The 69080-nt window shown below is 50.8% G+C and overlaps 3 protein-coding genes across 7 annotated transcripts in view; 1 reads left to right on the forward strand and 2 right to left on the reverse strand.

Annotated features, from left to right (window-relative positions):
* The first annotated feature begins 5434 nt into the window (after positions 1-5434).
* EPHB6 (EPH receptor B6) lies at positions 5435-20762 on the forward strand. Of its 5 annotated transcripts, XM_023250649.2 has the most exons (19): positions 6359-6645; positions 12470-12605; positions 13378-13449; positions 13746-13945; positions 14220-14284; positions 14472-15225; positions 15958-16113; positions 16485-16841; positions 16954-17078; positions 17206-17368; positions 17638-17752; positions 18000-18052; positions 18282-18401; positions 18517-18764; positions 19030-19203; positions 19433-19582; positions 19842-20035; positions 20156-20311; positions 20420-20762. In XM_023250649.2, the coding sequence occupies exons 4-19, from the start codon at positions 13846-13848 to the stop codon at positions 20526-20528; spliced, it is 3039 nt and encodes a 1012-aa protein (XP_023106417.2). In that variant the 5' UTR covers positions 6359-6645; positions 12470-12605; positions 13378-13449; positions 13746-13845; the 3' UTR covers positions 20529-20762. The 5 variants fall into 5 exon arrangements, with proteins under 5 accessions (XP_044908832.1, XP_023106419.2, XP_023106418.2 ...); XM_045052897.1 differs by lacking the exons at positions 6359-6645; positions 12470-12605 and adding an exon at positions 5435-5482; XM_023250651.2 differs by lacking the exon at positions 12470-12605 and having other exon boundaries at positions 6355-6645; positions 16966-17078.
* A 144-nt stretch (positions 20763-20906) lies between these two features.
* On the reverse strand, positions 20907-35708 carry TRPV6 (transient receptor potential cation channel subfamily V member 6). The gene is made up of 15 exons (XM_019825946.3): positions 34968-35708; positions 27334-27431; positions 27062-27184; positions 26609-26746; positions 26214-26312; positions 25936-26111; positions 25419-25565; positions 25124-25336; positions 24723-24809; positions 24547-24623; positions 24169-24334; positions 23712-23778; positions 23071-23339; positions 21966-22072; positions 20907-21672 (listed from the first exon to the last, which is right to left on the reverse strand). The coding sequence occupies exons 1-15, from the start codon at positions 35093-35095 to the stop codon at positions 21393-21395; spliced, it is 2175 nt and encodes a 724-aa protein (XP_019681505.2). The 5' UTR covers positions 35096-35708; the 3' UTR covers positions 20907-21392.
* Positions 35709-49096: 13388 nt separating this feature from the next.
* Positions 49097-69080, reverse strand: part of TRPV5 (transient receptor potential cation channel subfamily V member 5) — a 33738-nt gene continuing 13754 nt past the window's right edge. The window contains exons 10-17 of the mRNA XM_045052913.1: positions 69022-69080; positions 57987-58073; positions 57812-57888; positions 57401-57566; positions 57175-57241; positions 54818-55086; positions 51241-51347; positions 49097-50555 (exon numbers count right to left, since the gene is read on the reverse strand). The exon at positions 69022-69080 is cut by the window's right edge and continues 154 nt beyond it. Coding sequence (XP_044908848.1) covers positions 50249-50555; positions 51241-51347; positions 54818-55086; positions 57175-57241; positions 57401-57566; positions 57812-57888; positions 57987-58073; positions 69022-69080 — 1139 coding nt within the window. The 3' untranslated portion in view covers positions 49097-50248. The remainder of the gene's footprint in view (positions 50556-51240; positions 51348-54817; positions 55087-57174; positions 57242-57400; positions 57567-57811; positions 57889-57986; positions 58074-69021) is intronic.

The following is a 69080-nucleotide window of genomic DNA, read 5'->3' on the forward strand; positions in this document are numbered from 1 at the left end:
GTGGACCCACTATAATCATAAGTGGAAGAGGGAGACGGAAGAGAGTCAGCAAAAGAATTCAGCCGATATTACTGGCTTTGAGGATAAAGACCATGAGTTAAGGAATGCGGTGGCCCCAGAAGTTGCTCTACAAAAGGCAAGGAAAGATTCTCCCTAGAGCCTAGACAAGGAACACAGCCCTCCTATACTTTGAGGGCTTGTTTTGTTTTGTTTGTTTGTTTGTTTTCCTTAACCCAGTTCAGACCCATTTTGGACTTCTGACCCAAATTTAGAACTGTAAGATAATACATTTGTGTGGTTTTCAGCCACTACGTTTTTTTTTATGGCATTGATAGGAGACCAATACAACATCCAACAGAAGATTTCAAGATGCGACAAAGGAGAAAGCCACCATCAGCCAAATCTGTGTCTCTTCATAGAAAGCCAAAAGCGTTCTCACAAGTGCTGCCAGCAGAAGTCTGTTTTCTTCTCAAGAACCAGAGTCAGGCCTGGCATCCACCCCTAATTGAAAGAAAGACCAGGAGGGCAGTCATTTAGGCCCTCACCTCAACATTGAGGGGAGCTAAGGAGAAGGGCTGAGAACGGCTTTTGAGAAACTCATCAAGTGTTTTACACTTTTCTTCTGAAAGCTCTAAAGACGTGATTCTACTACCTTCCCATTAATCAATGCCCCAGAGAAAAAATATGAAAGGATCTTGATTTTAACTATTGTTAAATACAAATTGTGTGTGTGTGTGTGTGTGTGTGTGTGTGTGTGTGTGTGTGTGTGTAAACTTACAAGGCATTAACTGGAAAACTTTCTCCAGAATGTATATCGGCATTGATTTGTGCTTATCAGCTGTGCTTAGAAAATAGCAAAATCTCCGAATTTTCAGTCTCATGATTTTTTTAATTCAACTATGTTTAATTTTTTAATGTTTATTTATTTTTGAGAGAGAGAGAGAGAGAGACAAAGACAGAGACAGAGTGTGAGCAGGAGAGCGGCAGAGAGAAAGGGAGACACAGAATCTGAAGCAGGCTCCAGAGTCTGAGCTGTCAGCACAGAGCCCGACACGGGGCTCGAACCCACAAACCATGAGAACGTGACCTGAGTCGAAGTCAGATGCTTAATGGACTGAGCCACCCAGGCGCCCCTTAATTCAACTATTTGATAAATATTTGTTAAGTACTTAATATGTGCCAGATGTTAAAATAAATTGTGTTAATTTTGTACTTTCTTTCTGTCTTGTGTATTTGATCTTTCCCATTCCAGAATTATTGTTACTTTTAAAGTTTATTTATTTATTTTTGAGGGGGGAGGAAAGAGAGAGAATGAGCAAGGCGGGGGAAGAGAGAGGGAGAGAGAATCCCAAGCAGGCTCCATGCTGTCAGCATGGAGCCCAACGTGCGGCTCGATCCCACAAACTGCGAGATCATGACCTGACCCAAAATCAAGAGTCAGACACTTAATTGACTGAGTCACCCAGGCGCCCCCAGAACTATCACTTTAAGGTTAGGGTTTCCTACTGTATTTTCCAAACCTTTTACCTTCTCTGTTATTTAAAAAATAATCAATTTAGGTCTCATATCTTGAGCCTTCCAGCTTCATAGGTTATATTTCACCGGTTTGTTTTCCCCAGAGTTTTGTCATTTCTTTCTTTCTGCATGACTAAGATTTTATTTTGGCTATTGTGCTTTCCTTTTTTTTTTTTTTTTTTTTCCTCACTCCCTTTTTATTCCAACCTTTTAAAATAGTTTTCGGATCTGTTCTCAACTCGGTATGAATATAAGGGGAAGACTTGTTCTTTAAAACCTGACACTGTTCTTCCTTTTCAACTTTGCCTCATATGTTTGAAAGGGCTCAAGTCTTGTGGATGGTGCTGTTGACTCATTCTTGGTAGTGACTTGTTCCCTTTGTTGGTGCTTTAAGGTCTGATGTGAGAGATTCCAGAATCCCGGATAAATGCAGAGATAGAGAGCTGTCAGCTAAGCCCAGGAAACACCCAGCAGCCCGGGAAACAGAAGATGCTGTTTCTAGATGTCCGTCTAGAGCTGGAGGCAGATCTTGCAGGAACAGAGGCCACTTTTCCTGTGTGGGGTCGTGAGGGTGTTTTCAGAGAACGCTATCTGGGACTGGAGCGAGAGGACAAGACTGCATTTGACTGGAAGAGCAGAGTGGGCATCATTTGCTCCATCTGGGGCATCATGTCGTGCCTCACATCCTGTCTAGATCCGAAGAACGAAGACCAAGCTGACAAAGGGAAGACGCAGTGTGGCGAGAGGAGCCCGCATCAACCCTGTCCTTCCAGTGGGGGCTGCCCGAATTCTTATTAAAATGCGTAATGCTTGCAACTCTGATTGTTTCTATGAGTAACTGCGGAGGATTTGTTATTTTTCTTTTGAGATGAGGTCATAATTATTTTAGTGATAGGAAGCTCTTAGCATTTCCATTCACTACAGTAACTTTCCTAGGAATCACCTTGGAGCACTTAAAATACGTATTGAGGATGATGGACTGGAGGGAAAATACCAGCAAGGATGTCCTACAAAAAGCTTCTGTCTTTACAGATTGCAGGAAATCGTATGTAACTGTGATCATCTTTGCTCATTCGTAGCAGAGGCTGCTGGTCGCCTAAACTTCTCTCTCTTCTCCTCTCTCACAAACAGAACTTGAGTTTTATTCGGTGAAGCACACACTTCCCTGTCCCTTTCAGGTAGGGGTGGTCATGCAACACAACCCTGGCCAATAACAGACAAGGACAGGTCAGCGGGTGGGCCTTCCAGAAAGGTTCTTTAAAGGTGCTAACGCAGCCAAAGCTCTGCTCTTGGTTCTGGGTCCATCCTCTTCTTGACCAGAGCTCACAGGCATTGTAGCTGGAGCAGTGCTGACATGCTGAGAACCCGGAGAACGAGGCATCGCCTGAAAGACGGAAGGCAGGAGCCTAAGTCTTGCTGACCAGGAGCTGCCCCCGTATTCCTGAATCACTCCATTTGTTTAAACCACCGCCCTGAGACTTTGCACTTGTTCTGTGCAACACTGCTGCCGTGTCATGCAGCTGAAGTCAGTCTCTAAGTGAGAAAACATTCTGTTGTGAGACAAGAGCCCTCCTTTTTCTCTCTGCGCACTGATACTTCTGAATGTCTTTTGATTATTGCTTGGTTAAAGTAATGTCATAGTGTAAGGCTCTCATGGGGAAACTTTGAAGATCACTCACTTTCAGTGAGCATCCAGGATATCAATCACCATTGGTCTAAAAGTCAGTTGCAAACTGGGTTTGTCCTTCAAATAAACCTGTACTGTAGGAAAACTCTAGAACACTCTAGAAATTTCTGAATGGGGAGAAAAAGTATGAGTTGTATAAATGGGCACTTGGCATTTTTATGGGGCACAATATTTAGAGACCAGACACCAGCTTTTGGCAAATAAGACTGTATTTAGAAGCCACAGGACCTTGGGGCGCCTGCCTAGGTGGCTCAGTCGGTTAAGCATCTCACTTCGGCTCAGGTCATGATCTAATAGTTCGTGGGTTCGAGCCCACATCGGGCTCTGTGCTGACAGCTCAGAGCCTGGAGTCTGCTTCAGATTCTGTGTCTTCCTCTCTCTCTGTCCCTCCCCTGCTCGCACTCTGTCTCTCTCTCTCTCAAAAATAAATGAACATTAAAAAAAAAATTTTAAAAAAGCCACAGGACCTTGAGACACGTCAGGGAAGTGACTGGGCCCCTGTAAGTTTGTGTATCTGGAACTGTAACTAAATAACTAATGTCTTGGTATGAGAGATCTGGGGGCTCTGCAAATTCCTTTATTGATTTTTACTAGAATGCTTATCCCAGAAGTTACTTATAAAGCTCTCTGTAATAACATAGGCTGCATCCATCATCCTAAAGGGAAATAACGAAGAAGGAAGAAATTGAGCATCCTTGGGTACTGAAAGCCTGAGAAGGAGGCAAAAACAGAGAAAGAAAAGAGGCAGAATGAAAGATCCATCCCAAGCCACCTGGAGTTTTGTAATCTGGCTCCAGATTTACATGATAGAGGGCCGTGTCCCAAGATAATGAATTCTGTGAGCTACAAACGTTATTAGGTCCTGCCCCCAGTGCAGAACAAGTTTAAATACTATTATGTTTGATTCACTTATTCTAAAACACTTCGGAGCACCCAATGTGTGCCAGGCACTGAAAAAATTATGGCAAAGATTTATGTTCAACTTTAAAAAGAGATTCATTACGTTGCTTTTTAATAGCTGCAGGTGGCAGCATAACTTAACAATGCATTCTGTGCTCTCCACCTACCTTTACAACATGGTTTAACACACAGGAGATGATGATACGGGGCCAATCGGAATCACCTCTTTGCTTGCAGAGTACAAGGGTGCTTTCTCTGAAGACTGGACCCCTCGCAAATGTTATCAACAAGAGAAAAAATGCTCATTACATAAGCCTCGCACAACAAAAACTTAATTTCAGATCATAGGCACCTAATGGGCAGTGTTAACAATGGGATACATCAGGCAATAGAAAAGAACAGATATTTTTACTATGCTGTCAGCATATACCATGCATTGCAAATTACTACTGGAATTTCTGGGTTTTATAAAGTAACTTCTGTTTTTGTTTTGTTGCTGCTTTTAACATAATTTAATCGTGCGCTTTAAAGAAAAAAACAAAAGTTTCCACTGCACCCAGAGCTTTCTGGCAGTCATGTTGTTACTGTAACTAGGATAATGAGTTATATAATATCACATACAATGTAAATTCAGGTTTCTTCACAAAAGTGTTTCCAGGCCTCGGAGATGCCTGGTTTGGAAAGGAAATGAAAGCAGCTCTCTACCAACTGAATTTCAGAGCAAGGGGAAGAAACAAGATCTGGTGAGGCTCGCCGGTGCAAGCGGACTTCTCGAAGCTGCCCAAATGCAGAATCATTCAACATCATTAGGCTTATTAATTGACTGCAGATATCGAGAGGGAACAACCCCCTTGCCAAGTGGGGACTAGTTCAGTCGCCTTACAGTTTCCATCACTCATTCAGCCAATTCATTAAAGCCGGTTTGTTTCTCCCAGGTGCCTTCTAATGAGTTGCATTGTTTCCTTTATTGTGCTTGTTGGCTCACAGATCTCTTTCACAATTTTCCTCGGTTTCTGAATGCTCCTTAAGTACCACTTTTGTGATCAGCCCGTTTGCAGCTAGCTAGCGCTTTCCCTCGTCTTGGATAAACGAAGTAAGTAAGTGGGAGAACTGAGATGCCACCCGGTGATACGGGGAGGAGGGGGGAAAGGCCAGAGGGACTTCCACCAGTCGCCTGTGTTCCTTGAAAGAACCAGCAGGTGGTAGCAGCACTTCGTGGGAAAGCCCCGGCTCAGCGCTGTAGGACCGGAACAATAGACCCCCCAAATCCTGTCCCCGGTCGGAGGAGAGGCTCGGGGTGGGCGGAAACATTTTTCCTCGCGGCGCCCCCTCGGTTCCTCCAACCTTCCAGGCACCTCCCAACGCCTCAGATCCCTGTGGGTAGGTTCTCCCTGGGGAGCGGGCAGAGGTGGAGCCACCCAGGGGTGCACGACTTGCCCGGGCAATGCAAAGCCAGGCACCTACATCTGGACTTCCCCTTTCAGACCCAGGCTTCCCAGCCCTTTGGGGAGGGTGGAGTCAGCAGCCCCAACGTTGACCAAGATCCAGGGTCACGAAGAGGCGGAAGAGTTTAAGGCGAGATCACAGACACTTTCATAACCCAGATGCGCCCCCCCCCCCCGCCACCGCTCCACTGCTGCCTACCCATCCCCACCCCACCCCCGTACCCTCCGAGATTTCTCAGTTTGTCTTTCCCTCCACCCCCTTCTTTTCCTTCTTTCTCTTCTTCGCAGCTCACGCCCACCTTAGTTTAAACCTGAGTAGGAACTAAAACAGCGGGTTTAGTTCCTAGAGTTGAAGCCGAAAAGCAGGGGTGGGGAGAGCGCGCGGGCGTTCGGGCCGGCTGCCGCGCTGCCCTGCCCTGCCCCGCCGTGCCCCGCGGTGCCCCGGGCGTCGGCCGGCCGCCCGTGCGCTTCGCTCCCGGGGACCCGAGCCCGCGCCCGGCCCGGGGGTCTAAACACCTCGGCCCGCCGCCCGCGCCCTCCGGGCCCCTCGCGCGCGCCTCCCCCGGCGCCCCGGTCCCCCCGCCGCGCGCGGCCGGGAGGAGGAGGCGCCCCCGCCCGGCGCTCAGGCGGGCCCAGGGCGAGCCCCGCGCCTCCACCCCGCTCTCCCCCGCGCATCGCCGCCCAGGCCGGGAGGGCGGGCTCGGCTCCCCGGAAGAGGGGAGAAGGAGGGCGGCCGCAGGGGCCGGAGAGGGGCGGGCCGGGCTGGGAGGGACGCGGAGGGGGCGGGCCGGGCTGCGCTCGCCCCTGCCGCCGCTCCAGAGCCGAGCAGCGGGCGGCGGGACCCGCGACCGAGCGCGGCGACGGCCAGCGCGACGCGGGCCCCGCGCGATCCCCGGGCGCCCCGCCTCCAGAGCAGCCCCCGCCGCCGGCCACCGCCCCCCGGCCGCCCCGGAACCCCGGAGACGCGCGGCGGCGAGCGGACCCGGGCCGCGGGCAGCGGGGTCCCCGCACCCGAGCGGAGACGCGGGCGCCGCGGCTCCACCGCGGGGCCTCGGAGGGTGGGGGGCGCAGACCTGCGGAGCCTGCGGCCGGCGGAAGGTGAGCCCCGGGGTGCCAGGCGGCGTTGAGGGGGTGGGGTGGGGGGGGCGGTGTGCCTGGGGACAGAGGCGTCCAGGTTTGCAAAAGTAGAGGGGCCCTCCAGACCGGGCCTCTGCAGATCCTGGGGGGCCCCCTGGGGGAGTGCTGAGTGTCCTTCCCCAAGGCGAAGGTGGGTTCGTGAGGGGTGCGAAACTGTCCACGCTGGCTGCCCGACCTCTGACCAGCCATCACTGACACCACTGTCACCCTCGCTGCTGCGATCCCCCACTGTGTCTCCCGAGGCGCTGCTCTGGCTCTGGCTTGGGGGTCCTGACGTACGGGTCCTCGCCAAGCCGGGCCCCCAGCGTTCCGAAGAGGATCGCCCACCCTTCTGACTCCCGTGGCATCTCTCCAATCCCCACGGAGCTGGGAGGGGCGAGGACGTTGATCCCACGCCTGCCCCCGGCTCCCCCACCCCCATTCCCACCCCTAAGCCGTGGAGCGGAGAGAAGGCTCCGTTCGTGCTCCCCGGCCCGTAACCCCCAAGTTGCAACCAAAGTCTGCGGCTTGCTTCTGCCCCAGCTCCACCCCCTCGCTTTGCATCTGGGTGCTTGGCCCTACCTGCCCCCCACCCCCACCCTCCAATCTTGGCTGTCTGGCACCCTCGCCCCTCCCATCCCTGGGGGAGCTGGCCTGGGCCCAGCATAGCTGATGTTGTAATGTCCCTGGCGGTGCCGGTGGAGAGAAGCGGCTGGGCCTGTTCCCAATAAGTTAAGCCGGGGCCAGGCCCTCCACCCGCCAGGAGAACTTGACTCAGGTTCCAGAAGGGGAGATGCTGGCTGGGTGGGAAGGTGCTGTGGAACTGTTGGCAGGGCGGGGAGATGTCCAGGTAATGGGCATTGCCTGATTGGGACTTGTGGTTTCCTGAGGGTGCTGTTTTGAGGGGCTGCTTGGTTCTTTCAGAGCAGTGGCCCTTTTTCCTTGCAGGAAGGCGAGGGTGGGGGCTTCTGTGTACCTACCCAGTGGCCTAGAGAGGGGACTCCTTGGGAGTCTGTTGGTTCATTCAGGGTTCAAGAAGATGGCTGGCAGTGACGATTATGTCACCAGAGTGCCTAGGAGCAACAGGCACCAGTGGTCTGAGCATGTGAAGGGCTGGAACATTCCTCTTCTCTGCCGGCCGCTTTTCCAGCTCCTCACCTTCTCCTGAGCTAGGCCCCAGGTCCCATGTCCCCGCCGCACTCCCTCCCACTAGGTGGAGGCAGGTTGGCGGGGTTGGGGAGTTGAGGCAGCCTTGGTTTCCCTTTCTCTTCTTTCCTGTTCAGCTCGCACTCTCCCAGCCCAGATGTTTCGGCAGCAGCGACTCCTGGGGTAGAGGGCAGTTGACAGGCCCACTGGGGGTAGAGTGGGGACAGACCCAGGGTGAGGAGAAGGGCTCGTGGGCATCAGTATGAGGGCACTCTGGATCTGCTCTGATGTGCATGCTCACACACGCACGCACACACACGCACACGCACTCCTCCCAGCACGCGTGCTGCCCTGCACCCATCTCGCCTCACACACGTTGCCTCACACGCTCTCGCACTTGCTCCCACGGGCACTGGTCCTGGCTCTTGGGGACTTCTACACTCTTCCATGTACTCCTCTCCCGCGGACACGTACTGACGGCACCAACATCCTCCCTTCCGCCCTTTTCCAAAGCCATGCGTGTGTCCGTGGTCCGTGCACAGCCAGAGTGGCTCAGTCTAAGTGGCTGTCTGCCACTCCCAGACACTGCCTGCATCTTAAAAGCCTCCCCCAGCTCCACAGCCTGGGAGTGGGAGGCACATTCGTCTGCATCTGCGTGCTCTGGGGGACATTCTTGGAGGCTGGAGGCCTCAAGGGACACAGGACTCTCCTCTGCTAGGTAATCCACAAATTGGCTTCTCCCACCAGGGCAGCAGGGGCCAGAAGCGCCAGAGGACAGCCACGTCCTCACTGTGTGCTCTGGATGCCGCTGTAAGGGCTGAAGGGATCCTTTTCAAGGCCGGCAGCCAGAGCTCCAAGAGACAGCGACTGAGACCATGTCCAAGGTGGAGATTAAAGGGTAGAGGCAGCAGCATTAAGCTGAGCAAGGATTATCCTGGAATTTCCTGGGCGTTTAACAGCTGCAGAACAGGACGAGGACAGGGACTGTGCTTCTGACCCCTCCCACGCTGACCCTGTGGCTAACAGGTGTGAGGACCTGTCACACCACACATTAACCATTGGCCCCTTTGCCCTTGGGACCTCCCTTGCCCTGCTGGGCCCCGCAGCCTGCTTTGCCTCTCCGAATGTTCCCGTCTGGGCTCACTTAGTGACGATGCCCTTGTCTTGTGCTCTGAGTGTCCAGCCGCCTTGGCCCCCCCTTGAAAGCTGCAGTCCTTTGCCTAGGACCGAGTAAGAGAAGCATGGTACTGTCAGTGGGGCAATTTGAACTTCTTCGGAGAGAAGCTTAAAGAAAATCCAGGGATAAAGTTATTTTGCTCATTTATTCCCAACGCCTACTGCCTCTTTCTCTCTGCTTTCTTCTCATAGATGAAAATCTCTAGATTATTTTGAAACCCAGAGAGAAAAAGGGGGTGGGGGGAGGATAACATGTAAACATACGCTAGGTTAGCCTGGGTTTTGAAAATCTTTTCCTTTTTTTTTTTTTTTTTTTGTTTCGATGGTCATGATGAGATTTTGTTTTAATTGTAAAAATGAGATATGCTCGTTGTAACAAGGAAACCCATTGGAATATACCTAAGACATAGTTAATAACCCCCCACCTACTATCCTTCATTTCTCCCTCCTACAGGAAGGAACCAGTCTTAACGGCTCAGTGTATTTTCTGCCATACCTTCCTTCAAGCTTATTCATAAGGTTTATATCACTTAATGTTTTTAAGACTCATTTTGTGGATCGAGGTGCATAAACTATATTAAGCCATCTCCGTTTGTTCATAAAATTACCGTATTTAACATTTCAATTCGAGGACAGTTAATTTTTTAAATTCTTACAGATGTACTCATGTAATGTATTTTTAAGTCTCTCATTTTTAAAGATAACAGAACTCAGAAGCTGTGATTTATAAGCTAAGAGTCTACACATGTTTCATCTTTGCCAGTTTCTGGAAACAAAACACAATTCTGATGCCTACGAACTGTCGTATTTTTATAAACCAAAGAAATGTAGCAGGCTTGTGGATGCAGTGTGTCTACTATAGCGAAAAGATGTAAAGTGATATATGTAGAAAAGAAGCTGAGAAAAAAAATGTGAAGTCATAGAATGCAATTTTTGTCATATGAAATTTTGTCTAATCAGTCTTCTTTTCTGAGCTTCCATTTTCCATCCACATTTCTGCTGCTTCTGGTGTTCTGTTTTTCAAACCATACACACATCTGAAATGTGAATGTTTCCCTGATTGGGAGAAGTTTTCTGCTCTTTCATGGCTTCAAGGGTTTCTCAGCATGGACCGGTTCCCTTCAGGAGCTCAAGAAGTTAGAGGGATCCAAAGCAGGCCCACCCTCACACCACCCCCTCCCCCCCGTCCCCTCCCCCCCACCTGTGTTGCAACAGGGATGCCCTTGACTGCTTCTAGGACACACTCCTAGACTAAATGCGGAAAGATGTCCTAGTCCTCAGCCACTGAAGGCACCTTTGAAAATCAAGTTCTAAGTCCTGCTTGTTTAGTATTCCAGGCAGGTGGATGGAGCGCGTGTTCTTGTCACTTACATTTCTGCCTTTGAAACTTCTTTCAAAAGAATCTGCGGTGGTAGGAATTAGCTGACAGCAGTTTCTTCCATATCTTAAAGTTTCCTCTTTCCTAATTTTTATTCTTGCCATAGAGATACACCCAAGTTCTTTTTATATATTAAAAAGGAAAAGACTTGAATATATCTTTTTTTTTTTTTTTTGATAAGCAAGAATTGACCTAACCTCCTAGTCTCACTCAACCAGTTTTTGTTTTCTGAAAGAACTCATTTATAACCTTCAGTCTTCTGGATCCACATCGAAAAGAGGTCCCTTCGGACAGCAAGGGACACTTCTGGGTACTTGAAGATCCTCAACCATTTTTTAATGAATATCTTTGTTCTTGGCAAAAATCTGTACAAAATTTGGAAAGTGGCAATCCACACGCAATGTCTCCATTTAATTCTTTTCTTCCTGATGCCTCTTGAGGACAGAAGCTGAGTGGCTTTAACGTGTTCTCTAATTGCTTTTGCTTTTGCTCTTTTCTGGATCCTCTGGAGACAGGCCAGCTTCATGTTGTCATTAAGATGCACGCTGAGGCTGTGCATACACGCCCTATTGTAGCCACAAGCGACTGTGTTGCTTGTATTGTGGGTCATCAAAGCAAATACTTTGCCGTCCCTCATCTTCTAGAATGTTCCATATTGCGCAGCTGATATGATCTGCAGTATATCTCTTCCCTCTTGTTGTCTCCCCCACCCCCCCCACCAAAAATTCATTGAGATGCATCCAAAGTGTTTATTATTCCTTCTCCATGATTATTTGTCTAGTTATAAGTTGAAGAAGACACAGTGCTTACAGTTTTTTCTTTGTCACATATTCCAGAATCCATCCATCTTCTGCCTGAAAGAGGCTATTTTGGAGAATATCTGCTGGGCAAATGATATAATAGCTTTCCTTGTTTAAAGACATTTTGCTGGCATTTTCAGTTCTTGATAACAGCATTCCTAAAGACCCTATAGCGCTGGACAGAGTCTGGTCTGCCTTGGTGTGACAAGCATGTCTCCAAATTAAGCCACAGAGAGTTTGGGGGATGTAGCCACAACATGAGTTCCTTCAGGATATTTACCGAGCAGCCATTGGTGGTGGGGCCCTGCTTTTTTGCTTCACGGTCTCCCTGTTCTTTGAAACATTTAGTCTGTGAATGATTCTAGCAGCATTGAGGACAGTGTTTGCAAAGAACCTCTGTTTCTCAGGAATCATTTGCCGTATGGCAATGCTTCCTTTTTTTTCTAGGTTTATTGAGAGACCATTGACATATACCGTCGTGTAAGTTTAAGGTGTACAACCGGGTGATTTGGAAATGCTTCTTACTTGCTATATGCTCTAAGTTAAACTCTATCTCACAAGTAGGGTTCTAGTGGCATGAAAGGGAAATTTCAGTGGCTGATGGGCAGATACCCATTATGCACCAGCCCACACAGCTGCAAAAGCTGTGCCCTTTCATGACAACCACGTGGGGGTGACACTGAAGGCTTCATCTTGCAAGACAGCCAGCGTTGCCAGAGAAATTAGATTAGCAGGAATCAAATTATGACTTTCTTATTTACCGAAGTTAAATAGTGCAGTAGTTTGATTTTGACCTCATTATGAAATGTGCAGTTTTCAATGACGGTGTGGATCACCTGGCCATGACTGTCCTGGAGGAAATAGGTTCCAGTTTCCAATGGCTTTCTTTTTTCTCTCTCAGTTTGACGGCTTTGAACAACCTGCCTCTTATTTTCTTCATCACAGAAATAAATGGAATGTACCGCTCTGGTCCATGCAACTTGCGGACTTTTGAGACTCAGTCACAAGGAGAGAAATGGGTCCCCACTAATATCTAGACCAATGAGCAAAGGCAGGTCTGAGCCCACTGGTCTTCATCGTGACCCTGGAGGCAGCCATGCCCCCTCATCATGTGCTTGTGAGCCATGGGGGTGTGCTTGTACAGGGATGGCCTTTTTAGGTTCCCAATTGGGAACACACTTTATACCATTCTGCATGGACTACTTACCCTTAGAAATTATTTTTGTAATCAGTGCATAAACTGTTGTCCTTATTCTTTTTTAAGGTTGTGCCGTAATTTATTAACCATCTTTCTCTTGATGAACAGTTACTTTACAGGTTTTTCCCTTCCAAACAATTCTGCAATAAATATCCGTGTTTGAACTTCTGTGCAACCAGATCCAAGGATACAGTACCGGGGCGCCTGGGTGGCTCAGTCACCTGAGCATCCCACTTCGGCTCAGGTCACTATCTCACGGTTCGCAAGTTTGAGCCCCACGTCGGGCTCTGTGCTGACAGCTCAGAGCCCGGAGCCTGCTTCGGATTCTGTGTCTCCCTCTCTCTCTGTTCCTTCCCTGCTTGTACTCTGTCTCTCTCTCTCTCTCTCAAAACATAAATAAAGGTTGAAAAAAAAAAAAAAAGGATACAGTACCTGAAGGACAAACTCTCAGAAGTGAAGCTGCTAGCTAGACATTGCCAAGTGTCCTTCCAAGAGAAAACACCAGTTTGAACTTACAAGCGCCGTGAATCTAGAGAGCCTGTTTCTCACATTTCCTTCAACCCAGGGCATTTTTCATCTCCTAGGACAAGATGGCATGCCACTGTTGTTTCCCCATTCTGTCCTCTCATTGTGAGCGTGCTAGGAGCATTTTTTCCCATATGTGGCATACATTTATTTTTCTGCATGCCATAGAAGTGTACCCCTTGTGGACAGGAGACCTCTGTTCACAATGTAGGCATGCCAGTCCCCCAGAGCTCAACCCCTTCTCCACTCCTCAGACGGCATCTTTACGCCTCTGTTCTTCTCACGTCTGTTCCCCCACCCTCCCTCCCATCATACCCCACAGCTCTTTCCTGTGTTCCCTCTTGCTTCACTGCCTCTTTGCAATGTCTAGAGGGTCCAGGTCTTATGTGGGTCAGGAGGTGCTGGCGAGGGGGAATCGTGTGTCCTTAGGGAAGGAGCAGCTTTCTACTCTGCTTGTTTTAATGAGAAGAATCTTCTGACTTCCAACGCAGGGTGGCCGTAGGAGGAGGAGAGGAGAGGAAATGAAGAGAAAGAACTGAAATAGCTCCTTCCAGAAGAAAAGGGTAAGACTGGCCCAGAATTACCCTGTGCTCTAAGGGAGGGCCGTAAGAAATGCTCAGAGATGGGTCACCTGTGGGAAGTAGGGAGGGAGTGACCCATCACATGGCCCTCTAAGATGGCAGACTTGGCGCGAGTCAGGAGAAAGTCGGCTTCCTACAGGCCTTTACCCCTCGGTTGGTGCTGGGGTGGTTTGAGAGCTATCGGACAAGACACAGCGTCAGGTTTTGGGGTCTGGGCCATCTGTGTAGCAGTGGAGTTCCCTGCCACCTGCCTCTTCTGGTCCCATGTGTCTCCCTAGGAAACAAGTTCGGCAGCAGACCCCCAGTCTTACAAAGCGGCAGCCCCGCCTGGGAGCAGGGTGGTGGCCAGGGCAATGGTGGGAGCCCTGAAGATGCCCCATGGCTGCTGAGGGGGCCGCCCGGTCAGGGAGCGGAGTGGCGGGCATGGTGTGCAGTCTCTGGGTCCTGGGGCTGGCGTCCTCAGTTCTGGCTCTGGAAGGTAAGAGGGAGGGGAGACTGGAGAATTCCCTACCTGCCACCGTGGGTGGGAAATGGGAAAGATTCAGAAAAGGCAGAAAAGAGTGAAGACGTCAAGAAGGGGCAAAGGATGGGGAAGGTTTCCGAGAAAGGCTCCTGACAGACAGCTGTGCCCCTGCTGGTGGATTCAAAGGACCAGGGAGGGGAATTCTTGTTTTCCTCATGGGAATGTGGTGAGGGTTAGCAGCACCGGCCGGAGGCTTGGCCGTTGAGTGTCCCTTCTTATCTCTGGGCAGAGGTGCTTCTGGACACCACTGGAGAGACATCCGAGATTGGCTGGCTCACCTACCCACCAGGCGGGGTGAGTGGCATTCCTGACCCCAGCGCACCTCCCCCACCCTGCTCCTAGAGTGTGGAACTTGGGAGGGAGGCCCTGGGTAGAGACTAATGGGGTAAGACTCATTCTCCCGAGAGGAACAGGACTTCTGCGTGTTCTTACCCCGCTCTGCATGCAGCTAACAGTGTCTCCCCGGCCGCCCTCCCTACAGTGGGATGAAGTGAGCGTTCTGGATGACCAGCGACGCCTGACTCGGACCTTCGAGGCATGCCATGTGGCAGGGGCCCCTCCGGGCACCGGGCAGGACAACTGGCTGCAGACACACTTTGTGGAGCGACGAGGAGCGCAGAGGGCACACATCAGACTCCACTTCTCCGTGCGGGCGTGTGCCAGCCTGGGCGTGGCCGGGGGCACCTGCCGGGAGACCTTCACGCTTTACTACCGCCAGGCGGAGGAGCCCGATGGCCCCGACAGCATTTCCTCCTGGCACCTCAAACGCTGGACCAAGGTGGACACGATTGCAGCGGACGAGAGCTTCCCCGCCTCCTCCGCCTGGGCCGTGGGCCCGCGCGGCGCTGGGCAGCGGGCCGGGCTGCAGCTGAATGTCAAAGAGAGGAGCTTCGGCCCCCTCACCCAGCGCGGCTTCTACGTGGCCTTCCAGGACACGGGGGCATGCCTGGCCTTAGTGGCGGTCAAGCTCTTCTCCTACACCTGCCCCTCCGTTCTCCGCGCCTTCGCCTCCTTCCCTGAGACGCAGGCCAGTGGGGCCGGAGGCGCCTCCCTGGTGGCCGCCGTGGGCACCTGTGTGGCTCACGCAGAGCCAGAGGAGGATGGAGGTGGGGGACAGGCCGGGGGGAGCCCCCCCAGGCTGCACTGCAATGGGGAGGGCAAGTGGATGGTAGCTGTTGGAGGCTGCCGCTGCCAGCCGGGGCACCAGCCCGCCCGCGGAGACAAGGCCTGCCAAGGTGAGATTCTGCCGCTGTGCACTTGCCCAAGATCTCCCCACCCGTCTCCCGACCTTTGGGCGCCTCTGCTGAATACCCCAAACTTTACTTTGTCCTCCAAAAGCTCAGGAATAAGCTATTTTAGGAAAGGACTCTTGTTTTCTCCAGACTTATTTTCTAAAGCACACAAATGTGGTGTCATAGGCTCATCTCAAATTTCTAGAACCTTCTGGAGACTTCCACATTGCTGAGCCTCCTGGGGCTGCAGGCCTGGGAAGTGATGGAGATCACACCCCTGGGTGATCTTGGGGTGGGTCCTTTGTCCCTATATGCCATGTAATTCGGAAGTGATCCTCACAGGGCCAGGTGACCAGGATGCAGGTAGGAGAAGGCAGTGGATACCAGCCAAGGGGGATGCTTCTGTTGCAGGGTAGAGGCTGCGGAAGGCCTCTGCAGAGGGAGGTTACACCGTCGAGCCAGACACCTATATCAGGGGCTTGCCCTGCCCATAGTCCCCCACCGCACCTCACTTTTTCCACCCAAGGAAATGCAGTTCCCACCCCAGTCACCTGGTGGAAGTAATCTGCCTGAGTGAGGGAGAGAGGGAAGAGGGGGTGGGGGGTAGGTCTCAGGAGGAAAGGAGAGACCTCCCTGGGGAGTGGAAGGCTGGGAGGATGCCCGAGTGACGCACGTGGGGCTCCAGAGGCGGTGAGTGGAGTGAGCCTGAAGTCCTCACCCGGTTCTGCCCCTCAGCCTGCCCCGAGGGCTCCTACAAGGCCACGGCTGGGAACGCCCCCTGCTTGCCCTGCCCAGCCCGCAGCCACGCCCCCGACCCTGCGGCGCCTGTTTGCCCCTGCCTTGAGGGCTTCTACAGGGCCGGTTCCGACCCCCCAGAGGCCCCCTGCACTGGTGAGTCTCCCACCAGCCCAGGGGGTGGAAATGGGACTGGGGGCGGCAGAGAAGGGGAGCCCGAGGGCTACACATGGGGCTGGTGTGCATTTGCAGTGACTTTTCTCCTGTTCCCTCATTTTCTCCCTCCCTGCTACACACCGCCTTCTCACCTTGACTCCATCTGCACTGGCCCACCTCCTACCCCTCCTCCCACCCACCTCCGCTTTGTGGTCCCCACCCCATGCTCTTGGTCTCCTCCCCTCTGGGCCACCTGCTGTCCCCTGCTTCCTAACTTCCTCCATCATGCCCACCCCTCCTCCCCCACCTCTACCCCAACGACTCCTTTCCCTGGCCCTCCTCACTGCCCCCACCCTCGCCGGCCTCCCCAGGCCCGCCTTCAGCTCCCCGGGAGCTTTGGTTCGAGGTGCAAGGCTCAGTGCTCATGCTGCACTGGCGCCTGCCTCAGGAGCTGGGGGGACGCGGGGACCTGCTCTTCAATGTCGTGTGCAAGGAATGCGGAGGCCACCAGGAGCCTGGCACGGGCACCCCGGGCACCTGTCGCCGCTGCAGGGATGAGGTGCACTTCGACCCCCGCCAGAGGGGCCTGACTGAGAGCCGAGTGTTAGTTGGGGGGCTCCGGGCACATGTGCCCTACATCCTGGAGGTGCAGGCTGTGAACGGGGTGTCAGAGCTCAGCCCCGACCCTCCCCAGGCTGCCGCCATCAATGTCAGCACCAGCCACGCAGGTGAGCCTTTTACTCTGCCTGACACCTGGCCTGGCCTCCTTACAGCCCCCTCCCCCACTCCTGCTGCCGGGGGGGCCCCTGGAGACCCTCCTACTAACCCCCCACACCCCAGTTCCCTCTGCAGTCCCTGCATTGCACCAGGTGAGCCGGGCATCCAACAGCATCACGGTGTCCTGGCCACAGCCAGACCAGACTAACGGGAATATCCTGGACTATCAGCTCCGCTACTACGACCAGGTGGGGAGGAGAGGGGGTGCCCCACAGTGGGGCCAGGGGTGGGGGAGAGGTGCCAGGAAGCCTGGGGGTGGGAGCAGGGCTGAGGGGCCAGACTGGGCAGCAGGGAGTGAACGGCTGTCACCCCCAGGCAGAAGATGAATCCCACTCCTTCACCCTGACCAGCGAGACCAACACGGCCACCGTGACCCAGCTGAGCCCTGGCCACATCTATGGCTTCCAGGTGCGGGCGCGGACTGCCGCAGGCCACGGCCCCTACGGGGGCAAGGTCTATTTCCAGACACTGCCTCAAGGTGAGAGGAAGCCTGGATGGGGAGGGGGCAGCACCAGGGAATGGTGAGGAGAGGCCTGGGGGGCCCTCCAGGCCTTGACCCCTCACCCAGCACCCTCCAGACTAGAGATCGTGTGGGCCAGGAGGCTGAGGATAGTCTCATGGCTGAGGGGCTGGCCTTTGGGTCTGTGGGTGGGTCTGAGCAGGTGCACGGTGGGGGGCGGGGGGTATGTAGGTGTGCGTGCAGGGAAGGCCTTACCCACGAGTGATCCTGGGTGGCTGCTTCCTCAGGTGAGCTGTCCACCCAGCTGCCAGAGAGACTCTCCTTGGTAATTGGGTCCATCCTGGGGGCCTTGGCCTTCCTCCTGCTGGCGGCCATCACCGTGCTGGCTGTCGTGTTCCGGAGGTGAGCCCCTTCCGGCCGTGTCTGAGCACCGCTCACCCCGCAGCACAGCCCCACGTCCTGCAGCCCCGCAGCCCACCGCAGAAACCCCCACTGGCGCCCACCTCCTGCCACCCGGCCCCTTCCCTTGGGGTCCGTGCCCAGGTGGGAAGGAGGGATCACAGACCCCTGGCCTGAGGGTGGCCGGCGTGGGGGCTGAAAGGGGGACAGAACGGGAGGGAGTCATTCCAGGACTCTGGTTTGTCCTCAGGAAGCGGCGTGGGACGGGCTACACAGAGCAACTGCAGCAGTACAGCAGTCCAGGTGTGGGGTGGGGAGGGGCCGGGCCAGGACGGCGGGGGTGGGGGGGGGGGGCTCCCAGACCAAGAGCTGGGGGCTGAGCACAGCACGCAAGGCTAGCTTCCCCCCAGGCTGAGGGGAAGCCCTTGACCCTGCCTTTGTAAGTAAGAGGGCACGCACCCGCCCCCCCCCCCAGTATGCAGGCAGCCTGGCCTTGCACCGCGCCCTCATGACGCACCCCATTTGCCCACAGGACTTGGGGTGAAGTATTATATCGACCCCTCCACGTACGAGGACCCCTGCCAGGCCATCCGGGAGTTTACCAGGGAGGTGGATCCCACGTGTATCAAGATCGAGGAGGTCATTGGGGCAGGTGTGCAGGGGCAGAGAAAGGGGATGGGAGGGACGGGATCCCTTCAAACTGGGGCAGGACACCGTGAGCCTGCAGTCCTTCCTCCATACTCCCCGACCTGCCCCTATCCTCCCAGGCTCCTTTGGTGAAGTACGCAGGGGCCGCCTGCAGCCCCGGGGACGGCGGGAACAGGCTGTGGCCATCCAGGCCCTGTGGGCTGGAGGCACCGAGAGCCTCCAGATGACCTTTCTGGGCCAGGCTGCAGTCCTGGGCCAGTTCCAGCACCCCAACATCCTGCGGCTGGAGGGCGTGGTCACCAAGAGCCGGCCCCTCATGGTGCTGACGGAACTCATGGAGCTGGGTCCCCTGGACAGCTTCCTCAGGGTCAGTCCAGCCTGGGGGCCGGGAGGCGCGGCTGGGGAAGCCTGGGGTCCGGGGAGGTTTACAATGCTCAGCTGTCCCGGAGACAGGAGACAGAGCCCTATATCTTTGCTCCCCCACCCCCGCTGGTCTTCATCCTTCGTTCCCAGGCCATTTTCTGATTCCTTAATCCCCGCTCCCTCTCATGCTGATACCTGCTGGGCTGTGCAGCAGGTCAAGGCTTCCCACCCCGCTGCTGGAGGCTGAGCTCTGCCCCCCTGCCCCTCAGCAGCGGGAGGGCCAGTTCAGCAGCCTGCAGCTGGTGGCCATGCAGCGAGGAGTGGCCGCAGCCATGCAGTACCTGTCCAGCTTCGCCTTCGTGCACCGTGCCCTCTCTGCCCACAGCGTGCTGGTGAATAGCCACCTGGTGTGCAAAGTGGCTCGTCTTGGCCACAGTCCTCAGGTGAGAGCACTGCCTGGGGGGCTCAGCCTTTTCCAGAGGGCGCTGGAGACCCAGCTGGGACCCAGGGTTGAACCACCCGTGGCATATCACAGTGTCTGAAGGGATGGGGCTCACCAGGGCTCCATCCAGGAGAGAACGCCGGGCAGACATGTGAGCACATAGCAGTCGCTCAATAAATGCGGCCACTGAGATCATTATTGCTGCTGTTATCTCTAACCCCACCCCTCAGGGCCCAAGTTGTATGCTTCGGTGGGCAGCCCCAGAGGTCATCGCTCACGGAAAACATACAACGTCCAGTGACGTCTGGAGCTTTGGGATAGTGATGTGGGAAGTGATGAGTTATGGAGAGCGACCCTACTGGGATATGAGTGACCAGGAGGTGAGCTCTTGACCTAGACACTGCTGATCCCCCGCCCCCATCCTTCCAATCCACCAGCCTCACAGACTCATAGGTTCTTAGCCTCTAGTCTCTAATCTGCTCACACCGGAAGTTCTCTTGGCTTCCGTATCGTTAAGTCCCTTCCCCGCTCCAGCTTCATGCTCCGCCTGATCCCAGCCCACCCACTGACCTAACCAACAAGATACTCCTTTCCACTAGCAGTAGCTTCTCCTCACCACGGTCTTCCTCCAACCCCCAGGTGCTAAATGCAATAGAACAGGAGTTCCGGCTTCCCCCACCTCCAGGCTGTCCTCCGGGACTACATCTGCTCATGCTAGACACTTGGCAGAAGGACCGTACCCAGCGGCCCCATTTTGACCAGCTGGTGGCTGCGTTTGACAAGATGATCCGAAAGCCAGACACTCTACAGGCTGACGGTGGCCCTGGGGACAGGTCTGCAGATTGGGGCTGGAGCCTGGGACAACCAGGGAGGGTAGATACCAACTGAAAACAAACTGAGGCGAGGGGGCTAAGATGAAGGGGAGACTTTGACACCCACCTCCCCTCACTTAGACCTTCCCAGGCCCTTCTGAACCCTGTGGCCCTGGACTTTCCTTCTCTGGACTCACCCCAGGCCTGGCTTTTGGCCATTGGACTGGAGTGCTACCAAGAAAACTTCTCCAAGTTTGGCCTCTGCACCTTCAGTGATGTGGTCCAGCTCGGCCTGGAGTAAGCAGGGAGAGAGGTGGGGTGGGGATTCCTCTGGGCCCAGGCCAGGGGTCATGCCTGGGATCTTAGAGAAGCGGGCCCAGACTTGATCCACTCCTTCCCCACCAGAGACCTGCCTGCCCTGGGCATCACCCTGGCTGGCCACCAGAAGAAACTGCTGCACAACATCCAGCTCCTTCAGCAGCACCTGACGCAGCCGGGCTCAGTGGAGGTCTGAGGCCTGGGCTCCAGCTGTGCGTGGGCGATGCCCTGGACAGCCCCGGCCGTAGGTCCCAGGAGCGATATGCGAGACCAGAGCGATATGCGAGACCAGAGCCAGTCTCCGGCCGGCCTGGCCTCCTCGAGAGGCGCCTGCCTCACTACACCCAACCCCCCGGACGCTTCGCTCCCCAGTCCTCCTCTGCCCTCCTCCGCCCTCCCCCGCATTAAAGGGAAAGAAGAAACTTTGCAAGTTGGAAGTGTGGTGAGAGCTGAGTCTGCGAGGAAGGGCTGGGAAGGCCTCGGAGAAGGAGCGCAGGGCCATTGCCGGAAGGGGACACGGCAGAGCCGAATGCGCGAGGAAGCAGAGCAGGGAACGGCTTTATTGGAAGGTAGAAGGTGGCAAGACTCAAGCGGCTTTACCCCACCCCCAAAGCGGTTCCTGTCCCCCTCACTCCTGCTCTCCACGTGCCTCCCCCCACCCAGCTGTCTGGAGCACCCTGGGAAGGACTGTCCCCTTCCCACCATGACCCTGGGGCAGAGGCGGCAAGCCTGTCCTTAAAGTGCTTTGCTCTGACAGTGCAGAGTACTTCAGTAAGGCCGGAGAGCCCGCAGCCTCGTCCTCACTGGCACCAGCCCTGTGCTCGGGGTGAGGCGAGGGCCACCTCCCCCCCTTGCTTTCTATTCGCCCCCTGAGCCCAACGAGTAGTGGGGACCTGGGGCAGCGATTCCCCAGCTGCATTCCTCAAGGGGGCGGGGCGGGGGGGGTGCCTTCCGCCTTCCTCCCCCACCGGGGAGAGGCGTTTGGGTTTTGCGTGTTGATACCCCCCCCCCCCCCCCCGGGAAATGAGAGCAGCTGCTGGGGCCAGAGGGCAGAGTGGGCTCAGATCTGATACTCCCAGCCTTCCCCGTCTTCCAGACCCCTGTTGACCAACCCCCTCAGTTCCCTCCTCAGGGTGCCTTGCCGAAGCCTCTCCCAGTTGGCGCTGCTGCGGGAGGTACTTCGGGACACCGAGGGGGTGGACGGACACAGGTGGGGGCCCGAGGGGTGGTCCAGCCGCAGTTTCTCCGAGGCTTTGTCCGAGTCCTCGGAGGCCGGAATGTGGAAGGCATGCGCGTAGCGCCGCATCCGCTGCCGGTTGAGATCCTGTCTGTCTTCCACCCTGTGGAGCGCAAGGCCGTGAGAGGCAGCCGAGGACAGACGGGCTGGCCCGGACCCGCGCCCGCGTCGTGTCCTCCGCTGACCCCATCCCACCGTGACCGGCCTTTTCCCACCACTGCGGCTAGTGCGCACACGGGGGCTGCCGGCATCTCAGCGGCGGCTTTCGGGGGGCCCGAGCATTTAGCGGGGCCCCTCCCTTAACAGCAGGGATCCCTTAGGGGACCTCCGGGCAACGCGGGTCAACGGGCGCGGGGCCCTGGGAGCAGAAGGCCGTCCAGCCCGGCAGGAACTCACCGCAGGAACCAGCGGTCCCCCAGCCCATACTCGCGCCCGCAGATCCCCGAGCGAGGCCACAGGCAGCGAGGCAGCTTCCGCTCCAGCATCACCGTGGTGGCCACCACCTGCGTGTGGGGGCCGAAGGGGCCATCAGAGGTGGGGTGTTGACCGAGAAATCGACTGAGGAGGGCGGGAAGAGGAGAGGGCGTCGGGCGCAGGAGCTCATGGAAACGCAGGAGCTCATGGCCTCCAAGAGGGGACAACACCCCCAAGCTGGGGGGTGCGGGGTGTCAGCTTGGCTGACCCTCTTCTGTGGGACAGAGTGCATGGGACATGAGCCCACAGCTCTTTACCCCGGGACCCGACATCCGCGCAGCTCCTGCAGGAGGTTGAGGGACCCCGCCCCAAGGAGACAGGAAGGAGGGCAAAGCAGACAGAAAGGGATCCTCAGGGCCACAGGATATTTTGACCCTACAGACAGAAAGGCCACTTATAAATGCCACCACCCTACTGAGAAATCGAATATCAGGACATGTGCATGGAAACCTATTTTCCTGAGCAAACCCCATTTAGCCAACCTAGGGCCTTTTAACTCTGTTTTCTACACAGCACAGCAAAGTGCCATTCAGTTTGGGGGGTTTGCATTTTTATTTTTGTGGAGAGAAATTATTTTCTAAGTATATTTTTAAACGGTGCTTTGACTCATTTAATGGTCTTCTGTCTCCATCGTGATGATCTGACCGAAGATAACTTCCACTCCTCAGGGAAGTTTTTGTAGCATTTTTTTTTAACCTGTCCAAGTTTTCTGCATCAGGTTTTACAGACTGATTTCCTAAATGCACTTTCAGCCACCATTAGTTGTATTTCTTGTTGATTCTTCTAGAAAAGCCTGAGGTTTTACTTTTTGGGAAAATGATGAATTCTTTTCAGCTGTTCAGGTATTAGTCCGTTGTATTGCGAATACTCTGCGTTATTTTGTGTCCTGTGCAGTAAAACCGTCTAAACCTACGTGGGGTCAAAATATCCTGCTTCTGTCTGAGTTCAGCTCGGTCCTTAGGTGGCGGGGGGGGGGGGGGGGGGGGGAATGGCCTGCACTAGCCCTCCCGGCCACCAGGGGGCTCACCTGCGCCCTCCAGAGCTCATCCCGCTCGTGGGCCACCCTCCAGTGAGTGTCACCCATCATGGCGATAAGGAGGTTGAGCATGAGCAGCGTGGCGATGATGGCGAAGGCAGCGTAGGTGATGCTGTACATGAAGGGCAAATCCACGTCATAGTTGGCAGGCCCGTCGATGACGGTGAGGAACAGCTCGAAGGTGCTGAACAGCGCCATCGGGTAGTCGTAGAAATGGCCCAGCTCGTCGGGGTCCTCTGTCTGGAAGATGATATAGAAGGCTGCTCCACCCAAGGGGGTGAGAGTTACCATGGCAACCACATACCAGACTGGACCACGGCCAGCTCTTTGCTGCCCATTCCAGCCCTGTTTCCCTCTTCTCCATCCAGTGTCCCCATCCAGCCTTCCGCGCTCCATGCTTTGGGTTCTTATATTCCCTTATTTTCAGTATGGCTTATCCTGATCCCAAGAGGCACGTCTGGAAGCACTCCTAGTTTTGTCTCACCTCCAGGCATGTTCCATCCTCAGACCTGACAGCCTCCTATCCCTGTCTTCCCTCCCAGCTTCCCCCACGTTTATCCACAGGCATTCTGGGCTCTCCAGCCTCCTCCAACCTCCCCTTCCCACGGCCCCTTCCCGGCCAGATGATTTACCTGAGGCAAAGCCCAGGATGACCACAGCCATCAGCCAGCAGAATCGCATCAGGTCGCCAAAAATCATCTAAAGGGAGGAGAGGAAGGAAAATACCTCCACGTGGGTCCCCTGAGCAACTGCCCCTTGTGGCCTCTCACTGGACTCGCCCCGAGAAGTCCCACAGTTCTGCCCTCCAGGGGTTAGCAAGCTGTGCCTGCATGGCAAATCTCCTTGGACTGTTTGGGGATGGCCCTTGAACTAAGAATGCTTTTCACATTTTTCAAGGATTGGGAAAACAAAAAGAAGGAGGAGGAGGAGGAAAAGGAACAAAAATGCAATAGAGACCCACATGTGGCTGCAAAATCTTCCATCTATTATCTGGTCTTTCAGAAAAATGTTTGCCGCAGCCCCCACTCCAGGACCTTTCTCTAGAAAGCTTGGGGCAGGGGGTGGGGTGGGGGGGGTGGGGGCACGGACCTTCTGGATCATGATGGTGAAAGGGCCCAACATCTGGAATCCTCGGGCGAAGTACATGACATTGCACCAGCCCAGCACCAGGGCGAAGGACATGGGCACCACCTCCCCATTGGCGTTCGTGAGCCGCATCACCATGGTCACCAGCACCATGCAGGCGTAGGTGATGCTGGGGGTGGGGAGCAGAGGGGGAATGAGAAGAGACCAGGATTGTCCTGGGGACTGCACCCACACACTCACATTTGGCCTCCCCAAGTTCAGTACACAAGGGCACACAATCATTGGAGAAGGATCTCTGGAATTAATTTTCTCCAGTGATTGTCCAGGGGTCGGGAATCCAGGGAGTGAGTGGGGGCATTGGTGGAGAGCAAGGAGACTCACATGAGGACGTGGAATGGCCCCCCGAGGATGGTCTGTCCAAAGAAGCGAGTGACCCCCACCCTGAAGATGTCTGGAATCTGGAGAGAGGCCAGGAAGACACAAAGGCACTTGTAGACTGGGGCTCGGGCTGGATCCCTGGGGCCAACAGCCTCACCCTAGATCCTGACCATCCTCACCTCTGCAAGCAGAATGAGCACAGCTCCGATGACGGTCACCAGCTCCCCCACCAGGCGGAGGTCATCCTGGGGGCTCACATAGGCCTCCTGAAGGGGAAACAGGGTCAGAACACTCAGGGACCCCATGCATCCTGCCTGTCTGTCCCTGGGCATGAGTCCGTGTCTCCTGTATAAAGTCACCAGCCCTGTAGGATTGTTTTTAACCTGGTAGGCTGGGCTCTCTCAAACTGCTCTTTGAGCATATGTGTGTTTCTGTGTGCCTGTACTTTGAGTTTGTGCCTACGTAATTGAGAGCTGGGTGAGGGGAGAAACGGGGGCTGGAGAGCAGGTAAGTGATGTGGGGCTGAGGAAGGACAGGGAGCTGAATCCTGCCCTGAGCTCAGCCGCCCCTAGGGCATCACCTGAAGTAGCTTCTGCTGTAGGAGTGTGTTGTCCCGGGGACCAGTGTGGTTATTGGTCCTGGGCTTGAGGGGGCGGTAGACGCAGCACACGGTGAAACAGATGATGTACAGCAGGTATATGGTGCCCAGCACGCAGAAGTACGGCCGCCCGTATTTCTTCCACTTGAGGCTCACCAGCTCTTTCACCGGGGTCTGGTCCAGGATCTGGCGAGCCTGCGGCAGAAAGAAAATAGAGCCGGCACCTGGGAGACCCTGACTTCCCTCGCCAGCTGCTTTCTGACCCTACGACCCGTACCTCCCGCTTCTTGGTGGTAACAATAAGTTCCAGGAGAGACTGCTCATCCCCTGAAGAGTCGATCTCGGTGAGGTCGTAGAGAGTGGAGGTCAGCGGCCCGTAGGTCCACTGGATGTGCTTCCGCTTCTGCATCAGGTGCTGGAACATCTGAGAAGACACGGTGGTGATTCAGAGGTCAGTGTGAGAAGCTGAGCCGGGGGGTCTCCACCGCGGACGAGGGCTACGGCCCGCTCCTTGCGACTGATGGACAGTTAGTTGCGTGAGCCTCCTTTTTTCTGGTTGTCTTTCTTTCCCACACACCCTATAAGGATCTTAAAGAGGAGGACGGGCAAAGGGAACAGAACGCCGGGCTCCCAGAGCAGATGTCCTAAAGCGACATTCTCAAAGCCTCCCGCCCAGGGGTCCCTGAGGCTGAGCATTTAGCGACGGAGTATGGAGGAAGGGGCCCCACCCTCCGGGCAGTTGGGCACCAAGGGTCTTTGAAAGGCCACCATGGGGCCAGGGGAGTGTCCCTCACCACGGTGTTGCCCTCCACTCCGGCCAGCTTGAAGGGGGTGAGACCCTGGTGATTGGGCACGAGGTCCAGGGACTGCAGGTGGTCCCTGCGCCCATCGTAGGACAGCAGCAGGTTGTACATCTGGCAGGCAAAGGTCTTGTTGGGCTGCAGGACGAGGATGTGCAACACGGTGTTTCCTGCAGGAGGACGCGGGCGTCACGTGGCCGTTGCGCTGAAGTCCCCGCTGATGCCCTGCCCGACCTGGGGTGGCCCCTGCCCTCCCGGCCCCCAGCTCTTACCCAGGGAGTCCTGGGCCCGGATGTCAGCTCCATGCTCGATGAGCAGCCTCACCATCTCCTCACTGCCCACGCAGGCAGCAAAGGACAAGGGGTGCTCCCCTGTGGACACAGAAGGCTCGCTGCCACGAGGGTCCGATGGGCTGGGGGATGGACAGCGTCCCCGAGTGACTGCCTCCTTGCCCTCCTGTGGCAGCTCTGGGCTCGGGGATGCTCGTCAGCAGAAGCAGAGGCAGGGATGGAGCATGCATCGGGGGAGGCTTGGCTCTGGCCTGAAACCCTGGAAGGCCCGGCCGCTTCCGGCTTTTTGGGGGGCCGGAGCCCTCCTCGGCCCGCCCTCCCTTTGCTCTTGCCCACCTCCCCATGTCCCTTCCTCCCAGCCCCGGCCCCGCTCTCACCAAAGTAGATGAGGTTGCGGGGGCTGCGGCGGAATGCCGTGCCTGTGGCTCTCGCAGACACGCTGGCCCCGTGGGCAAGCAGGGCTCTCACCAAGTTCACGTTCTGGTTCACGATGGCTATGTGCAGGGCGGTCTGACCTGGCCCAGAGAGAGCCTCAGTCATGGGGTGTGTCCCCAGGATCCTGCAAGGGTCCCTCCCATATCTACACCCAGTCCTCCTCACTCCCGCAGCCTGAGGTGGCAGGGGGGTGTGACAGAGCCCCCGGTCCGGCAGGGTACCCAGGGAAACCAGCTGCTGCCTCTTCTCCCCTTGCATTTTGGGGGGTTGGTGTTCTAACGGTGTACGGTGAGGATGACAAGAACAAAGGGAGATGGGGGGAGGAACGAAGCCCTCTTTGGTCGCCCCGAGTTAATCCACTGCAGAGACTGGCTTAAAACACCCAGCACCCTCACCCTCGTACAGCTCCGATGTCATGGGCTCAAAGACCAGCTCCGGGGCAGCCTCCATCAGCACCACGGCGGCCTCCAGGTTGTCATAGAGGGCCGCTATGTGCAGTGCTGTCTCCCCCATGGCTCCTGGTGTTGACAGAAAGAAGAGTCATATGGCTTCCATGGGGCAGGGGCATGGTGACCATAGGCATTTAGGGGCCCACCACAGAAGGTCCTGGGCTACACTGGGAGCCACATGTGTAGCTCTGACAGGTGCTGAGGGCTCTGCCCCTTACCTCTCTGGTGCACCTCACAGGCCTCATACTTGAGTAGCTTGTTGAGAGCCTGGACGTTGTTCTCCTTGGCAGCTAGAAGGAGAGGAGACTCCCAGATTCTAGAAGGGAATGGGATCAGAAAGGTGGCGATGGTGAGCATGCCCGGTGGTGCAGTGAGGGCTGATGGCTTGGCTCCTTCATATACAGACACGTGCACCTCATGACCCTGAACTTGATCCAGGGAATTGAGGTCAGCAGTGTCCCGAGGGTTGCCGGATTTTTTCTTGACCGGTTAGCTACCCCAAACCAACTGTTCCCCTTTCAGCTTGTGTGGGAGAAGCATCAGTGACTGGTTTCCCATCCCCTGAGTGCTGGGACCAGAATATGTGTGTGTGTGTTATCTGTGCATATCGGGTATGGAGGGGAGGAGTTAAAGTACTCATTCACCTCCTGACCTACTGACCTCTGGGGCAACCCTGTTTAGCTTCACTAAGTGCCCTGTGATTACCCCTGAGATAAGCCTTGTTTTCATGGACTAAGGGTACAAGGAATTCCTCCCTCATATTTGTGAAGAAAGTCAACATGTAGAGGCTAGATTTCCCCAGCGGCATGATGCTCGCCTTTCCAGACCTTCTCAGCAAAGCCCGTTGATCCTGGCACTTCCTTTCCAACAACAGCATCCTCAGAGCTCAATCAGAGAGCAACAGTGGATCCTTTTTGTTCTGACCCCTAAGCAGAGTATAGTTTCTTTCTACTTCCTGTCTGCTTCCCACTTGTTTTAGGCACACACACACACACACACACAAATCATCTTCTCTGATTCACCAAACCCTTTTGAGTTTTATTCCTACAATGAACTAAAAACCTGTATTACTATAAAAACTTAGCCCAACTAAGACCCATGGGGCCCCCTTTGTTCAATTTCTCTCTTGGCCCAGAGCCATTTGGTCTTTCTATGGGATCTAAATGAAATAACGCCACTTACCCATAGATGGCCAACTATGTGAATGGGAGATCACACACTGGTGCTGGCAGGAAATCAACTCCAAGAGCCGGGACGGGAGGGTGATCGGGAGAGGAGGGAGGAGCACAAGACTCATATCCCCCAGAGTGTTGGCCCCAGCTTCCCCGCCCCCGCTTCCATGCCACCTGGATGGCCATCAGGCTTTGTCAATTCAACATTCAATCCCTACCTCCTCGTGCTACCGACCCTCATCGTTCATGTCTTCATTCTCTATTCTGCCCCTCGTTAGCAAAATATTCTAGCTAGTTTCCCGTGCCCTATTTACCCCCAATCCACCCTTCTCCATGCTGCCAAGGTACACCCTCTAAATGGCATTGCCATCACCGTTTAGAAAAGTCTGATGGGAGGGGCGCCTGGGTGGCTCAGTCGGTTGAGCGTCCGACTTCGGCTCGGGTCATGATCTCACGGTCTGTGAGTTCGAGTCCTGCGTCGGGCTCTGTGCCGACAGCTCAGAGCCTGGAGCCTGCTTCGGATTCTGTGTCTCCTTCTCTCTCTGCCCCTCCCCTACTTGTGCCCCGTCTCTCAAAAATAAATAAATGTAAAAAGAAAAGAAAAGAAAAGTCTGATGGGTCCTTAAATACCCACGGAGAAGGAATACAGAGATTCTTTCTAGCTTCAGTGACCTTATCTTCCCCTCTTTCCTCCTCCCATTCACTCCTTATCCCAGCTATTCTGGCCCCACCACTGCCACCCCCCGCCCCCGAACACTCCATTCTCCCAAGGCTTGTGCCATATGTAACTTCCACCTGGAATCCAGAGCATCTGCCTCACCCTGTTCATTTCTGTTCTGTAACCCCAATGCCTAGGGATGTGCTCTGCATACGGTAGACACTCCACCACCATCTGCAGAATGAATGAATTTGTAGCAGTAGCAGAAGGTAGTGTGGCCTCACTGCCCCTGTTTATTATCTCCATTGGCCACCCTTTAAGCCAACCTTAGGCGAACATGTAATTTAAGTAAAAAACAGTATGCTTAATATACAAACACAGCTGCAAAGCAAATTTTCCACACCCCCTTCACCACCACCACTGCCTTTCCAACAATTTGCCCAAACCCCTCCTCTATAAATATTCTAGAGCCAGCCCTATTCCCCAACACACATACACACCCTCCCAGGAAGTTTTCCACACTATATAGTCTGGCCCTTTATTTTTGCATCTTTCACTGTGTGTTGTGATTAGTACTGTCTTTCCTCTACACAAGGGACACTTAAGGGCGGAGGTCAGCCGCTTTCTCCTGTCTGTTTCCTTTCCCTGCTCTCTTTCAATTAGCTTCTGGCTCTATGGCCTATTTTGACTAAAGTTAATGGCAAAGTTACAAATGGACCCAAGGGAGCTTCTTGCCCAAGTGCAGGGTTCTGCTCCGTACTTCCTAAAATATGAGTGGGGAGGCTAGTTGGTGGAAGGCCCACAGACACCCTTTTGGGTCCCTGCGTGTCTCTGAAGGCCACAAATGTCCCCGACAAGCCTTCATTCCCATGTGTTCTTCCTCTTGCCTTGCCGACTGCCCTAGCGGGCCGGGAAACAACAAGGAGTTGCTGTCCATTGGGGCTTGCCAGATTTACCAAATAAAAATGCAGGATGCTCCTTTAGATTTTAATTTTAGATTTCCAACCAATACTTTTTTAATATAACTATGTCCCATGTGACATTTGGGACATACTAACAACTTGTTAATCATTTATATGAAATTCGAATTTGACTCCATGTCCCGTATCTTATCTGGCAAAGTTTGTAGAGACCTGGTCTCTTTTGGGTGGCAAACTCCAGAATTCAGCGAAAAAGGGGGCAGTGTATGAATGGTTCGGAGGGGATCAGATAAGGCAATTACTTGCAGTTACACCATAGGGCCACAAGGGGACAGCAGAGAAAGCCCTCAGTCAGGATCTTGGCAGTCAGTCGGAACCCCAAAACCTGACTACCCTTGGGACCCAGAAAAAAGGCACAAGAGCAGACCCATCCAACAGTTTTTGTGCCTGAGACACGAGTGGTTTCTACCAGAGCAACCCAGCACAGACGTTTAGATCTGGAGCAAAATCTACACGTCTTTACTAGGTCTCTACCAGGCACCTCCCCAAGGCAGGAAGAGGAGATACTGATAACATACCTTCTGGTTTGAATGGTTACATTATACTTGGTCCCTTCCAGGGGGAACTTTTACTTTATTTAGTAGATTAGTTAACATCCCTACCAGAATCTCTTGTTTACAAATGGTGGTTGAGAGCTGCAGCTCTCAACCAGGGGTGAACCCCCCCCCCGCCCTCCCCCCACCAAGGAATCTGGCAACACCCGGAGACATTTTTGGTTGTCACAACTGGGGTAGGGTGGAGAGGTGCCACTGGCATCTAGCGGGTAGAAGGCAGGGATGCTGTTCAGGAGGATCTTATGCAGGCCGGTCTCCTACAATGAAGAATTATTCTGTCCAAAATGTCCATCTGCAAGGTAGGGAATTCCTGACCTATAGCTTGAATTGTTCATAAACGATTTTTTTTAAAAGAGGACTCTTCACATTAAAAAGAATGAGAAACTCCCTATACGTGCTTTCTTACAGATCGTTAAATATTTAAGAGAGAAACAAAAAGGTAAAGCCTTTGGAGCACTTGCTGATTAAGTAGCAAAAAGAAATTACAGACAAAATCTGAAATTATAGCAGTATGAAAGCTGTATGAAAGCTGTTTTCAGAATTTAGCATGCTTTATTTTGCTGAACAATAATTATAAAATTGAATGGTTTTGCTCAATATTAGACTGGTGAAAACCATATTACAAAACCTAGCCCATTTTTTACATAGTAAACAAATCACTGATCTCCTCCTTAAGATTCCCTCTGGGCCAGCAGAAAGTATCTCTCACTCCCTTTCTCCCTGTTTCCTGCACTCTGTCCTCCCCTCCTCCTCCTTCTTTGTTTTTGTTTTACTTATTTTTGAGAGAGAGACAGAGTGAAAGTGGGGGAGGGGCAGAGAAAGAGGGAGGCACAGAATCTGAAGCAGGCTCTGAGCTGTCAGCACAGAGCCCCATGTGGGGACATGGGGCTTGAACCCATGAAATGTGAGATTGTGACCTGAGCTGAAGTCCCACACTCAACCTCTTCCTTCTTGAGAATGTGTCCATGCCTACGTGCACATGAGCAAAGTTCTGCATTTGGTTGCTGGAAACGAGACAAGATCCAGAGCGCCTTTGGAGGAGAATTCAAACCAAAATTTTAGAGCTAGAAAGTTGCTAGAAATCTAACCTATCTGTCCATGTCACAGATGGAGAAAGAAGCCTGGAGTCCCGAGGTGACTTGTCCAAACAAGTCAGAGGCAGAGCTGGGACTGGGACCCCACTGGCCATTTCCCCATCCCTCTTCTCTGTGGCTCAGGCTTTGGAGAGGGCTTAGAGGCACAGGAGCCATGTCCACAGACATGGGTCCCACTGGTCTCTCTCCAAGCACCCTGTCAGACGAGCACGCCATTTGGGAAAGGGAGGGCACACGCGACGTGGAGCTCAGCATACAGGTTCCCAGGAGGATACAGCCCTGAAAGAAAGGAGGTGCCCAGCCCCTCAAACTCCTGCCAATGTTGGGTGTTGCCTTTGACTGTTGTATTTTTGGTTTTTTTCATCACAGTAATCCCATTTGTTAAATGTGCTTTTCAGCTTCCAAAAGGGTATAGAGGTCGTAAGGATATGATCACGTTTGCTCCTTACAACCCTGTGGCATGGGCTGAATGAGTCTTTCATTTTTCAGAAAAGGAAACTGAGGCAGCACAACCAGATTGTTGCTAGATCACACAGAGTTAAAAGCAGAACGCTTGGCCAAGAACCTAGCCCCAGGCTCTCACCGCTAAATTATGTGGTTCTTCTAGTTTTATGGTTCTTCCTGATTTCTCTCAGGGGGAGGGGGTCAGCCCAGAGCAGTGACCACAGATGAAGGCAGTCGTGTGTGGGGAGGAAGCATGCGTGCATACGCTGGCCACTTGTGGGCTGTCTCCCTCCCGCTCAGGTTCTTGGCGAGTGGATGAGGAAGCCAAAGCTGGGAGAAAAGTGGTTATTTGCAGACTTGGAATCGGTCCGCCCTTCCAAGTCCTGCAGCTCTAGCACAAGTGCCTGCAACATGCATGTCTGCTGTGCTTCCTGAGGCAGGGAGTCCCAACACACTGGAGAGGCCCAGTTTACTTTTCACAGACCCATGGCTACACGTGTTTATACAGCTATCTAAGCAGAGGAGAACCTTCCGTGTTCACTGCCTTCCCACCATCTAGTGGGAGGGAGAAAGTGCCAACAACGGGGTCATGTGAGAGCCTCTGGGAGCTGCCCAGCATACCAACACCAGGCAGAATCAGATACCGCAGTGTCGTCCTCTCTGCTCCCATGACACGTGCTTATGCCCTTCTTAGGACGCTCACCAAGCTCACTTGTCACCCAAGTAGATGCATCCTGAGGCATTTTGACCATGAGAATGTGAGCTCCTCGAGGGCAGGGAGGTCATGTTCATTTTCTACAAGTCTGGCAGAGTGCTTTATGCTCCATAAGTGTTTAGTATGTTGAATCTCAGGAAACAAGACAAGTCAAGGTCCAGGGAGAGATGACGAAGAAGAAACGGGAAAAAGGTAATGGTTCAGCTTGGGTCCAGCATTGTGGATTTAAGCAGAGGGGGCAGTGGGACCAAGACCCAAGACACATCTGCTAGAGAGAGAGGAATGCTGGGTTCCTGGTCATCCTGGGGAGACCACAGAGCCTTTCCCTCTCACTGAACTACGCTTCACTCCCTGGAATCCGCCAGCCCCACCCAGAGGCCCCTCTGAGCTGTTGGCACCAAGCTGACTTCACCACTTGCTCGCCTTGGGCCAGCCTCACTCCCAAGGGGATACCGGCACTGCCCCCCACAGGTTTGGGGTTATAGAAGACAAGATAGGTGCTCATTACATCGTCTGCTGCTTTCTGCCATCAGCCCACCTCCTCACCTGTCATATTGTCCCCACTTACATGGTCATCTCCTAGTTGCCCAGTTATGGGCAAGTCTCCCTACGGCCGGTTGACTGCAAAGCCTAGGACACTTCCCTTTCCGGCGATTTCAGTGTCCTTCCTGGAAGTGCCCACCCAGAGGGGAATCAATACTCCAGGCTCTGGGTGGGAAGGAGAGGGCTGAGAAACTATGGAACCAGGCAGGGAGATCAGGAAAGGAGGGGATCCCCCGAAGTGACATCAGGCCCTCCTGGCCCAAGGCTGCAAGAGGAGCCCCACTGATGGTCTTCAGAAGAAATAGAGGCTGAAAAGATGAGTGGAAGCAGCCAGACTGTGGTCCCTGTCTCTGCTCTGCCTTGTTGGCACACAGAACGACTCTGCCACCCCTTCCAAGCCCCAGGCCTTTCTGTGCTCTGTGTCTGGCTCCCCCAGCCCCGGGGTCCTGAGTGGGTAGGGAAGAGTGGAACCAGTGACGGCCTATTCTCCAACAACAATGCCATTCTGTGCCTCAAGATGTCATCAGTCAAACATGCGCTCAGCCCCTACTCTCCCAGGCCTGGGGGGAGAGAAGTGGGCGGCTGGTGTGAGAGAGGGGAAGCCAAAGCTCAAAAAGGAACACACCCCCAGCCCAGAATCCTGGGGCAAAGGAAGAAAAACCACAGGCGCTCCCTGGCAGGCTCAGGCAGGCCTCTGCTCTTGGAGATGGAGAAAGACCCTCAAATACAAAACCTTTGGGCTTTCCTCTGTGAAGAGACATGTGCTAACTGCCTTCTCAGGGACCCTGAGAAGGTGCTCCTTCTGGTGGGGTGCTCCACCCCACCAGAAGGACTCCCTTCTAGGGCATCAGCACCTGGGTAGGGAGACCCACGGACACTTTGGAGAGGACATCTCACGCAGGGATGTCTCCTCTCCTCTCCCTCCTAGGGCGTGGGGACATCAGAGTTTAGGGAAGTTTTCAGGGGCTCAAACTTTAGAGCCTCTCAGGTGAGCATGGGTCCTACGCACATCTGGTATGTGGCCAAGCATCCACACCCCTCTCCCCCGTAGAGGGTAAGGAAGTCCAGGGCTGGGTCCCAGCTCTGGTTCAAAATCATCCCCGTGTCTGGCATTCAGCCTTGGTCAATGCCTGCTGGTGGCGATAATGCGTAGGAACGGCAGCCGTGATCACCTCTTGGCTTCTGTGGTCACTGATGCCTGCAGTTCCTTGTCTGCCTCATTCACTCAATCATTCATTCATCCACTCCCCGCATGTGTATGTGCCTGCATTACGTGTTTCTGCAGGACAGACTGCTCTGGGGCCAAGGAATACAGCCATCCGGCACTGCCCCGACCTACCAGCACCTCTGTGCTGGCGGTTCCATGATGCCACATCTTCCCAGGGCCCAGCAAGGTGGCCCGGGCCTTTAGGGAAGTGCGAAGGGCTTGCATAATTAGATTGGATCTTAAAGCCGGTGGTACCTGTGCCCATGCCAGTTCCCTCCCCTTCCACCTGGCCTCCAGGGGAGCTAGCCCCACTGGCTAAGACCTTTGAGACAAAATGCTCCCCAGGAGCCAGGCCTGGAAGCACAGTTTGTACAAATAGAGGTGCCAAACAAAGACTGAGAGGGGAAGGGGGAGAGGGAGAGGAAGGCGGGGGTGGGGGAGGGCAGGGAGGGCTGGGAGGGGCGAGGGAGCAGACTGAGGCTTACCTCTTCTGTTGCTGCAGGTTCTGCTCATCTCGGCTCTGGGCCCATGACTCCCGTCTCTGGAACCAACTACAGAATTTTCTCCACAGGCAGAGAATGAACCCCTTGTCCTTGGGTAGCGGCAACCCCATGGAGTGTAGGGCCGGCTCCTTGGGGGGCCGAGGCCAAGGCCAGACCCCCAGAGGACTCAGCCTTGGGGCCACATCAGCACCCCCAAGGGCCGGCCTGCCCTCGCCCTGTAGAGGTCCCGTCTCCTACCTCCCTGGTCCCTACCTCCCCGAGGAGTCTCCCCGAGGCGCCAGAGCCCGACTCCAGAGGGCTCTGAGGTTCTTACACCTGGCAGAGCTGGGACTCCCTCCGCTGGGTTCCTCCCCGGGAGCTCCTCCTGGGAGCGAGCGAGCCTGCAGACACTCCCACCCTCCTCCCAAATTACCTGAGATTTAAAGAGACAGGCCAGCCGACCTGCCTTCCATCTGCGGCCTTGGCCTTGCGTAAACTCCCTCCCTGCCCGCCTGGGTCTCTCTCCCTGCCCCCAGGCCAGTCCAGGAAGGGGAGGCCTTCAAAGAATGGAGAGGCCTCCCTTGGACTTTGGGACACCTGGTGACCTTTTATAGAAAGGCCTGGACAGGTCAGACTAGCCTGAGAGACTAGGCCTGAGGGAGGAGGGGAGGAGTTGCCGGCCTTGGGGACTGACGGGCCCCACAGGGAATGAGTAGCGCCCACCTCTCTCCCAGGGTCTTTTCTGTGTCTTTCCCTCCTGGAGACTCCGCTTTTTCTCACTCTTCCACTTTAATCTCTAGCCTGGCCCCAAATAGGTATGTAAACATGAAAACCAAGTGTGGGCCGGCAAACTTTTCCCGGAAAGGGCCAGATAGTACATGTAAGCATTTTAAGGGTGGCAAAACCACATACAAACATGTAGCCTCCGACACCCATGTTTTGTTTTGTTCCGATAGCCCCTCAGAGATGGATAATCCATCCTGAGCTCCCAGGCCAGGGCAAAAAAGTGGGCAGCCGTGGGCAGGATTTGGCCCCCCCTGGACTGCATAGACTCCTACTCTGGAGTCCTAGAACCCATCCCCAACATATGTATTGGGTTACCAAGTAAATACAGGACGCCCCATTAAATTGGAATTTCAGGTAAACAATGAAGTTGTTGTTGTTGTTGTTGTTGTTGTTTGTTTGTTTTTAACGTAAACATGTCCCCAGTATTGCAAGCCTGTTCTCTGGCCACCTCTGGTAGAGGCAGCCTCTATCCACCGTGACTGCCTTCTGGGCCCACAGAAACTCACATCAAACCTGTGGGGCAGGTATTCTTGTCCACATCTTACAGATTAAAAAACAAAAACAAAGATAAACCTCAAGGTGGCAAAGTAAATCACCCAAGATCCCATAGCCAATTGGTGGCAGTGGCCAGATTGAGACCCACTCCCACACCCCCACGGGCGGATGGAGGCCCAGGGCAGTGAGGTGGCTTGCAGCAGGGAGGATAGATGACAGAGAGCGCAGCCCATCCCTGTCGCACTGCCCAGGATCAAGCCGGGAGCCACCGCAGGCATATTTAGTTCAACCCTCTGCTGGAAAGAGACCAGAGTCCCAGCTTATGCAGAGTCCAGGGGCAAAGCAGGGACCTGATGGCCTGGGGCATGGGTGTCTGGGCACTTAGAGCCACTGGTATGTGTGGGTCACTCCCTAGCTTCAGAGTCTGTTTTTTCCTACGTGTCTCTGATTCAGCGAGGAGTGCGTGTGTGTGCGTGTGTGTGTGTGTGTGTGAGGTATGCGCCTGTGTGCGCGTGTGTGCATGGGTTTGTATGTGTGGGGGTGGGGAGGGAAGCGTAGGCGCAGGGGTGGGGTGTCTCTGTGGGCAGGGGGTAGGAGGGCCACCCTCAAATCTGAAGGGAAAGCTGCACTCCTGTCCCTACTGTCGGGCGCAAGGCCAGACCATAGAGCCCTGAGCAAACAGCACAGTCTGATTAGCCGCCTTCCCCGCCCACCCAGGGGTCAGTGGGTTCGGGTTGGGTCGGGGGGAGGCGCTAGGACCCAAACCTTCAACCAGGACCTTTGTGCCCATTAAGCCAGTGCGTCTGCCGGCGGACCCACCCACCTTCTCTTTACTGCTGGGCTCCAGGCAAAGACCCCAGTCCAGCTGCTGGAGGGAAACGGAATAAGGCAGAGGGGTGTTTGTCCTGTGGAGGCTGCAGGAGGACACCGTCATTCCCGACTTTCTTTGCCTTCCGCCGCTTTCTCCACCTGCTACTGCCTTTTCGCATTGGGTCACCACGACTCAGGGAGAACAGACTCACAAGGGCACGCAGGGCAGGGAGACGAGGGGGCAGATGGCCGAGTGCAAGCTTCTACCAACAGTGTTCTCTCGGTTCTTGGACACAGCACCGTGGGCTTGGACAGTGGGGACGGTGGGCCGAGGGTTGAGTGCCGCTGCCCACGCGGGCCCACTCACATCTTGAAGCCACGCTGCCTGTTCCTCCCAGGGATTGCGGCTCTGAGGGGGCAGTGAGGTCGCCCTGGAACTCCTCCATGAGGACGCGGTTGGTTCCACAACCCAGAATCCCTGACTCAAGTGTCCTAATACCGGAGGCTATAGATGCAGGGGCTGAGGGGGTGAGAGGGAGACTAGAGCTCAAGGGAGAGTGGTCACAGCCGCTGGCCTCATTTGGTGAGATTTGCCATCACATCTTCTCAAATCCTTTTGCCTAGACTCCAAATTTAGGAAGACTTTTATGACCCCAGCAAGTCATTGTCCCTTTCAATGGTCCCGTGTGAGGATGAGCATATGGACTTCGAGTCTGCCCTCGGCCTCACGGCAGTTGGTCTGCAACCTCGCCAGGGCGTTGGGGGTGGTGGCGTGCTGGGGGGGGGGGGTGGGTACTGAAGAGGCCAAGGCCCATGGCAGGGGGATGGGGTGGGAGAGACGAGGACAGACAGGAAGGAGGCTCCACTTGGCTTGTGACAACATGCTAAGGGTTTCCAGCCAGTTCTCCTGCCTCAGGCCGAGCTTGAACTCGAAGCCGAGTTAGGTCCTCAGGATTCAACAGAGGGACAGTGGTGAAGCAGGGGATGACCAGCCCCCTCCGAGGGCCACACTGGCAGGGCTGGAGGTGGCCAGGGAGATGACGTGTGCTTCAGTACGTGCAGGACTGGAGCAGAGCCCTGACTGGGACCGTAGCCACCGCATGCCGCCGATGTGTGCATTTCAGGCATGCTTTCTCAACCTGCAAATACTGATGTGTTGGAACAAATAATTCTTTAGTGTGGGTCTGTCCCACACGTTGCAGGATGTTTAGCTGCCACTTATTGGGTGACCGTAGCATCCCCTTCCCTCAGCTGTGACAGCCAAAGTCTCCGGACATTGCTGGAATTTCCTTGGGGGAGGCAAGATCACTCTCCATCAAGAACCACTAATGTAGGGCCAAAAATATACATTTAATTTTTTCCGGTTTTGTCCCTCTTTTTGTTTGTTCTGCCTTCCTGTGTTTCCCTCTGTTTTTCCTCTCCTGTTGCCTCTCTTTGCAGTTGTATCTGCTCCCTTGGTCTTAGACTGTGTGCTAACATGTGTGGCATTTGTGTGCATGTGTATGTAAGGTGTCCGTGTGTGTGTGCATGTGTGTGTGGTGTATGGTGTGGGGGGTGTGTGTGTGTGTGTGACCATGACTCTGAGTGGTCTCTCTGTGGAACCCTGGGTTTCTTTTCCTTCTGTCTCTTGATCTCTGCTCTTTGTTTCCTGGCCCAGCTGACTGCGTCACCCCATCCCTGCTCCCGGCGCCCTTTGGGAGGGTGTCTCCCGGGCTCTGCTGCCGTGTGCAGGGCTGGCCACAAGGGACAAACAGGCGAGAGGCTGGGGATAGAGCCAGCACGGGGCAGCGGGGTCAAAGCCACTGCTCACTCAGCTTGGAGTTTGTTCCAGTCACTGGGTTCACAAGCCCTGTGTGCCAGCTCATAAAGCCTGCACAGAGCGACGGCAGGTCAGCAGGTGCACACGCGCGCGCGCACACACACACACACACACACACGCACACACAGAGGCATGCACCACAGAGCACCACCCAGGGACTTGGCGGGTGTGGAGGACGGGCTGTTGAGCCGCCTGCCCTGCTGGGGGCACTGGGTTCTGGTGCTGGATGGGGGGCTGCCTGGGCAGCGATTTGGGCTTGAAACCCTCCAAGGTCCTTTTCAACTCAAACGTCCTGTGATTCTGCGCGAAGTGGAGTCACGTGTGGTTCTGTGGGTGCGCAGTCCCTTCAGCTTTCATAGGTCAGGAGGTCATACTTTCGCCCAAAGTGTGGCCTTTGTCCCCGGCCCCCTTCCCCCACCCCCATTGCTAAGTGGGGCCCCAACCTTTGCCCTCGTTTCCTACGCCCTCCAGCCTCGGCTGGCCTAAACACTCACACCACGGGGGACCCTGCACAGGACCCCCGGCCTCTGTCTGCTGCTCCAAGACATCTGGTTGGAGCCCAGAGGAACACGGTCGAGGACGACAGAGCTGGCGGTAGAAAGGGGGCCCCGGGGAGAGGGCAGAGGCCAGGACCAACGGGATGGCGCCACCAGCCCCACCCCCTCAGACAGGCATTTGCACGGTATTGCACATGTAGTTCTGCACGGAATATTTATGTCACATGAACCGATATGTCATAGCAAGATTCTAGAGCAGTCATGGTGTGCGCATATATGTTCTGACCATCTCCTACAAGTCTGCAGGTTTTCAAGTTCAAAGGCATTGGTTCTCCTGGATGCTAACCCCTTTGCAGAAAGTGCCCAAAGGGCAAAGGTGGGCATATGGGCTGTGGGCTGTGGGGAAGCAGCCTCCTCGACCCCCGAGCATGTGCCTCCACGGCCAGCCATTCTCCCCTCCCCTCCCACCCTGCCTCGAATGGAAGATTTTCTGAGCCAGCCCCGAGAGGTCTCCCTGGTTGACAGCCCCTCCCCCACCCATCAGAGCATCTGGTTTCCTAACCCCCCATCTGGAAGGTGAAGCTTTAAAAGGAGCCCCACCAAGCTCCGACCTGCCTCTAACTTTTTCTTGAGGCCTCTACAGGCTGGAGTCCTGTGGCCCATGGCCTGGGCCAGATGCTCCGGAGATAGGGCTCTGTGAAGGAGGGTGTCAAAGTCCACAGCCCTCCCGCTGGCCACACTGCCCCAGCCTCCTGCTCCTTCTTCCCCAGATCCCGAGGCCTCTCCCTCCCAAAGCCGGACCCCTCCGCTCAGCCACCTGCCCCGCCCTCTGTCACCCCACCTTACCTGGCCCCGGACTCCTCTCTAGCAGGTACTAAAGACAACCATGAAAGAGGCTGAAGGATATACAGCCCTCAAAGACCTTTCCAAACGTGACGAATGTGCCATGAGGCTGGTTTCTGGAAAAGGTGAAAGATAGCAAGACGGGTAACCAGGATGGCTGCGTTCCAACCCCACTTGGACCAGAAATCACTGTGAGACCTTGGCCAAGTCACTTACCTTTGCGTTTCCCGATGTGCAAAAAGGACTCTTAAGTTCTCAGGTTTTCCTGTTGCCTTCAACACTCTGCTCCCCCAGACAGCTCCCTGTCAGCTTCCAGGTGCAGAAAGCGTGGCGCTCAGAGCAACCTCCTATCTCTCAGGAGGAACGTGTCCGTCTTTGTCTCTGAATCACTAGGGCAGAAGCTCCACCAGGCAGAGAAGAGAGAGGAGGTCAGCAGGCAGAACGTGGGGCCACATGGCTTCCGATAACCCTCTAGCCTTACAAATGGCAGGATCCTGGGATCCCCAACGTTCTAGGTGGGGAGAGGGCCAAGCTCCCCCACCACGACAACTTTCTGAGCGCTGACAGCCAGAGAGGAGGCTGAGGTCCTCTGCCAAGGTGGGGCGGGGCTGGCTCTCTCCACCACTTTGTTGCATTCTGGGTGATGTTCCCCACACTGAGCTTGGGGCGTGCTGGGGGTGGGAGAGCTGTGGGGCCACTAGGCCCAGAGTAAACAGCATCGGTTTAGGGCTCAAGAGAAAGGGTCTAGCCATTATCCCAAATCAGATCACTGTTACGAAAAGCCCAAACCCAAAGCCTGGGTTCAACCTGGAAGCCATAGCAGGTTTCTCCAGCAGCAGCCCTCAAGGGTAGCCCTTTATCAGCAATCTTCCCCCGATTTGTCCCCACCTGCACCTCTTATTCTTCTGTCCCCACCCCAACACACTCAGTGAAAGGGCAACAGGCCGTGATAAGAGCTCTTTCAAATTCTATTTATTTAGCTCCAGCGCTCACGCAGACGCCCCAGCGCCTCCGTCATAAAAACCAAGCAAAATGCCAGACTTGTTCTAAAAGTCGGGACGATTTTTGAATGCATACAGGCACGCGCACACCGGGAGGGGAGCAAGCTGGCTGCTTCCTGCCTCCCGAGGGCCCAGGGCCGGTCTGAGAGCCCAGGACAGAGGACTCAAGGGGCAGCTGGGAAGGAGCAGAAATGTGCTGAGGTTTGGGGACAGGACACTGGGAGGCACACCTGGGCAGGAACTGGGGCTTCTCTTCCCAAAGCTGGGCTTGGATGGACGGCGACGGGGACAGGCGCGGGGGGAGGCCTCCCCACATGGCAAGGCAGATTCTGGGGCAGATACCTGGACAGGGTGCGGTGGGAGGCTGGGAGCAAGGTGGGGACGTGGGGGCCAGGGGCCAGCAGGTACAAGGGAGGGACTGAAGCCAAACAGAACATTCTCCAGAAGGCTGTTGGGCAATACTGGACCTGCCAGGGCACCAAGAGCCTGAGGTCACTGGTCAGCCAGCCACTACAATAAGAGAGACTGGCAAATAAAATGATCTTAGCTGTTGTGTACCCCCCCAGCCCCCACCGGGGCCCACAAGGCACAGGCTTCCCCCCACATGGTGCCCTCTGTGTGTAGGACCCTGTGCACGTGGGAGTGTGGGAGTTATTTACACGCGAGTGCACTGGTAACTGGCACGTGTATGGGGGCACTTGGTGGAATCTCCTGATAGGGTGCTGCTCACTGGCCCAGGGGAATCAGCAAGAGATCCAGCCTCACACTGTGCCCTGGGGGCCCTTCTCAGATCACTGGCTCCCCTCCCTCACCCCTCCCTCTTCTCAGGCCTGGCTGAGGTTCCCAACTCCCAAGAGCGGACTCTGATGTGTCCCCAAGCTACAGGGAAGTCCAGGAACTATCACCCAGACAGGGCTGGGCCCCAAATCCTTCCACACAGACCAGAGTGCAGGAGACGGCAGAGCACAGGGCTGCCTGTCGAGTCTATGACGAAGGTGCTAGCGTGTTCTTCAAGGTTGTGCGCACATGGTCAAGGGGGGCTAATGGAGGTACTAAAACGTTTACTGTCATAGGTATGCAAGTGCCATGAGCTAGCATCACACCCGGGTAACTCTGAGTTCTACCCTCTGAGTCAGCCCTTGCTGCAGACCGGGTGTAGAGGGTGGTGCCCTGCCCTGCCCCCCCCCCCCCCGGGTCTGGATTTGCCCATCTCTCCATACAGGTGAGCCAGGGAGCTATCGTGAGGACAGCTCTCTCCAAAAGCCCAGAAGCCCAAGTTATTGTCCTGTTCTGCATTGGTGAGATCTGTGACCTCAATCATACAATCTCTCTGAGAATCGGCTTCCTTATCTATAAAATGAGGATAGTAATTCTGCCCTATTTACTCTACAGGGGTTGTTATTTGGGTTAGAGAAGATAATGGGCGCAAAGGACTTTATGTGCCCTATGGTGTCGCATGAATGCAAGTCATTTGCTTTATCATCTTGGCTTGGGTGGGAGCATTTGATATCAAAACTTCCAGGAAATAACTTTCCAGTAGAAAACGGTCGACTCTCTCGTTTCAGGGGCTCTGGATCTCCTAGCGGAAGGAGCATGGGACTTGAGATCAGATACGTCTGGACTCGAAGTCAGACTGCTAATTACCAGTCGGTCTTGGGTAAATTAGTCCACCCCTCTGAGCTTCGGTCTCCCGTCCACAAAGTGAGCACAGTCATACTCATGTGATCTTAGGTGAGGAGCTCACCCTCTCTGGGCCCCAGCTGCTTGTCTGTAACAAGCTGACAAGAGCTGGCATGCAGGCTCCCTGTGAGCACGGGGTGAGCCCGGTGGGGCTCCCGGCCACGGTGAATGCATGGTGATAGCCTCCGTTCCTGATCCTTCGTCCCTCTCTTCTGCTGTTTTTGTGTCAGGGAGCCCTTTCGGTCGCCAGCCTATCCTCTCGTGGGCAAATCCCCCCCCCCACTCCACCTGGGGCACCGGAGCAGATACAACCTCAGGCTGTTGCCATCTGCACAGGGTGGGTTTCTGTGCTGTTCATCCCATGGGCCTCACCCCACACCCCCCGGCCCTCCCAAAGAGACGGTTCCGTGGAACTCCTTTGCTCACCGTTGAACTGAGTAGGGAGGAAACCGGGTCTGTGGCATCTCCCTTATACTAGGCCTTGTCACCGCATCAGTCCTGCCCCAGCTGGGGAAGACGCTTCCCATTAATTATCCGGCTCATAGGTTCCCGCGCATCCCTTGAAGCTCAACTCAAAATCACATTCTCTTGTCCTCTCTCTGCGCCCGTCCCCACTCTCCCAGGGCCGGTCCCACCTCCACTCCGTCTCCGGTCTTCATGCCCTTGTGAAAGCATGGTGCTGCATCCACGCGGCCCCTCACCTGCCCGTCTCCCCTGTGGGAAGAGCCCACAGGATGAGGTTAAAGCACAACGTGTCTTCTTTCTGCCCATCGGAGTACCTGGGGTAGAATATATGCTGAATTGTGTCTTATGGAGAATGATCTGTGCCAAGGAAATTGCAAGCTATTTAGTGGGTACACTTCCTATCTTAGGTCCCCAAGGCAGAGGTGGGTCCATGTGCAGAAAGGGGCCGGGGAGGTGACCAGGGAACAAGGAGAGGTGGCAGGGAACCCTGTGTGTGTACGTGTGTGTCCCGAGAGGAAGGAGGGTGTTTGTTAAACCCCAGCCCCCCACACACACACACAAAGAGAAAATGACTTCCGCCCTTGGAAGATTCATTAGCCTGCAAAAGGTGGGGAGTCAGCAGCTGGGGTGAAGGGGAGGGTGTGGTGTGTATTGGGAAGCCCTTCCCTCTGACCCTGAGTGCCCCCTCCCGGCTGGCCTAGGACTCAGGGGGAGCCAGTGACCCCTGACCTAAGGTCTAGAGGGTGCTGGGACAGAGGCCACTGGGACCCCGGGGGGCTGTCTTCTTGCCCACCAAGCTCACACTTGGAGGGAGGGAGAAGATGAGGAGGCAGACACTTCCTCGTCCTGCCCGCAAGGGAAGAACAATTTGCCACTGTCCTCCCTGCACCTGGTTGATGCGGAAAGAGCAGGTGCTGGAGTCTGGGAGTCCCTGGGAGGAGAGGCCCAGCCACCCATCTGGGGGTGATGCCCTCTAACCCAGGGTGGAGAGAACCTCTAAGGACCCGGTCACGGGTCACCTCATGGAGCCACAGTCACTGATTCATCTGCCTCTTTCCCTGACTTTGTTATTTCTTAATCGGAAGGAGGTGCTCAGTTAAGGTGGAGGAACAGCAGAGGGAGCGAGAGCCTAGGAGAAGCGAACTAGGGGAAGGCAGGGATACTGCCGTGACAACCCGTGACAGCAGTAAGATCTTAGTGAGCCACGCGCTCTCCTGTGTGTGCTGATATTACTGTCAGGGACATGGCAGGTGGACATGGCATAAGTCATCAGCTAATACTCCAGCAGCGGGGTGGGGGGCGGGGAGCGGGAACTGAAATCACGTTTCACCTGCCCATGTCATCCCTAAAGGGCTCCACAGCCTGATCGTGAAGCAGCTAGGGGAGCATGTCCAGCAGAAGGGCTGGAAGGGACGAATAACTCCTGGTAGAGAGTGGTGCTTTGAGAGCCATCCCCACGCATGTGCACGCCCACAGACGCACGGATCCCCCCTCCAAGGAGCCCAGCAGGGCACTGACCCCAGCGGGGACCCACAGTCACTCCCTCCAGCTGCAGCCTGGCCTTGCACAAGCCTCATTCCCTGGGGCCTCATGGCCATAACTGCCGCCTCCCCAGTGCCAGGGTTAACAAAGAGGTGGCACAGACAAAGGCGGGTGTGTCCAGTCCTGCCCCAGGTGGCTCCTCTCTGGCTGCACCCCCCCTGCCCCCAGCAGAGAGGGGCCACGTTACCCAGCCTCTCCTGTCGGTGTGACAGCACTCAGTGTACTGGTCAAAGTTTTCCTTTCCTTGCACGTTTCTCATTTTTCCTTCATTAGCCTCTGACAATGACCGTTGACACCCCGTCCACTGAGAGGTCTCGGATGTGCCAGGGCCCATAGTGTGCCCTTCGTCCAGCTCCGTCTCTCTGCGCATCTCTGCCCAGACACCTACAGAGCCAGCGCTAACTACCCTCATCTCTCCGTTCTGCTGCCCCCTCTCCTGGGTCTCTGTCCCAGACCTTATCTTGCATTTCCCCAGCGCGGCGCGAGGGAGGGACACCGACCTCTGCCCTTCCTTCCCAAGGCTGCAGGCAGGCCAACCCTCAGGGGCTACACCACCATTCTTTACCAGAACCCAGAAACTTGTCAGAAAAACACGTTGCCAACGGCTGGGCGGGGACATAGTTTTGAAGTCCAGTGATCCCTGGGAGCACAAAACCTCCCGTGCCTCCCTGCCTCTGGTCTGTGAGGCGCACACAGGAGCAAGAGTTTTCTGCTTTCTGTCTTTTAAAGTAGCCAGCGGGGAGGAGACGGGAAGGAGAACGGTCACGGTTTGGGGGTACCCGAAGAACTCCTGAGGCAGGAACATCAGCGTTCCTTTCGCCCCGTTCCCCGTCCCTGTCTCTGGATCCCCGTAAATAAAGCTGGCATCTGCCTGGCGGCACAAAACATCCGCCAACTATTTTAACCCTTCAGCACACAGTTCTCGTGCTGCATCTGCTGGTATGGCGATGTCTGTGTGTGTTTCTTTTCCTTGCTCATCTGGGCTCCGGAGGGCAGGTGTGGGATCTTGTCTGTTACCTCGAATGCTCCTTTACAGGGTACCACACACGAGAGGTTCAGGAAGATCTGTTCCAGAGCTTTGCTGCTGGGGTTCTTCCCTCCTTTCTCTCTTCCTTATGATATTCCGCATCTCTTCTTCCTCCTCCTCCTCCTCCTCCAGCCTTCTCCTCCTTCCCTCTCTCTTGTCTGTCTCTCACGCTGTCTCTCTCCCTCTCTCCCTCTCTCCCTCTCTCCCTCTCTCTCTCCCTCTCACACACACACACATACACGCAAAGTATATTTAACCTGAAAAAATTTCCCAATGATCACTTACATTTGCATTGTTTTCTTTTTCCTTTCCAAAGCATTTCTACCCATATTATGTGCTTATCTTTAATTATTACAATCCCACTGAAAGGCAAGTATTTTTGTGCCACCTTTGACAGGTGAAAAAAGACTCCAGTGTGGCCAGTGAGAGAGCTTAGAATAAAAACAGGTCAATCATTCATAGATCTAGTTAATGAATATTTATTGCGTACTACATTGTACTAGGAATTACACCAGACACTGGGAACACAATGATGAATGAAATAGACACCATCTTTGTCTTTGCGGCACTTACAGTCTACTAAAGAAGACAGACATTGAACAAATAAGTACAATAATGTGCAGGGTGTGTAAGGTAGTCTGGAAACATGGAGTAGATGGACTTTAACCTTGCCCACAGATCAGCATCCCCGCAATTACACACACAACCAATGTATGACCGTTAGGCTGAGACCAGCAAATGAATAGAAGTTACAAAGATGGAAGGGAGAGTGCAAGGAGGTAGAAAGCTCTAGAGACTGTGAAGGCCAAGAAGAAGAAGAACTCAGCCTTATCCAGGAACTGATAGAAATCCAGCTTGGTGAAATAGAGCCTGAGAGAAGAGAGGTGTGAGGAGGCTGGAGGGTTGCCCAGGGTTGGCTTATGGAAGGCTTCCAGACGGACCATACTGAGGGGTAGGACTTGCATCTTACAAAGATCATTCTGGCCATAGTGTGGGTGATGGATTGAAGAAGACCGAGACTACATACAAACAGAGCAGTTAGGAACCTCCTTCTGTGCAGTAGGGTCCCGAGAGGCAGGGACAACTGGAAGGTTTTATATTGGTATGGAATAATCTTCAAATTGTATTAAGTGAAAAAAGCAAAAACTTTTTTCTAATAAACTGTGCCATTATATGTCTTTTTAAGAGGAATATGTACATACATACGCTTGGATATACAGAGTATTCTTGGAAAGATAAATACACTTTTATTAGTGAATGTCCCTGGAAAGAACAACAAAGGGGCCAGCACAGAAGTAGGAAAGCTTTTTGTCTCTCTATTTCTTGCGTGCTCTTTGAATTTTGTGCTATGTGTTACATTATCTAACCAAAATTAATTCTTTTCGAAGCAGATGTTTTAGGGAACAGAATCCACAAGATTTGAGATTTACTGGATTTAAGAGTCAACAGAAACGTGTTGAAGACGACGCCCAGGTTCTGGCTTAGGCAACTTTGCCTATTATTTGGTCAGGAACTCTGGTGGAGGAGCAGGTTTGGTGAGGAAAAAAAAAGCTGTTCAGTTTTCAGTTTGGGACATGTTGAGTTTGAGGTGTCTGTAAAATATCCAGGTTCAGCTGTCTGATAGATAGGCATCCAAGCTGTTCATGCCTGGAGCTCAGGAGACAGATGTGAACCGAAGATAGGGGATGGGGAGTCATGAACATGTGCATGTTAATACAATCTACAGAAGCAGGTGAGACTGCCCAGGTGGTGAGGAAAACAGAGAGGCTTGTGGACCGAAAATATTTAAGAGATTTGTAGAAGAGAAGCAGCCAGCGTGACAAGAGTGTATGGCACTGACATGCTGAGAGATAGCGAGTGGTCGACTGTAGTCTGAAGGCTACCGACAGTTCAAGCAAGACTGAGACTGTTCAGTGGGCTTAGCCAAAGGTAGATAACCTCCCTCACAGATGTCAGTAGCATGGAGAGGCAAGGTCAAATCACAATGGGTTGAGGACTCAGCATGAGATCAATAGACAATAAAGTCTTCTCTAAGAAGTTTGGCCCTGAATAGGGAGTAGAAAAGATAGGGCAGTAGCTGAAAGGAGGAAGGGTTGAGGGAGGGTGTTTTCCATTTCTTTGGAGATGGGAAAGAATAGAGCATCGTTATTTGCTGATCCCCGGAACTAGTGGAGAGGGAGGAGAAGAGATATACAAATGAGAAGTATAGAGAGAACAGTGATGGATATGGCTGTCTGAAGAGACAGAAAGGAAACGGAATCTGGGACTCAGATGGGAGTTTAGCTTTACACAAGAGAGGAAGTGCTTCCATTGTAAGGAAAATAATAGGAGTCATGATGACTAAGCACTTTTAGAAATCATGCCACTGGTGGTCAAGTGTGTAGGACCCTGTGCCTCTACCTTCGTGTGATTCCTCCCCGTTCCACACTCATCTATGCTTTGTATGAGTATCTGGATGAACCTGCCTGTGGTTTCACAAATCCGACTTACCTCTTTGCTATTCCAGACCACAGTCCTCTTAAAAGTTATTATGGCTTTTGGATGAGGGTGATATTAGGGTTGAGGTGAGACGTAAAAGACTGGAGACAAGAGGGAGGTTGTCAAGAGCCTGGTACTGGGTGCCCTGGACACCTAGCTCCCACTTTCCTCCCTGGAGAGGGATGGCCCATCCTGCTTTGTTGCTGTCCATCCCAAAACTCAGCAAAAGGGAAGAGGGAGGTGGGAGCAAAAGATGGCTGCTGCAGGAGACACAGCCAAAAATCTGCTACCCCCAGGCACAAGGGTGATTAGCTGCTAATGAGCCACCTGAGGGACAGACGGGAAGAGTTCCATAAAGAAATGATTGAGCTGTTCAAGTACAAAAGGCATAATTTACCACTTATTTAAACATACATGTAGACACAAATGAGATACAAACCTTTTAGACTCTGAGTCTCAAAAAGCAAGGATAAGACAATTCAAAAACAACAAAAAACAAACAATCCAAAATATAGATGAAGGATTTGATAGATATTTCTCCAAATACAAATGGCCAATAAGCATATGAAAAGATGTTCATTGTCATTAGTCATTGGGGAAATACAAATCAAAACCACAATGAGATATCACTTCATATCCATTAGGATGGCTATTATCAAAAAGAAGGAGAAGGAGAAAACAAGAAAGAAAGAAAGAAAGAAAGAAAGAAAGAAAGAAAGAAAGAAAGAAAGAAAGACAACAAAGTGTGGCAGTTCCTCAAAAAATTAAATAATAATTGCCATAAGTCCAAGCCATTCCACAGCTAAGGATACACCCGAAGAAATCGAAAGCAAGAACTTGAAGAGAATTATATGCCAATGTTCAAGCAGTATTACTCATAATAGCCAAAAGGTGGAAACAATCCTAATACCCATTAGTGGATGAATGGATAAATAAAATGTGATATATCCATACAATGAAATATTATTTGACCCTTAAAAGGAATAAAATTCTGATGCCTGCTACAACACAGATGAATCTTGAAACTATTTTGCTAAGTGAAATAAGCCAGACACAATAGGATTAATATTGAATGATTCCACCTGTATGAGGTACCTAGAGTAGTCAAATTCATAGACGTGGAGTGGAATATTGGTTATGAGGGACTGTGTGGAGGGGACAGTGGGGAGTTAATGTTTAATGAGTACCAGAGTTTTGGTTTGAGATGATGAGAGCATCCTGTGGATGAATAGTAGTTATCATTATGCAACAGTGTAAATGTACCTAATGCCACTGAATTGTATACCTACATATGGTTAAGACAGTAAATTTATGTGATGTGTATCTTCCCACAATAAAATTTCTGAAAAATAAAGCAAGGATAAAGAACCTTTCTTATTGCAGTTTTCTAGTTGGGGGTTGGTTGCGGGGTGAGAGAGAGTCCTACAGGGGAAAAGGGAAGGGCCATAACCTCAGTGCCATGCCTGGATCTTCCCACATTAAGCCTTGTGGAACCAAGCAGGCTTCACAGCTCACTACTTTCTAGTGCCTGCATGAGGCAGAAAGAAAGATGATCCAGATGTTAGTCTAGCATCCCTAGTTCATGCCTTTGATGGCTAAATCCAACTTTGCTCTAAGAGACACCTTCTTTTCTCAAGATGTGGGACTTTCAGGAAACCGGAAGATATGTGGGACAACAGACATCCATTGCCCATCTCCAGAAATGCTGATGTGAAGGATGAGACGTGACCTTTAAGAATTATTCTGCCTATCCCCTCTCATGATTAACAGGCAAAACAATCAGATACTTCCCTCCATTTAGGCCCACCTGTTTTTCAGGCCAATAGAAACAGGGGTCCTCATCATAAATGATAGATATTTTCCTCTCCATCTCCCTCACCAAGGTCCAGCCCAAGATTAAAGTGTCCTAATGTGTTGCGACGCAGGATCTCCCAGCCCCGGTGGCTGCTGCTGCTGTGAGATGTGGTCCGGGATAGGGAAGGCGTTGGAGGGGCCAGAGAGGCTCTGGCTGGCGTCCCACTTTCGATCACAGAAACAGAGGGCTGTTTCTCAGAAAGCTGCTCTTGTCCATCCTCCTTGTCTGAGCCCTTGAAAGCTTCCACGTAGCGAAGCACTCGCAAAGGATTTTGATCATGGTGGTTCTCAACTCTGAGGAGGGCAAAGGGGAAGGAACTCAGGTGAGGTGAAGGAACAAGGGCCATGAGGAGAAGGAGAGGGGGGAAGAGCACTTGTAGGAAACAGGACCAAGAGGACAGGGCAAGGAAGGGACCAGAGTCCTAGGATGAAATGAAGGGAAGAGCAGTGGAATGGAGGGTAAAGTGGGATAGAGACCAAAGAGGTAAGCAATCAGGATTTGGAGGGTAGTGGTGTGTGTGTGTGTGTGTGTGTGTGTGTGTGTGTGTGTGTGAATATGAAAGAGAAAACCAAGAGAGAAGAAAAGCCAAGTCAGGAGCCGAAGGTAGAGTATGGAGAAGGTTAGGTTCAAGGCAAGAATTTACTAGAAATGGGGGTCAGATAGGAACAAGACTAGAACAAGTTGGGTAGCCCATGCCCACATCTGAGCATGGACACGTATATAACCTCACACACATTACTACCCTGATGTACTCACAGCCTGGCATCAGTTATCAGCCATCTTGTCGCTCTCCCTGTTGGCTCCACCCCCCTCCCCTAAACAGGCTAATGCAGTCTCACTTTATAGAGTGATGATGTCTCCTTTGGGTCCAGTTGGAGATCTCAGGAATGGAAATATGTGTGATAAATGTGAAGCTTGGCACCCTACTCCCATGGCTTCATGCTTATTAGCTGTTTATACATATGCACAGTTACTCACCGCAGGAACCAGCGGTCCCCCAGCCCATACTGGCATCCGCAGATCCCAGAGCGAGGCCACAGGAAGCGAGGCAGCTTCCGCTCCAGCATCACTGTGGTGGCCACCACCTGGGAGGAGTGAGAGGTAGAGGAAACTCAGGAAGAGTGATGAGGTCTCAGGGAACACTAGAAGCCACCAACATAGGGAACAAAGAGGAATCTGTCAGATGGGGACACCAGAAATTGGGGAGATGACAGCCATTGGGCCATGCCCTAGCTTGTGCCAGGCATCATGCTACCTGCTTTACTCACTCATCATAAAAGGAGAGAGAATATTTTATGAGTGTTTTGAATAAAACTGTGACCCCTACATTACTATTGACATTCATAGAAAATGAGTCAGTCCAAACTAATCTCATTTGCTTTTTCATAGGAAAGCCAGACTAGTTATCTTGATTTAAATAAAATGATTAAATAGAATCTCTATGATTGTGGTATGAAATGACGCTGCTAGTGTTCAGGGAATTTGCAGCACATTAAATACCCATATCCTCCAAAGAAAAAGAGTGGGTTAATGACTGCAAACTTGGCAAGGAAAATTCTAGTGGCATGTCACATGTTCTTTCCTTTGCCCAGCCCTCATTAATTACTTAAATGAAACATAGAAGACAAGCTTATCAAATATGACTGTGACACAAAACTGGGAGGGATATGTAATAATGTGAGGTGACAAAGCAGTATAAAAATGATCTCACCAGACTGGAATGCTAGTCAAATACCAATAATGTGAAATTTAAGGGAACCAAATGTAAGGTACTACATTTATGTTTAAGAACAAAGTATCTGGGTAAGTACAGGAAGTGGTAAAGGGGCTTTACTAATTAAGTTGAATAACAAAGATGCATGGGTTCTAGTAGATCATGACCTTCATAAGGGCCAGATGTATATTTCTTTAAAGACCTGGCTCAATTTTTTTTAAGTTAGTTTCTTTCTTTCTTTCTTTCTTTCTTTCTTTCTTTCTTTCTTTCTTCCTTTCTTTCAAGAGTGGGGGAGGGGCAGGGAGCGGGTGGAGAGAATCCCAAACAGGTTCTTTACTCTCAGTGCAGAACCCAATGTGGGGCTTGAACCCACAAACCATGAGATCATGACCTGAGCTGAAGTCAAGAGTTGGACACTTATATGACTGAGCCACCCAGGTGCCCCAAGACCTGGCTCAATTTGAGGTGCTATTTCTACTACAGTGTCCAAAGCAAGGGAAGGCATGACCCCTCTTTATATTGTATTCCTCCAATCCTATCAGGAACACTCTACTTTTGAAAGGACCATGATCTCTTAGGCATGAACAAGTGCAGAAAGCTTGGTTAGTTGAAGAAACTAGCAATTCTTAAAGTAGTCCAATTCCCCATGTTTTATTTTTCTACTTGATTTCTTAGTTGGACCAAGTTCCCTCCAACATCAGGACTTTTTTTTTTTTTTTGAAAGTTTATCTTTTTTGAGAGAGAGAGAAAGAGAGCACATGAGCAGGGGAGGGACAGAGAGAGAGGAGAGAGAATCCCAAGCAGGCTTTGCACTGTCAGTGCAGAGCCCAATGCGGGGCTTGAACCCACAAACTGTGAGATTATGACCTGAGCCGAAATCAAGAGTCCAGCACTTAACCGACTGAGCCACCCAGGTGCCCCTAACCTCAGGACTTTTAATCATGTGTTCCCTTTCCCTATATAGAAGCTCTCCTTTATCTTGAAAAGGACATTTCTGTGTCCTGTTGTGCCATCAGTAGGCCCCCACCTTGTTCTGGTAATAGACCCCTTTTGCTTGGACCATTGTCACTTCACCACTCTGTCCATCAGTTAGGGTAGACTGGACTGCACCCCAGCTGATTAGCTGATTCTCCCCTAAATTCCACTACCACCATCACCACTCCTTGGTCTTAACCTCAAATTCAAGGATGCACCTATAGCTCAAACCTGTTGCAGTGAGATGGAACTTAGACTGGCTTCTTGGGGGGAAAGATGCTCTTTGAGGGGTTACACCTCGCACAGTATCAGAAGGCACAGCGAATACAACAGATGGGGCCCTTGGAATTGTGCAATACAGTACACCTGCTCATTCCTTTGGGAATTTGGAGCTTCTAGAAGACATTTCACCAACGTGATGGGAGAGACTGACTTAGGAGAGCAGACTGGATAGGAGAGCAGAACAGAGAAACTGATGTAGTTACTGAAATGGAAATACACACTTTGGCCAGATAGGCTTAAAGATAGTTTAGTTCTTTAAACTTTCCAGTTATAAGGACCAACACATCTTGCTTCCAATGCCATTTATTTCTTGTTCTTTTTCTTTTCTTTTCTTTTTCTTTTCTTTCTTTCTTTCTTTTTTTTTTTTTTAAGTATGTTTGCATTTGGTTCTCTGTCCCTATAGCCAAGAGTCCTGTCTGATATAAATCCTAACCTCTATCCTTTTCTGTCATTCTCCTTAACTGGATAATTCTTACCCATGTTTAGGAGTTCATCTTAAATGTCACTCCATCAGGAAAGCATTCCCTAACTTTTCAATCAGACTCCTCTGTTGTGTCCTGTTCTTAGCATCTTCTACTTCTGTGTGATAGTTTTACTACTATAGTTTTACAGACTTCCATGAAGTCCTTTATTTAATGGCAGTCTTCCCAACCAGACTGTGGGCTCCATGATATGCAGATGGCATCTGTTGCGTTCATGCTGGTGTCCCCAGCTCACAGGCATTTCCCAACACATAACAGGCTCTACATAATTATTGTTAAGTGAATGGAAAGTCTGAGTGGATAAATTATAGCTGTATTCAAATTTTTGGATGGTGTTCATACAGAAGAGTGTGTTCTGTGTATATTAAAAGACAAGACTGGGGCCAAAGAATGGAATTGTAGAAAGATAGATTTCAGCTCCATGCAACATGGACGTTTCTAATAACAAAAAGTTTTGAAATATGAAAAAGCTCTCTTCTTCCCAACCACTACCCAAATCCATATGATAATAAGAAGGTCCTAATCAGCATTAAAGAAGATATTAAATGACCCTTTGACCAATTAATAACTAATCACTGAGTAAGAACTCAACTACAGGACCACTAAAGATACTTCCAACTCTAAAATTATATTATCTTCACTGATATATAGAAAAATCATAGAGAAACAGGGAGAAGCAAATAGAAGATAAGATTAAAAATTAAAATTTAAAACTAGAATATATAGCTGATGTCTGGCTTGCTTAGTCAGTAAAGCACCCATACTGGGTATAGAGATTACTTGAAATTAAGAATCTTAAAAAAAATAAGTAAAATTACAAAAATAAAAAAAAAAAACACTAGAATATATAAGACAGTCTCTAGTTCTCACTGGGCTCGAGGTTGACGGTTGTATCTACTTTTCCCCTGTGATCAACACCTCAGCTCTTGGGTGTTAAACTACCCCTCCTTTTATCTCCTCCTCTGTCCAAATGTACCTTTGTTGAGGTGACAACACTGGATTGTTCTGTGACTCTCTTAAGAGTCGTATAGCATAACATTTTCCACTTTGATTTTTCTCTCCATTCTCTTCCCCTTAGTAAGACTAATACTAGTAAACTCACCTGGGCCCTCCAGAGCTCATCCCGCTCATGGGCCACCCGCCAGTGTGTATCACCCATCATGGCGATGAACAGGTTGAGCATGAGCAGCGTGGCAATGATGGTGAAGGCAAAGTAGACAATGCCAAACATGAAGGGCAAGTTCACTTCGTAGTTGGCAGGCCCATCAATGACGGTGAGGAAAAGCTCAAAGGTGCTGAACAGTGCCATGGGATAGTCATAGAATTGCCCCAGGTTGGATGGGTCCTCTGTCTGGAAAATGACATAGAACGCTGCTCCGCCCAGGAAGGGGGCATAGAGATGGGAAAATAGGGAATTATCACAATAAGCATGGGCCCGGTTATATCTCCATACATTTACACACTTGCAGACACACATACACGCCCATAAATGTACATATATGACTGTGTACATGTAAGTCACACTTTATGTGTGGACCTGGCTAGCCTTAAGATGTCTTATGACCAAGTTCATTACTCTGGACAATGGTAACACCCAGCCATTTAGCAAAATGTGTACATAAAATGTGTGTGTGTGTATTATATATATGATAGATATACACAAAATAAGTCACCTAACTGCTTTTCACATCTTAAAAAATCGAATATTTAAAAGATAATTTATACATAAGAGACTCAAATATAGAGAACAAACAGAGGGTTGCTGGAGGGGTTGTGGGAGGGGGGATAGGCTAAATGAGTAATGGGCATTAAGGAATCTACTCCTGAAATCATTGTTGCACTATATGCCAACTAACTTGGATGTAAATTTAAAAATTAATTAATTAATTAATTAATTAATTAATTAAAAATAAATAAAAGGTAATTTGTTACAAGAATGCATGGAATCTCCAACAATTTTAAAGAACTGACCATATGAAATGGCCAAAAGAAAAGCACCTTTAAAAAAAATCTCAGTGGCCCCTAGATGACCATCCATCATTCTGAGGTTCCTGGGTGAGCTTGGATCGTCATGAAAAAGGTCTGTTCAGTGTGTAGCCTACTGGATGATACTAGGCATCCTGGAACATTAGTACAGCATTAGAACCTTTAAAAGACTTCTCTCTGTGTGGGGAACTGAAATATAAACTAAATGATCTCAAGAATGGAAATAGTATCTATGACAAAACATCACTTTTTTATTTACTGATGGAAAAGGTAAGCACAACAACAAAGAAGAGACAATTTAGGAGATCCTGGGTATAGGACATCTACAGAAAACTACTCTGTCATTATGACTTCAATTGGCAGGTCATGATACTATGTACTGTATAACATACATATACTATATATAACATATGCTTACTGAGTAACTATATCCACACATGTTGTGAGCAGTAATTCACGATGTGTGCAGATGGGGTAGAGGGTGGGGAGAAAGAATATGTGAGGAATACTCCAAACAGGCAAGACTACCACAGTTTTACCCTTTCATAGCTCAGATCTTGGGGTATTTTTTTTTTTTTTGGTCTGTTTGGTGGGAATTCCTGTTAAGTGGGAATTCCTAGGACAAGAATAGTGCCTTTTGTTCTAAAAGGCCATTGTCTTTTAGAGTTGAGAGGTCTTCAAATAGTGTCTAGGGCATCCCCTTGTCTTATGGATGTTTGGTTGCAGACACAGGAGACTAGATTTGAGTTGCTATATCTCACTGTTCTTCCTTTCTCTTAGTGCCTTTCCATAAGAACTTTCTCCTACTTTCTCACTGCCTTCACCCTCTATCCTGGCTGTTATTTTCTCACTGTGTTCCTCTCTCTACCCTGACATTCCACATGTGCCTTGGGCTGCGACTAAGTCCCTGCTCCCTCTTTCCCCAATCTCTCTTTACAGCTCTTTTTCTTCTGTTTTCCTCTCTCATCCTCAAACTCTCCAAAATCATTTTCTGTACTTCCTCTTTGATTTCTTTCTTTTTGTCCCACTTTAAATGCACATAGAAAAAAAAAAGGATGCTATGTGTTATTGAATTCTCTGTGTTTCTTCTTTTGAAGTGTAGAGACAGAAGAGTTAAATATTGCACTGACTCTGTTTGCCCACGTAGTTTTCTGAGATCCACAACTGGCCAGTCTTTCCTGTTTAATGGCGCTGACTCTCCAATGCCCTTTATCTATCTCTTCTTTAAAAATCTTCCTGGGCTGTTAGTCAACATGAATGTTACTAGCCCATAAATTCAGAGCATATCATCTACCTTCTAGGTCATCTTAAGTGACCCTGATCCTATGGATATGAGTGTGCTTTTTTACTCAATATCCACTAGGGGGGAAATAAGCAAAAGAGAGTATAAATGAGAACGGAGAGCAAGAGTGAGTGAACTTTCTGGAGAACTGGATCCCATGACCTAGTAGTGTGGGGGGACAGTGCTCTTACCTGAGGCAAATCCCAGAATAACCACAGCCATCAGCCAGCAGAAGCGCATTAAGTCTCCAAAAATCATCTACAGGAAAGGGAAGGGGAGGGAGGTTGGAATGACCCTTCTCTACCTGCTTCTCTGCAGCTATCCTGCTAAACTGGAGGCCACCTAGCTCCATCTCCTCCCTTTGTCTGGAAAGGACTTATTGCTGAAGCCAGAGGAATCTTTGGGGAAGGCACTAACCTTCTGTATCATGATGGTGAAGGGACCAAGCATCTGGAATCCTCGAGCGAAGTACATAACACTGCACCAACCCAGCACCAGGGCAATGGACATGGGCACCATCTCCCCGTTCATGTTGGAGAGCCGCATCACCATGGTCACCAGCACCATGCAGGCATAGGTGATGCTTGGGGGAGGGGGCAGGGAACAAGGAGTGAGAGAGGAAATATTCCAGGTCTCCTCTAGCATGGTGATGAGTTGGGTGGTACCCACTCAGGCTTAGTCCTTACACCCAAAACACACATATAAGCCCACTGGGCAAAAAATCCCTAGAAGTGAGAGTCAGATGAAGTCTAGGTCCCAAAGAGTGAATGGGGACCTGGAACAATTCTGGCAAGGGAAGACATGGGACTGAAAGGAAGAGACACTCACATGATGACATGGAACGGTCCCCCGAGGATAGTCTGTCCAAAATAGCGAGAAGCACCAACCCTGAAGATGTCCGGGATCTGGGAAAAGGCCAGTAAAACAAAAAGACAATGTGGACTGCAGTTCAGTCTGGGGCCCCAGGTGGATGGCCTCAGCTTGGACCCTGGTTGTACTTCACCTCCAGGAGCAGGATGATCACAGCCCCCATGATGGTCACCAGTTCCCCCACCAGACGGATCTTATCCTGCTGAGTCACATAGGCCTCCTGTGGGAGTAAATTCGGAGTAAGAAGTATTTTTTGATGGATTGAGAATCAAGTCTTTTGGGGCAGGTGGTCTAAAGCAACTAAAGTCCATCCCAGATGAAGCAAAGTTCCTCTTACCACCACCATTACCCTTCTCCCCTACCATTGTATTTGTCAATTGTGCTTAATTCTATGACCAGGCCATTAACCTATGTACTCAAGGCTTAATATACATTCTAAATAACTTGAGCCACCCCCTAGCAAATCACTATAATATATATTATGAGTGGTAATTTATGATGTGTGTACCAAGGGGCTGAAATCACATTTCACAGCATCAAGTTAAGACTAAACCAACAGGAAGAGGCATTATTGGCCTGGGATGGTTTTGGCTATGCTGAAAGTCCAACTTTTCCAATCTCATGTGGTCTTTGGAAGGTAGACTACTCTATAAACACCTCACAGAATTCAGATTCCAGAATAGGCCCAGAATCTGCCAGTTTTAGCAGAACCTTGAATAAGGCACTAAACCTCTCTGAGTTTGAGGTTTCTCATCTGTAAAAATGGAGACTCTAATGCTTATTCCTAGTGTTATTGTGGATATTAAATTAGAGGATGTATCTGGATGTACTTTATGAGCCATAAATCACTATAGATATATTTATGATTATATTATGATGTGGTAATACAGAAAAGGTCAGAAAAGAGGGTTAGAGGCACTGAATGGATTTTAGTTTTGAGGAAGGGTCCCCATCTTATCCTGAGCAGTAGGTGTAGAAGGTACAGCCCTAAGGTCAAGATAAAAGAAGACCATCCTTCTTCTGGGCATGTTGTTTCACAGTAAAAGGCTTACAACATTACACACGTGTAGTGAAAGAATGCTGCAATACTGATCCTCAACTTTTGGAGGGTTATGGAGAATATCATTAAGACTATGGACCCTCTTATCAGAAAACTGTGTTCATATATATGTCATCCCCACATGAAATGTACAAATAATTTCAACACATTCAGGTACACTTCAAAATTTTAGGAAATCTCTTCTCTAAGGTCACCTCTCTGAGTAGTGCACCCAAGAACAGAGTTGAGAGTCCCTGAGGCCAGTGAGTGGGAAAGTTGATGATCTAAGCTAGGAAGGATGTGATCCCTCATTAGGCATAAGGAATGCTAATCATTTCTGCTCTGCTGATAAACTGGAACCTCTGAGCATCCCTCAGCAGGCTACTTGGAGTGTGTATTCACTGGTCCAGTGAGAGGCATAGTTTTGAAATAGGAAGAGATGCTATGTAGTAGGAGGTGATATATGATATAAAGAAGGTACCCACCAGGAGCCCCACAGATATTCAGAAACTGACAGCTCAGTAGAAGACAAGGATATAACCTTTATGGAAGAGTAGAACCAGACTTACCAACAGAGGGTGAAAATGTTTCAGGTAAATCATATGGGACCAGGAGAGATCAAAAAAATAGCTGATGTCTATGTGGTTGGTGAGCAATGTGATCTAACAAACTTGGCTAGACTTCAGTTACTTTATTGTTGATGTTGCTGCTGTTGTTGCTGTTATTGTTGTTTAGAGAATTGATGTTCTCTTGACAAACTGGTCAATTTTATTTTATCATCTAATGGGAAATTTCCCTTTTGCCTTGCTTCCAAGGAAGCTCAGAGCTTGGTTTTATTTTGTTTTGTTTTGTGTTTTGTTTAAATCCTCAGCTCTAACTGAATACCCCCTCTTCTGTCCTGAAATTCACTTCACGGGCCTCCTTCTTTTTCTTTATCTTAACGTTCCTATAGCATCTCTCTTTAATTGTAAAACATTCCAACTCCTTTTGGAGAATCAGGTAGTGAGTAGTGGAATAACTGGTAAGTATATTAAATACAGAAACAAAATAATATTAAATGTAGAAATAAATTAACCGCATATGTGTTTGTGCAAAAACTTTGAATTCTTTTTAAAACTTTGTATCTTGGTTTAGTATGTCTGAAGAACTGCCAGCGACCTTTTTTTCCTTGGCTCATCTATGTAAAGGAACCATCCGTCAATAGATGAGTGGATAAAGAAGATATGGGGGATATATATATATATACAATAAAATATTATTCAACCACAAAAAAGAAGGAAATGCTGCCATTTGCAACAACATGGATGGGCCTTGAGGGCATTATGTTAAGTAAAATAAGCCCAACAGAGAAGAGAGACACTGCATGGTACCACTTATATGTGGAATCTTAAAAAAAAAAAAAAAGAAAGAAAGAAAGAAAAGAAAAGAAAGAAAAAAAAGTCAAAATCCCAGAAACAGAATGTAGAAAAGGGACGGTGGGGTGAAAGAAATAGGGAGAAGTTGGTAAAAAGGCACAAACTCTCAGCTATAACATGAATAGGCTCCAAGAATCTAATGTAAAACATGACTGTAGTTAATTACACTGCATTATATAATTGAAATTTGCTAAGAGAATGGAACTTAATTGTTCTCATCAAAAACAAAGAAAGCAGATAAATATGTGAGGTGATGAGTGTGTTAATGAACTAGATGGTGGGGATCCTTTCATGGTGTGTACGTATTCCAAATAACCGCAATGTATACTTTAGGAAACTTGCAATTTTCTTTGTCAATTATACATCAATAAAGATGAAAAAATAAAGGAACTAGTGGGCTTTTAAAACATTTTGTTTTTCTTTTGATTTTAAAGGAATTCTAGTGTTTCACACCGTGTGTTTAACGTAGGCTCTCGGTTCAGAATAGATACTCTTTTGTTTGTAAAATCTTTCAGAAAGATTTTAGTGGTTTAAAAATGGACAGGAGTGGGGCACCTGGGTGGCTCAGTTGGTTAAGCGTCCAACTCTTGATTTCAGCTCAGGTCATGATCTCATGGTTTGTGAGGTCAGGCTCTGCGCTGACAGTGCAGCGCCTGCTTCGGTTTCTCTCTTTCTCTCTCCCTCTCTCTCTCTCTCTCTGCCTCTCCCTCTCTCTCAAAATAAATAAATAAACATTTTAAAAATGGACAGGAACATTGAATTTTATAAACGACTTACTGGTGTCTATTGAACTGATAATAAGAATTTCCTCTTAATTAACTACCTTTGTGAATTGAACCCTAAACTTAAACTGGTAAATGAGTTTTCCCTTGAATTTTGAGAATTTTATTCTCTAGAGATTGTATTCGAGATTTTCTGTCTCTGTTGAAAGGCTGATCCACAGCTTTTGGGATGTGTGGTCTTTCTGAAAGGATTTTGGAATCAAGGTCATGTTTGACAAAATAAAGTAGAAGAGGCACTCATTCTCAAGGTCCTATACATTCAGTCTCTCAATTCTCTCTCAAAGTCTTCCCCCGTCCATTCTCAAGTCACAGCACTACTCCCTTAATGCAAACCTGCAGCATCTGTCATCTGGTTTACCATGAAACCATTTCCCCTCGTTCAACCCACCATCCACCATGCTTCTGGACTGGTCTTTCTAAAATGCAAATAGCATCACATGGCTGAGCTGCTCACTACCATTCCTAGTTCCCTGAAGTCTTCAGAATAGAAATGAAGGGGAGATAAGATTGGAGGGCACTCTCTAGATCTTTACCATAGCAGAAATTCCAAATATTCCAACAATAATCCCATTATATTCCAATAATGTATAGATTTAATTAATGAATAAAGATGGAAGCATATTATTCAGTAGCGTGGAGACAGCAACAGGAATGAAAACTTGAAGAGGTAAAACCTGGGTTACCTCCAGGGAATAAGACATTGGGTCAGGAGAGGCCCCCACACTGCTGCTCTTCATTATACCTGCCATGTGATTTTCAAGTCATGTGCATGTGTTCTTCTAATTCTTTTGATTAGATGAGAATAAAGAACAATAAGACCCAGACTAGCAAACATGATGTACAGAAGCCTTGCTGGTCTGGCTTCTCCTCTGTGTCCCCATATTCTGTGTGATGCTCCGGGCACATTGAACTATTGGGGTTCTCGGTTGTTAAGTCAGGCCTTTGCATGGACTGTGCCCTTTTCTTAGAATGTCTTCCTCCATGAGTTTACTGGCTCACATCTGCTTAAGCCTTAAGACTCAGGTCACAGCATTCCTCCTGGGCCTCCTTTCCTGCCCCTCCACACCTCGCTCAGGGGCTCTCCCATAGGCACATGGCACCACTCTGCTTACATACCTCACCCAGCACACTGCAATCTTTCCATAAAGACCACAAATGCCTCACCGGTAATCTCAGAGTCCCCCGAGAGCAGGGACATACTACTCCCTTTTACCCACAATGCACCATGTAGTGGATGTTCCATTGATTGGAAAGAAAGAAGGAAGGAAAAGAGGGGATAAGAAGGCAGGCGCAAGCTGACCATGATCAGAAAGTTGCAAAGGGGAGATAAAGACAGAATCGGGAAGTGGGACTGGGAAACCTCTCTGGAGGCATATGGGGAAAAGGTCACAATGAATTAAGCCTTTTCAGGATTTCCATATTCGTAGCTCAAGGTCACCTAAGCAAGCCTGGCTAATAATGCACTGAGAAAATACTCCACCCCACTCTAAAAATAAATGTCTTTCAATAATGACTGGAATTCTTTACATCATCATATGGCTTGGAATTTTCAGAGTTGTCAACAGCCAAATCCCCTGAGGAGGCTGATCATTCATACTTCATTGTGAGCCTAATGGCCTTGCTCTCATTTACCAGCTGACTGAGCTCATTGCCTTGAAGGAAATGCCCAGAGCGGGTGGGCATAGCAGAGTCAAAGTCACCTGAACCACTCAGAGACAGGCAGGGAGCATGGGCCGCCCAGAGGAGGTGGGAAGACAGCAGAAACAGTGGTCAAATTCCAGTCCTAGACCTTCTCTACCTCCCCAAGACCCCAGCTTGCAAAGGAATGAAGTGCCCAGAAAGAGTCCTGCTGGCTAATAATGAGGAGTTTCAGGGATTTCTAACCAGGCTGCCCCTCACACTCCATGTCTCTTGTCTTGCAGGGACAGATCAATTGTAGCTGGACACAGGTGAGTGTGGGTAGCCCTCAAAGCCTGGGGACACGAGTTTCTCACGCAGTGGGTCCACTAAGAAAGAACACTGGTGTTCGGCACATCACTCTGGACAGAGAAATGACCTCAGTTGGTATTTAAAGGTGAAGTTCTGAGATAAAGCTGACCAAAATCCCAATTCCAGTGATGCTCTTACTAGCTGAGTGTCTTTGCCAAAGTACTTAAGCTCTCTGGCTTCAGATTCACTGTCTTTAAAGTGGTGATGATTTTTTTTAATTATTAGGATATCTATATGGATTAAATGATCTAATGCTTTGTCATCCAAAATGTGGTTCATAGAATTACAACATCAGCATTCCCCCAAAGCTAGTTAGGAATCTCAGGTCTCACTGGAGCTTTATTGTCAGAATCTGCAGAAATAAAATTTATTTATAAAAAATAAATCTATTTTTTATTTTACTTATTTTAATATTTATTTATTTATTTTTGAGAGAGAGAGAGAGAGACAGAGCAGGGAGGGGAAGAGAGAGGAGACAGAGAATCACAAGCAGGCTCCATGCTGTCAGCACAGATCCCAAGAAAGAGCTCAAACTCACAATCTGTGAGATCACGACATGAGGTGAAATCAAGAGTCAGGTGCATAACTGACTGAGCCACCCAGGTGCCCCTTTATTTTCTATTTTAGAGAGAAAGGGAGCACTCACACAAGCAGAAGAGAGGGGCAGAGGGCGAGAGAGAGAGTGCAAGTAGGGGAGAGGGGCAGAGGGAGACATGAGAGAGCATCTTAAGCAGGCTCCATGCTCAGCATGGAGCCCGACACGGGGCTCCATCCCACGACCCTGGAATAATGATCGGAGCCAAATCAAGAGTTGGACACTCAACTGACTAAGCAGCCCAGGAACCTCCTAGAATCTGCATTTTAACCAGCTCCCCCAAGCACTGATAAATGCATGTAAAGTGCACAAAGCAAGCACTAAGTTTGATGCTCAGTTAGATGCTATTTTCACCTACCAGGCTCCCTACTTCTCCTCGCCTCTTTTCTTCTTTAATTTGCTGTGCTTGTCTCACAGTAAGTTGGTTAGGAACGCTGAACAAAGTTGTGTAGAGCTGGAGGTCAGTTGGGTTTTTCAAATAGCTGTGGTGCTTTGGGTTTTTCAGAGCTTGTGAGGAGTAACGATGTGAAAAGACCAATCCCACTGACCATGACAGGTAGAGGACAATTTCTGTTTTTTTCGCACAAAGCAAATATTTAATAAATTATTTCTGAATTATTCAATTTGTTTGCTGTCTTCTTAGTTATTCTTTCTTACGGCAGGGTTACTTTCTATTCTTCTTTTAAAACATTTTAATTCTAGTTTAGTTAATATATAGTGTTAAATCAGTTGCAGGAGTACAATATGGTGATTCAACAATTCTATACATCACCCAGGGCTCATCAAGATAGATGAACTCTTATTCCTCCATTTTACCCACCCCATCTGCTAACTATCTGTTTGTCTTCTGTAGTTAAGAGTGGGTTTTTTTTCTTTTCTTTTTGGTTTATCTCTTTTTTTCTTTTGTTTTGTTTCTTAAATTCCACCTTTGGGTGACATCACAAGGTATTTGTCTTTCTCTGACTGGCTTATTTCTCTTGGCATGATACTCTCAAGCTCCATCCACATCATTGCAAATGGCAAGATTTCATGCTTTTAAATGAACGGAAACCTATGAGTCGTTCCTGCCACAGTCTTCTCCTTTCTTCCCTGCACCAAATCCATTGTACAGTAGTGATGCCAACCCCCAGCACATCCCCAGGCCAACCCACCATTATCTCTCACTTGCCGAACTAGAACAGCCTCTTTACTAGTCTCCCCACATCCACCGGGCCCCTTCAAATCTGTTCTCCATCCTACGCAGATATTTTTCTAAACCAGAAGTCCTGTCAAGTCCTTCCCCTAGTTAAAGTCCTTCTGAGGGGCACCTAGGTGGCTCAGTTGGTTGGGTGACTGACTGCAGCTCGGTCATGATCTCACAGTTTGTGAGTTTGAGCCCTACATCAGGCTCTGTGCTGACAGCTCAGAGCCTGGAGCCTGCTTCGGGTTCTGTGCCTTCCTCTCTCTTCTCCTTCCCCTGCCTTGTGTTCTCTCTATCAAAAATAAATAAACACCAAAAAAATTTTTTAAATCCTTCTCAGCTTCCCATTACCTTTGAGATAGAGAGTAAAATCTTCAATATGGCCTACAAGGCACTTCACGATTTGAGAAGGATCCACATGGACAGTCTCATCCAGAGGCCCTCACCGCGGCTCCTGTGTTCTAGCTCTTCTTTCAGTCCTCAGATGTTGGCAAAGTTCTTCCTGCCTCAGGGCTTTTGTGTGTCCATTCTTTCTGCCTAGAACTAACTTTTCACCTCTAACTGGTATCCAGCTCTCTCAGCTTAGGTGTCTTCCTCAGGGAAACCTTCTCTGGCTTTTCAGCATGCCCAGGCACCTGCTGTAAGTTCTCTTAGCATCCTGTCCTTTTCCTTACCAGAGGAAAAAATATTGTGAATTGTAACAATGATGGATTGTAATGAAATATCTATTCCTTTAATTAATGTACACCAGTCTGTAGACTGCAAAAGGGCAGAGAGATAGTGTGTATTTTGCTCAGACCATGTTGAATTTCTAACACCTATAACAATGTCTAGGTTCGGTAGGCAGAGGAGAGATGGAGGAAATCTTCAGGAGACAAAAAGGAAATTTGATGAGAGAGCAATGCCCTTTTGCTAAACAGCACATCAGGAATCTAAAGGACCAGAGTGATTGACTTAAGACTGGAAAGTTAGAGATGAATAGATGCCCGAAATGGAAGCCAGTAGTTCTCAGCCCTGGCTGAATATTACGATCACTCAGAGAGTTCTTAAAAATACCATCAATGGACATTCTGATTTATTAGGTGTGGTGTAGCTTAGGAACCAGTGTTTTCACCAGCTTCCCTTCTTGGTGAAAAGTCACTGATCTAGTAAAAGGTAGGATCTGTGCAGGGTCAAATAACTATTTGGTTTCAAAGTCAGGACTAAAACCCAAGCCACCTGACTCCCACACTTTGAACTTTCTGCTCCCCTGGAAACCCAAGAGAACTAGGACTGCAATGCATGTCATTCTGCCTAAACCAACTAGACGTTGAATGGAGGTAGGAGATCAATCCAGTTAATTAATAGCATGCTTAGGAAACTCTGGAAAAGCACAGCTTTAATGGCTGAACAATGAGGCATCTTCGAGTGAAGTAACCTCTTAAGATAGCCCCAAAACTGGACAGAGACACACTAACTCCATCCTCGTGGATGTCTGCTTTTGTGTAGTTTGTTTTGTTGCATATAAATAGATGAGTTTTTCCATTCATTTCAACTGTCCTGAGAAGGTAAGGCTGGGCGGCTCTCATGGAGCACAGTGACTTCTCTGGATCCCATGAGATCCACAGAGAAAATTCTTCTGTGACTGAGAGCCCTGTGCATCCAATTTATTAGTATAATTGGATATTAAAGTATTCATTTGTCTAAGATAAATCCCCATGGGCCAACTAACATGTCAACAACTGCATGAATCAAGTTAAGGGGTGTCTGGGTGGCTCGGTCAGTTAAGCACAACCTTGGCTCAGGTCATGATCTCATGGTTTGTGAGTTTGAGCCCCACATCAGGCTCTGTGCTGACAGTGTGGAGCCTGCTTGGGATTTTCTGTCTCCTCTCTCTCTGCCCCTCCCCCAGCTCACATACTCTCTCTCTCTCTCTCTCTCTCTCTCTGTCTCTCAAAATAAATAAATAAACACTTTTTTTTTTAATCTTGCTTGGGATTCTCTCTCTCCCTTTCTCTCTCTGCCCCTCCCCCACTCATGCTCCCATGCTCTTTCTCTCTCAAAACAGATAAATAAACTTTAAAAAATCAAACCAAGGCACACTTGGTGCATTTTCATTGCTCTAAGACTCTCAAGTAATATAAAGTAGGAAAAAAAGAGAATTTCCTATTATTTAATAAGCCCAGTACATCATGAAATCAGGATCTTTCAGATCATGGTGATCAGCTGAGAAGCCCCTGATATTATCCAGATTGATTTATTTACTGAATAAGAGGACCCAGATATTCCATAAATTCAGGACAAGGCTCAAGGGGTAACACCAAACAACAGGGACCTTCCGTTGGTGGTCTTTGCTACCCGATCCTCTTATAAGACCATTTGTAACCCTTAGCCTCTCTCCCCTGACCAAGAAAAGAATATTTGAAAGTCAATAGTCTTCTATTTGGGTTAAAGTAGCTATTATCTAAGTGAAAGACAAAAGGGTAAAAGTGGTACCGGGGAAGAACGGAAGGAAAGAGGAAAGAAAAGAGAAGGATGGGGAGGTTGTCTTAGCTAAAACTATGCTTCACCTAGTCCTGAGGCAAGGGGAGGGGATCTTCCTAATATTGACTATCTGGGTCAAAAAACATGTTAGTCCTGTCCTAAAGAGAAAGGGGCACATAGGGAGGAGACTTAGAGTACTCAATTGCTCAGTTATCACCCAATTCTCAGGCCAGAACGTTATCTACAATCTAAATCCAGAAAATCCCTAGGTAAGCTTGAGACAAAGGGGGACTGGGAGAACAACACATCTGGGAAATAGGGCCTAGAATGTTGGAAAAGCCCAGTCACCCTCAGCTCATTCATGGGTGTGCATTTTCCCCATTTCTAGTTTCTCACCCATCTCACTTGGCCATCTTCTCAATGTCCTTACTTCCCCCTGTGTGGGTTCCACACCAGGGCCAGCCTTTGTGCCCAATTTGAGATGCATGGAATACAACCTCCCCCCAGCACACTGGTGCCCGCCGTAACAAGGCAGCCACTCCATGCTCAGGATCATCCTCTCTGGGCAGCAAACCCTCCTTTGTCAGAGACAGGCTCTGGATACATGAGCACGCTGAATGTATACTGAGAGGCAGTTACAGGAGCAAGCGAGGTGGAGTGTTGTGACCAACTCTGCGGTTTAATGAGGCTCTGCCCTGTTGTTTCTCTGTGTATCCCACTCTCTCTGGCCTAACTTGACTCAGGGTTTTTGTTCCTAGACGAAGCAAGCAACTTATGTTCTCTTTCTGACCCGAACTACCCCTCTTCCTAGCCGAGGCTGCACCATACCTGTGGCTGGCCCATCCTCCGTGGAACATAAATCTCCAGTCACCTAGCTCTTACTCACCTGGCAAAATTCTTCTTCCCCTGTCTTTTGCCTTCTGCCCACATACCTGCACCCACCTTTGGCTATTTCAGGTCCCCGGGACAAAAACTGTGGTTAGCCACGAACTGTAAACCAACCCAAAGTAGCCACACTCATTGACTGTAGATGCTCAGGGGCTCCCATTAGAGCCTACTAATGCCGTCACCCAAGAGGGAGAGTTTGCTCCCATCAACAGCAGACTCTTACGGCTACTCTACACCTCTGCCCAGCCATCCTTACGACCCTGGGTCTCTGAACAACACTACAGAATGGCAAGCCCACAGGCATAAAAGGAGCCTCAGAAATTATTTACTTCAACCTGCTACTTAATCCAGGGACCTTGTGCAGGGGACCTGACAGGTGGTCTGACAGCTGACACAGGATTGCCAATGCCCTCATATTGACAGTACACAGAAGAGAGGGCAGGCCAGGAGGGATGTCCGTGTTGCCCTAACAGACCAGAAATGGACTCAGAAATGTACTTGGAGTATGATTTTCCTCCCTTTTGAACAATAGGGCTTGCGAATTATAAGGAAGTTCACAAATGTATGGTGTTCGTAACAGCAAGTATTCTTTCAGGGTTAGTGAGAAAAACCACAGGTCCCTGGGTAAGTGTGTTTTTTACTCATTAAGCTCCCTTTTTGGTCGGCTATCTCATGCCGAATTTCTGTCTGCGTGACCAGGAGCCTGTAGCCGCTGGAGCCCAGTGAGTAGTGCCTTTCCTGGGTAGGTATCCTGCAGGCGCCCAGCACCAGCACCCCACGCTCCCACTCCCTTCCATCCCCTTCCAGGAAGAGTCACCTGCAGCAGTTTCTGCTGGAGGACTGTGTTGTCCCGGGGATCTGTGCGGTTGCCCAAGC

The sequence above is a fragment of the Felis catus genome, chromosome A2 (genome assembly GCF_018350175.1).
Source record: "Felis catus isolate Fca126 chromosome A2, F.catus_Fca126_mat1.0, whole genome shotgun sequence".
In the NCBI taxonomy this organism is placed as follows: Eukaryota; Metazoa; Chordata; class Mammalia; order Carnivora; family Felidae; genus Felis; species Felis catus.

Excerpts from the sequence above, each read along its gene's own strand:
- TRPV6 (XM_019825946.3), bottom strand. The coding sequence starts at position 35,095 with ATGGGGTTGCCGCTACCCAAGGACAAGGGGTTCATTCTCTGCCTGTGG. Across the intron at positions 26,313-26,608 it reads CCGCAACCTCATCTACTTTG|GGGAGCACCCCTTGTCCTTT; the intron begins GTGAGAGCGGGG and ends CTGTGTCCACAG. Across the intron at positions 25,337-25,418 it reads TTACCACCAAGAAGCGGGAG|GCTCGCCAGATCCTGGACCA; the intron begins GTACGGGTCGTA and ends TTTCTGCCGCAG.
- EPHB6 (XM_045052897.1), top strand. The coding sequence starts at position 13,846 with ATGGCTGCTGAGGGGGCCGCCCGGTCAGGGAGCGGAGTGGCGGGCATG. Across the intron at positions 17,079-17,205 it reads AGCTCCGCTACTACGACCAG|GCAGAAGATGAATCCCACTC; the intron begins GTGGGGAGGAGA and ends TGTCACCCCCAG. Across the intron at positions 17,753-17,999 it reads CTGGCTGTCGTGTTCCGGAG|GAAGCGGCGTGGGACGGGCT; the intron begins GTGAGCCCCTTC and ends GTTTGTCCTCAG.